The sequence below is a fragment of the Galendromus occidentalis genome, unplaced genomic scaffold (assembly GCF_000255335.2).
Source record: "Galendromus occidentalis unplaced genomic scaffold, Mocc_1.1 scf7180000076583, whole genome shotgun sequence".
Taxonomy (NCBI): domain Eukaryota; kingdom Metazoa; phylum Arthropoda; class Arachnida; order Mesostigmata; family Phytoseiidae; genus Galendromus; species Galendromus occidentalis.
In genome coordinates this window covers 403,595-471,971 of record NW_003804572.1, presented here as the reverse complement: position 1 = coordinate 471,971, position 68,377 = coordinate 403,595, and the positions used below count along the sequence as shown (strand labels likewise).

At 50.9% G+C, this 68,377-nt stretch overlaps 8 protein-coding genes across 8 annotated transcripts; 4 read left to right on the top strand and 4 right to left on the bottom strand.

The window, feature by feature from the left end:
- Nucleotides 1-8,276: 8,276 nt before the first annotated feature.
- LOC100903158 (CUGBP Elav-like family member 3) lies at nt 8,277-14,731 on the top strand. Its single transcript, XM_029110486.1, has 9 exons — nt 8,277-8,292; nt 9,630-9,697; nt 9,774-9,830; nt 9,934-10,095; nt 11,483-11,623; nt 12,581-12,680; nt 12,788-13,081; nt 13,222-13,540; nt 14,578-14,731. Exons 1-9 carry the CDS (start codon nt 8,277-8,279, stop codon nt 14,729-14,731), a joined length of 1,311 nt encoding a protein of 436 aa, XP_028966319.1.
- Nucleotides 14,732-18,657: 3,926 nt separating this feature from the next.
- On the bottom strand, nt 18,658-21,526 carry LOC100903019 (WD repeat-containing protein 20). Its single transcript, XM_029113374.1, has 9 exons — nt 21,335-21,526; nt 21,102-21,212; nt 20,964-21,016; nt 20,524-20,644; nt 20,141-20,401; nt 19,718-19,974; nt 19,332-19,590; nt 18,933-19,134; nt 18,658-18,809 (listed from the first exon to the last, which is right to left on the bottom strand). The coding sequence occupies exons 1-9, from the start codon at nt 21,524-21,526 to the stop codon at nt 18,658-18,660; spliced, it is 1,608 nt and encodes a 535-aa protein (XP_028969207.1).
- Nucleotides 21,527-23,772: 2,246 nt separating this feature from the next.
- On the bottom strand, nt 23,773-27,035 carry LOC100904984 (protein phosphatase 1H). The gene is made up of 5 exons (XM_003739690.2): nt 26,539-27,035; nt 26,195-26,433; nt 25,356-25,551; nt 25,075-25,207; nt 23,773-24,974 (listed from the first exon to the last, which is right to left on the bottom strand). Exons 1-5 carry the CDS (start codon nt 26,716-26,718, stop codon nt 24,151-24,153), a joined length of 1,572 nt encoding a protein of 523 aa, XP_003739738.1. The 5' UTR covers nt 26,719-27,035; the 3' UTR covers nt 23,773-24,150.
- Nucleotides 27,036-30,451: 3,416 nt separating this feature from the next.
- Pex13 (peroxisomal biogenesis factor 13) lies at nt 30,452-33,040 on the top strand. Its single transcript, XM_003739691.2, has 7 exons — nt 30,452-30,550; nt 31,377-31,820; nt 31,910-32,020; nt 32,105-32,288; nt 32,399-32,547; nt 32,647-32,786; nt 32,907-33,040. The coding sequence occupies exons 2-7, from the start codon at nt 31,379-31,381 to the stop codon at nt 32,994-32,996; spliced, it is 1,116 nt and encodes a 371-aa protein (XP_003739739.2). The 5' UTR covers nt 30,452-30,550; nt 31,377-31,378; the 3' UTR covers nt 32,997-33,040.
- Nucleotides 33,041-35,235: 2,195 nt separating this feature from the next.
- Nucleotides 35,236-37,036, bottom strand: LOC100904842 (DDB1- and CUL4-associated factor 13). The gene is made up of 4 exons (XM_003739689.1): nt 36,881-37,036; nt 36,487-36,648; nt 35,691-36,397; nt 35,236-35,571 (listed from the first exon to the last, which is right to left on the bottom strand). Exons 1-4 carry the CDS (start codon nt 37,034-37,036, stop codon nt 35,283-35,285), a joined length of 1,314 nt encoding a protein of 437 aa, XP_003739737.1. The 3' UTR covers nt 35,236-35,282.
- Nucleotides 37,037-38,362: 1,326 nt separating this feature from the next.
- Nucleotides 38,363-42,099, top strand: LOC100904452 (pyruvate kinase PKM). The gene is made up of 7 exons (XM_003739686.2): nt 38,363-38,563; nt 39,255-39,374; nt 39,523-40,053; nt 40,338-40,468; nt 40,605-40,865; nt 40,963-41,150; nt 41,375-42,099. Exons 1-7 carry the CDS (start codon nt 38,452-38,454, stop codon nt 41,604-41,606), a joined length of 1,575 nt encoding a protein of 524 aa, XP_003739734.1. The 5' UTR covers nt 38,363-38,451; the 3' UTR covers nt 41,607-42,099.
- Nucleotides 42,100-53,159: 11,060 nt separating this feature from the next.
- On the top strand, nt 53,160-57,640 carry Lnk (SH2B adapter-like protein Lnk). The gene is given in 12 exon segments (XM_029110483.1): nt 53,160-53,514; nt 53,698-53,871; nt 54,295-54,405; nt 54,876-55,142; nt 55,274-55,368; nt 55,520-55,602; nt 55,721-55,836; nt 56,004-56,096; nt 56,179-56,487; nt 56,587-56,695; nt 56,885-57,152; nt 57,188-57,640. Coding segments are annotated over 12 exon segments (1,947 nt in total). The 5' UTR covers nt 53,160-53,388; the 3' UTR covers nt 57,384-57,640.
- A 1,204-nt stretch (nt 57,641-58,844) lies between these two features.
- On the bottom strand, nt 58,845-63,380 carry LOC100904307 (elongation of very long chain fatty acids protein 7). Its single transcript, XM_003739685.1, has 4 exons — nt 63,226-63,380; nt 62,768-63,140; nt 59,768-60,402; nt 58,845-59,555 (listed from the first exon to the last, which is right to left on the bottom strand). Exons 3-4 carry the CDS (start codon nt 60,368-60,370, stop codon nt 59,355-59,357), a joined length of 804 nt encoding a protein of 267 aa, XP_003739733.1. The 5' UTR covers nt 60,371-60,402; nt 62,768-63,140; nt 63,226-63,380; the 3' UTR covers nt 58,845-59,354.
- Nucleotides 63,381-68,377: the final 4,997 nt, after the last annotated feature.

The following is a 68,377-nucleotide window of genomic DNA, read 5'->3' as shown; positions in this document are numbered from 1 at the left end:
AGAGGAAACTGCGCTGTTCTCGGGTCGTCGGCGAGTACTAGTCGTCTGATTAATGATGATATTGATGGTGTTGTTGATGGTTGAGATGGAGATGGGATGATTGTTGGTTAGTTTGAAGGCTGTGTAATATTCCCTCTTCCTCAGATTGAACTGCGCAGGCTCTTCCCGCAGCAGGGATAAACGGTCGGACGAGGGTTCTCCGTCGCCAGCGACCCTCTGTCCCGCAGAGAGATGCGGTTTTTCCACACCACCCCACTGTGAATGACGCCATAATTCTGATGCCTCGCCTCCCGGAAACTCAAATGGCTCCTCGATGGCCCTAGATATAGAGCACGACGATTCACAAATTTGAACCGAGCCTTACGGCGAGGGAAGTTGCTCCCGACGGCTACCGCGTTGATTGTGCTGATTGATGTACGCCACTCTCTCGTCAAGGGCGGGGTGAATACCGCGTACCATCAGGGGCTTCTTTCATTCTCTTCGAGGACGAAAAAATTCGACATTAAGCTTGATTTATGTATCCGATCATTGACCCCGATCAATTACCTAATTAGGCATTTTTTTCATATTCCGGGGGCATATACGAAAAGCGATCCAGACCACCGCGCACCGGTCGGCTTTCATAATTCACCTGCCATGGAAATGTAAATGATCATGCCAGAATGGAGGAACTTTGCAGCCATGGTCACAGTGAAAGATCGCAGCCGGTCTCCCGATCAAGGACAGATGCAGACCTGATTTCCTGGCAACTCGAACGTCGAATTCTCTCAGAAAATCGCTCTTCAACGCGCCTCTGAGTTACGAGCCCAAACTTTCGAGAGTCCGGGGATACTCACTCGGTGAAATTCCTGGGTAAATACTTGTCAGCGATCCTACGTGACCAGGCGTATTCGAAGAGAGCGAGCATCCGCTCCCTAGTCGATTGGGAGACTCTGAACGTTAAGGGATATCCGATGATGTCGCGGGTTCTCTCCTCGTGATACCCCTCCGTCTTATGGATGTTTCATTGCACAATAATTGAGCACAAGAAGGGAGATCAATGATTCTCGTCGGTAAAAACTGTCGGTTGCTAGTCGGTTTGCTGCACTAGCGAGTTGCAACGGGTCCGTAGTTTTCCCAATTGTGAATGAACCATGGGACCGGTTCAAGTATTGCAGAAGACACTCCGCGAATGGACCCACAACGGCAAGACACTGTTGTCCGATGTTGACCAGCTGGAAAAGAAGATAACCATCAACCTAGTCTGCGATTGACTCCGGGTTTTGAAGTCGGATTAGAGCTCGAACAACACAGAACGTCGTCTCCTTACGACGACCAAGTCAGTTCCAGATAAGAAAGTCGTTAGGATGGAGCTACGAGAAAAACTCTACAAATCTCAATAATTGATGATGTCGTTATGGCGGCATGGAGCTCCTCGAGGAAGTGGTCAACAATTTTGAAATGCACTGAACGATCTGAAGGTTGAAGTATCAACGAATCAACCTCACGGATCTTCTATTACGCAGGAGCTGTAATTTCTCTAATTGAATTTGCGAGTCTTTCACAGTTTGGCTCCGAGGAAAACCGTGGAAGAATCATGAACAGGATAAATACAGATATATATATTAGAGACATTTGAAGGTCAAGGTTGCTTGCTCGGTGCGAAAATATCTTTGATGTGTGAAGAAAACAAGCGCTCACAACACCACATACGTATATGCGACTCGAAATTTGGGATTTCCCCGAACCCAATGTTGGTGCGGCAGCTGAGCGGTCAGCTTCCGCTGCCGGGGGAATTCGATCTCGCGGGTGAGTGTTTGTAATCAAGGAGCAATGGTGGTGCCTCCTGCAAGGGAACGATCGAATGAGGCCCGGAGTTGAGACAGAAAAAGCGCCCCACATTCAGGAGATGATCTCCAGAAATATCTGCAATCAGAATTTGCGACCGATCTCTCGAAAGGCTGCACACCATAAACTCCACTTCGACCGTGACCCATAGCCGGAAGCTCGGGAACACCGGAACCGATCGTCGTCCAAGGACCACGACCGAGAGAGTCCGCGCCCATGGCATCGTCCCGCCTGAGCGCTCGGGAACCGCGGGGAAAATTTCACCGAAGAAACCCCATGCTCGATCGAACTTTCGCTCTCGTTGCTGCTCCAAATGTTTGCCGAGGACCGGCGAGCAGAGGCTACACGCCCTGTCGACCGTAAGGGAAGAAATCACGAATTGATGCTTAACTTCGCGTGAAGTGGTATGCTTGGCCTCGTGGAGATCGCTTATCGCGTTGACGGCTCGCGGTTGCCGATGAATCACGCTTCCCGAGTCTCCGGGAGTGTGAATTCACCCGAAATTCCCGCATGCGAGGAAGCACTTTCCGGAAGTTATCGTGAAGATTCGGATGAGGAAGGAAAGCTGCATCGTCATGCCACTCCCGCGACCGTACCGGAATTCATGCTCTGCATCCGGCTGAGGCTCGATGAGAATATGCCCGAGGGTATTGAAGTCCGGCCCGTGATGAAGGGCTTCGAGAAAACTGCTCTCTCTCGCACGGCGATTCTCAGTGAGGGAACAGGGTCTGCTCCCAAGTCACCGACGGAAGGAGGGGATACAATCGCTTTCGTCGGAGTTCTTCCTCAAAATGCCCTTCGATTGCTCTCCTTTGAATCCGAGCCCGTCCGATCAAGCATTGTGCGCAAACATTTGTCTGGAGCAGACATGTATCCGCCCACTGAACTCTTGGGCATCGTGAGCATCGATCTGCCGACCTGCCCCTTCATATTTTTACGATATTTCTGAATATGCCTCTCACAAAGGAGGGGATTCGTACACATGACCAATCCGGCACTACGGAATCGTGTCCTCTAAGCGTGACCGGGTCGTGGGAGGGTTTGGAAAAGTGGTCGGAGGAGAAGCGAGAGGCTCAGTGCGTAGAGGTTATGGGAGGGGAAGACGTTGACATTTTGGAAGAGGGGACTCGTGCGGCGAGACGCGGTGAATTGTTCATCTATCTTATGGCCTTCTTCTGCAGTCTAAGAATACGCGAAGTGAGGTTCTGAGAGGTAGCCCGTAGATTGCCAACATGAACCTGATATTCGATTCTACGAGGGCGAGTTAGATTGATCTCTTGAGTGGCAGCAGGCAGATGTTTCTAATTCTGGCTAGGATCGCGATGCCGCTACGAACTCTTGCGCAAAGTCTCTCCACATGGGTCTTGAACTTGAGGTCTGAGTCGATGTGAAGACCAAGGAAGTTGTATGATGATACTCCGTCGATCAACACGCAAGAGCCGTGAAGGGGGCGCCCGCATGTCGTGTCGTGCATCTGAATCCTCGGCTCCCGGGATTCTCTCCTGGAGGCTGTGAATTCAGTCTTTCTGGCGTTTAAGAAGAGCCCGTAGGCTCTCATACGGCATGAATGGCTGAACACGGCGTTTAAGGGCATCTTATCCAGCTCGAGCGGGTTCTCATGGCTACACAACAAGGTCGTGTCGTCGGCGAATGCCACAGTCAGTGCGCCATCAGTGTCCGAGAGGAGATCATTGACAAAGAGGGAGAAGAGAACCGGAGCGAGGGCAGATCCCTGAGGGACCCTGGTGTTTACGACGTGTTTAGCACTCGACTCAGACCCAGCCTTCGATTATGTGGGTAGGATCCGAGGAGGGTCAGGGAATCTCCTCTAACGCCCAGGCGTTCAAGTTTCTGGAGGAGACGTTCGCGGCTAATGGAATCCAAAGCCTTACTGACGTCATAAAAAGTGGCAACGCAGTGGTAACCCCTATCCATGGCGTCGGCGACGTAATCGGTCAGCTCGTTCGCAACTCCTGCCCTGACTGAAGCCGAATTGATTGTCTGATAGCAACAACGACGAATGCAGTGATTTGAGCTGCCATAATTTTTTCTAACACCTTATTAATGGTAGGCAGCAGGGGGATCGGCGTGTAGTTGAGGATGTCGGATTGAGAGCCGGATTCATGGATGGAGTGAAGAAGAGCAAGCTTCAGGGGAGCGATTCCAAAATCGCAGCTCAATTCTCATCCTTCTGCTTGACGTTTGATGATCACCCGTTCGACACGGCATCACCAACTACGCGTCATCATCGATGGTCAGCTCGGCTGGGATGATCGTAGGCTCAGGGGGTGTTTCACTATCAGGAATGCCTCCCTCATGACTTACATCAGACAGCGAAAGAGTACTCCAAGCATCAGCGTGAGCCTCAGATGAGAGAATCCGTCAACCTTTATCGGAGGAAGCTTGGTTGTTCTGAATGTCGGTGAGGAAAGGAGCGGAGACGCCATCGAGGCGCTCCTCGATTGCACAGTCGGGTTGGGGTCTACAGCTCCTCCCGAATATCGAGATCAGCTTTTCGCCGAAGAGTGACTTACGTGAAATTTCCACCCGCGGGGAACTCGCTTCTGGGGCGACGGAGCGACTCGAACCGATCGCAGCAGACATCGAGTAGCCGGAACAACCCACTAAAAGAGTGCCAGATCAGATCCTCGGGGCCGACCGGAGTCCAAACCCTGACCTCGGCACCACAGCCCGTCAAGGCCTCTCGCGTCTAGCCGAGGTTAAGACAAAAGCGAGAATCGTGGTTTGGCTTCCAGCTCTCGTCTCGGTGCGCCACTGGCACGACAGTTCATTGTGTACGGGAGAATTAGACGAGTTGCCGGTAAGTATGAAGATGATCACGAGGGGCAATCCATCGTCGATATCCTCCGGAGCGATTATCGTCGAAGATGCTGCTCTCACCCATGATCAGTGCGTCATTCCCGGTCATCTCCAGCCACTTCGGCGACAGAACTCGATGAATAATTCTGCGGGCATACTTTGATTCATTCAAGCATCAGAGCCGTCGGACTTTTCGACATCCCAATCGTCACGTCATGAAGAGGAAAGCCGTGAAAAATGGGGGTACAAGGGGCTCCCGGGCCGCGCGGTGCTCCGAAATACCAATGCGCTCCAAGGACGAGGGGAGGATGAGACCCGACCGCTCCGCCGCGAAAGGATGAGCGGGGAGACTGATTGTTGTGCGGAGCACGTGCAACAAGACACAATCATGCACTCTCGTCCAATGATATATCCGTTGAATGAGCAATTTCATAAACCAATCGAATAAATTTATCTATCTTTGTATCCATCTAATTCAAGTGTCCTCGATCTAGCCCCAATCAGGGAGACATCTCGAGATTGGGTGAACGTATTTTCGACAGAGAATTGAGCTCTGTCATCCCCCGCGAGCGACATTTGAGGCAACGCGCAAGCGCTACCTCAATAAGCATCCGGACTTGGACAGATCAGAGGAAAAGCCGCATGGATAAACATCATCAGCAGACTCCGAGATAGCGGTCGCTGTCTCGATCATCAAAGAGTCTCATAGCGTCAATTCGTTCGACAGCATCACACTCCGCCCCAATCTCGGGCATCCCTGGGAAAAGGACACAGAACTCATAGTCAATGTATTGAGGCAAGCAAACCCGATTGAAAACTTCAGTGTCCAGTGCGATTTCGCTTTTTATCAGGTATAAGGGCGCGGCTGGCCGGATGTGAGCTCTTCGGTATTGCGCCCGCTCGCGGTCTGCATGAGAGAAAAGTATATAATGATTTCCCAAGGACAGACATGCCGTCAGTCGGGATTATTCCGATACTTAACATATTTTTCCGGCAAGACCCCAATAAAAATGATGCGGAATGTCCCGAGAACCGTAATGTAGAACCAGGGTAGGCTCACCTTTACCCCACATCGATGTCCAGTCGCCACCCCACCCTTCCTCGGCGCCATTCTAAAATGAAGTTGCTGTAGTAATGTACTACTGTGGGAGCGGCTATTTCGAGCTTCACCGAACTGGGTTGGTATCCTTCACGACTGGTGAGGTGGAAATTAATATCCGCTTCTTCAGCAGGGTGAACCGCCTACCTGAAGGACGTGACGAGTGTCAGACGTCATCGTGTTTCGAATGCTTGAAGCATCACGCCAGAAGAGCGGCGCCTTGCGGCCTCCTCCGGAGCCGTCGTGCTAGATCCCTTGATCATCTTCCTCTATGGAGGGACATGGAAGTGTTCGCGACAACCCGAGCCAGAGGGAATATTCGCGGTTCTCTCGGACTCTTGTCGAGAAGTCATCGCAAGGCTTTCCGTACCTTCTAAGAAAAAAACTCGGAGCCGATTGTCAGACTTCGCGGACGTGATGAGCCGAGCCATAATTATCGCATTTAAATGGGGCTCGCACCGAATCGAGAATTTTCGAGCCTTTTTCTGCCTAATCGCCTGCTTATAACGATATGCCCAGTCGGATTTATCCGATTCACCGACCGGCCGCCGCTTATGCTCCAAAAATGTAAGATGAAGGAAAAGGTCATGGTTGACCGAGCAGAATCCAAGCGAACCCCGAGAGACCGCTTGTTGGCCTGCTCTGGGGAATAGGAGTCGACTGTGTAAGTCGAATGTTTCATGAACTCCAAGTGATATTAATGGCGGTTTTGTGCCTCCGGTTCGAAATCAAGAGGGACGCTCGGGACGTTGGGATGCTCAGTGTCTACCTCCTTCCGGCCATTGAAGCTCTCTCGACCCTGTTTCGAGCGAGGGTCGTCCTTCCTCTTCTCGTCCTCGTCGTTGTCGTCCCGCTGCTGCTGCTGCTATTGAGGCCTGAGTGAGTGCTGTTTGCTTCCTCGCTTGCCTCCGAGCCTGCGTTCCTGCTGCAAGGCTGTTAGGCAGCTGGCCAGCCTGTTGGATGTCTGAATAGGTTTGTGAGTGCGAATAGGGCCGGCCGTCCTGGTGAGTGGCTTCCCTCAACCTCCGTCTGGTTACCCTCCTCCCCCCCTCTCTCGCACCCCAATCACCTGTTAAAGCCACCCTCTATCCTGAAGCCTGATTCAGTTCAATATCTTTGCGATTCTGGAAAAAATTTCGGCTGCATACATTCCGGCCCGGTGAGTAGTTATCGTCGTTTAGTTGGACCGAGGTTCGTGCTCCCTACAGAGACCTCTTTGCCTGCATATTCCCGAACGACGGGGGAAGCAACAAGTTTCTTCCACCCTGAGCCTCGGACAGGAGCAGCCGCGGCTCGGCCGCCTGTTGACTGCTGCCGCCCTGTTGTCGCAAAGCGCTGCCTCCCTAAACAAGCGAGCTGGACTCAGGACTGATCGAGATCTGTGGTTTTGAGGCGCCCGATCCCGATCGGTTGAGTTCATTAGCTATCGCATATCCGGAAATTCCCGAACTCTCGATGGGGAAACTATTCCCTCCAGTCGGATGCGACGGACGCAGAAACGAGAAAAGGTGCGCGATGCGCATCCAGCTGAGCTGTGCTCTATCGCTCTCGGTCACTTGCTGCCTCAGATCGCTGATCACCAGAGCCCGTGAGTTCATGTACTCTATAATCCTTGAATAAGCACGCGTTTATGCCCTGAAAAAGGCGGAAATATGCCCGGAATTCGATGAAATATGCACTGAAATGAATGAAGCAGCGGAGCTCAGAAGGGGCAAGAAGCTTCACATAGGGTATATCCACAAACATCAGAAGGTGAATCATTCGAACATTATCCGAACTACCAATACGGCACGAGACACGATGCATTTATCGATATTCGACCGCAGAGCTCCGGCGGCGCCGGCGCGGCGGTCGCTCATTGTGTGCTTCAGAATAGAGAATTCTCATCCAGCATCGACAGCCCCTTCGGCGGGTGTTCGTGGCAAACCACATCCGAGAGTCTCGTCTCGACCGATGAGACCATCCACGGCCTTGCCTACACGGAATACGATCGGGATACCTCTCAGAATGCCATTCCCAGCGCGGGGAACCGTGTATAATTCTCGGCGGAGCGACTTCATGTCACTGGGTTTTTTTCTGAGACCATCCAGAATCGCCTCGAGGATACCCTATACTGTCGGTCAGATGGATCCCTCTCCGTTCCGTATCAGCGATGGCCTCCGGGAATCAGCCGGGATTTACTCCGATGAAAACTCAATTTTCCGCTACTTCTGTAATTTTCTCGCATTTCGAGAACCTCCCCGGAACCTGGTGCGTTACTGACGCTCAAAGCTATCACAACTGACGAGGATCCATCAAAATGCTCAACACAGTGTTCATCCATCATATGCGGACTTCAAGGTGGCAGGTGACCGGGGAGAGATAAGTCGGATTTCACTCGAACTTTCGGTATGCTTGCGTCGGCCAAAGCGTCGCTGTTGCTGCAGGATACTCAAGACAATCGGCAGAGAAAACACCAATATACGCGGACTTGTGCCGCAAGCCCGAATCATGCGTTCCCCCAGATTATCAGCCAACTCACAAGTGCTTCATGGGAAACAGACAGGGTGCGGTCGATAGTGGTCACGAAATCGAAGAAAGAGTTTGCTTTGCCCCACCCATCTTCCTCTAACAGAACTCGTTCCCCAATCCGCCGGGCTTCGCGAATGCGGTTGGCCGTATCACGATTACGAACCTTCGCCGGGAACTCTTTTGTACGCGATCATCCCGATACTACAGATGAGCTGGCGGATAATGTGGTCAGAGAACGATCTTCGAGAATTATCATCTCGCCAAGGAGAGCCGCAACTATGATCTATGAATTCTTCCAGAGCTCATGATTCATAGGTTATAAGCTTTACGATGCCCTTCTCCGCCGCTGCCGAAGCGTATGGGCGGTATATTCTGATTGGGTATCCTCTTGACTGATCTCAGGATCGCGCCTTGTGGCTCCCAGTCCGTTTGAAATGTTTATAGGCTGCAGACAAAGTCCCAGCAGGGCAGGATATTTCGGTACGCGGGGACGCTCGGGTCCGACTCCCCGCTTGAAGAGTCAAGCTCGAGACCTGGTCGGGGACGCAGCCAGGAAGAACATCGGCGCTCGATTTCTCCAGCAGCGGGACGAGGGCTCGAGTATTCTGATTCCGGGTCTCGGAGCTCGAACCGCATTTCGATGAATGGGTGCGCGGAGTTCGCCGAGGTCGCAAAAAATCGTCATCAGTCGGGAAGGGGAGCAATCTCCTCCGGTCTCCCTCGGCCGAGAAGCTGGACAAATCGACCGCTTCTTAATATTTTTGGCTTCTTCCAGGTGAAACGTCGAACAAAAACGAAAGTAAAAACGAAACTTTTCACTCGTATCGTACATTCTTCCTCTTGTCTGTCGAGAGGATAAATCGTCCACCTGTCTGTCCGTTTGCGATTTCAACAAGCTGACCGACTGCCCGGTCGCTCGTTCGCCTGCCTGCTTGCCCGCTTCTGTACTTGTTCGCGAACTGGATGCTGAGGTTTTCGAGTAGAATGGCTTTTAGCGCGTCACACCGAAACGTTTGAAGCATAGTGCAATCGTATCCTGAGTACGCCATCGTCGTGCAAAGTGCTTTTATTCGTGCGATATAATCATCGTAATTCGAAAACTCCAACAAGACGCGATGTTCCTCACCGAGGTAAGGAAGGCGTGGCATATTACCGCAAACTCCAGCAAATTGATTCGGAGTTCAGATTGGGACATTCTCGATCCATGATGGAAATGAAGATGCTGATAACGATATTTTGCCCCAGATGTCATTCCAACAGATGAGTCACCCTCTTCAATTGGCACAAACCAAAAACATGTCCAATGGAGCTCCACGTAATTCCTGCGACGCATCCGAGAAAATAGGTGGTCGAGCTTCGAAAACATCGGAAGAGCGAAAACTTTTTGTTGGAATGTTAGGCAAGCAACAAAACGAAGAAGATATACGCGATCTTTTCCAAGTGAGTACGGTGACTCCGAACCTCGACGCATCGCGATGTGTGATCGTGATCTGGCTTCTAATGAGTTCTATTGCAGGGTTTTGGTTCTATCGAAGAATGCACTATACTTCGAGGGCCTGATGGACATAGCAAGGTGAGTCCCGATTCCTGAATAGAAAAACTAGATGTCCGCCGATATAAGTCGGAGCGATTTTGAGCTCGATATACGGAGGTTCACAAGATTCCTCGATTTTCAGGGATGCGCGTTTGTCAAGTTCTCGACGCACAATGAAGCCATGAACGCAATAGCTGCTCTTCATGGATCTCAAACCATGCCGGGGGCATCGTCAACTATAGTCGTGAAATTCGCTGATACTGAACGCGAGAGACAGATGCGACGTATGGCTCAAGTTGGACAGGTGAGCCTTTCGGTGATATTCACCAAGTTGGAGACATACTGAGAGACATCGTAGGAATATGAAGAGGCAGACGGATGCTAATGATGCCCAAGGGGTCAATGAATGGATAGGTCTTTGCTCGACACATATCGACACCTAGGGGAGAAGAAGTTAGAATCCCAGCGTCGCTGACGCAAGAGATTTCGCGTCTTCGCGCACAATGGGTCATCGGACGGGCTTGGATACGGAGGACAGCAATGGATTCCGTCCCTCGCCGACCTAACTCGCGTCGGCAGATACCGTGAGGAATGGCCGAAGGAAAAGCTAAATATCCACGCGTGACATTCTAACAGGAGACCGTCCTTCATCGCTAGCCGGGAAGCAGAGCCCGTTCCCTGACTGACTAAGATTCGCCGTGCAAGAAAGAGTGTTCTCGCACCTTTTCTGAAGCCCTTCATCACAAGCCGCTCTCATTACTCCAGGCACCTAAGCACCCCCGCGCATGTTACCTTCGAGCCTCAAGCGGATGCAGAGCATGTTGTCCGGTGCGATCGCCGGTGTGGCTCTACGATGCGGTTTTCCGTCCCCATCCCAATCTGCGCTATCACTTCTGGAAGCACTTCCTCGCGTGGGGACTTTCGGGTGAATCCTCCATTCATGACGATTCGGGGAAGGGTATTCTCCAGCAACCTCGAGATTTTTTCTAGAGATCGATCTCTGAATGTAGGGGCGTACTTTTCTGTACCAACTTGGGACCTTATTCGATCGTTCCCGTGAAGGACTCGCTAGTGTATCTCGGTTGCACACCTTCCCCCGCGAGATCCAGTTCTCCCGGAAGCGAGGCCTGCCCGTTCAGCTGTTGCTGCGGCAGCATTGAGCTCTGGGAAATCGCATGTGTCAATTGGTCGATACTTCAACCTTCGAACCGCTCACAATCGGTGCATTCCAAGATTGTTGACAATTGCTCCGAGAAGCTGCATGCCGCTATAACGACATCATCCATTATTAGAGTCCCTCCCCGGAATTGTCCCATTCCTCCATTGTATGTTGAACTGTCTCCTTCCTCGCCGTAGAAGTGCTGCGGTCGCCATAGGGAAACGGCGGGGTGTGTAGTCCGAGCTGTTATAGAGAGCCCAGCGCCGTCCGAAATGGGCGCAAGAATGTGTGTTCAAATCATCGTGACCAATGACTCGGGGACCAATGTCACAGAAAAGCATCGCCGGGTTGGAATACAGAATGTAGTGCTCCTCTACCTTTTTCTTTTCTCCCGAGCCTCCCTCCTGCGATCGAATGGTCCTGTATTCGGGTGCCGTGTTCTGTTTCCGGGCGCGTGGCCTCAAGTGGCTCGCTCGGAGCTCAACTGACGGAGTCCATCCCAATCCAGGTTGATGGTTATTTTTATTTCCAGCTGGCTAACATCGGGCAACTGTGTCCTTCTCTTGTGGGTCCATTCGCGAAGAGTCTTCTGCAACAGTTCAACCAGTCCTACGGTTCATTCACCATCGGGACAACCACGACCCCGTCGCAACTCGCCAATGCAGCAAACTCCGTGAGTATTTTTTGACGAGAATAATTGATCTTCTCCCATGTGCTAAATTATGCGACGGTACATCCATCAAGGAAGGGGGGACGCTGAGGCGAGAAAGTGCGAAATCAACGGATATACTCTGACGTTCAGAGCCTCCTTATCGACTGAATGTGAGAAGCGGGTGCCCGCTCATTGGAAATTCATTAGAATCTAATCATCCAGGATCGCTGACGAGTCTCTCTAGAGTCTAGAAGTCCGGCATAGTATACCCGAGGCTATGGATTCTAGAGCTATCGACTGAGAGTCGCATTGGAGGGCCATTCTTTGAGGGAATATTCGTTTGTGCCGCACGATTGCGGCGATGCTAGAGCTCTTGTCGACCCGTCAGACTCGCATTGTTTTTAGGCGAAGCCCATAAGGTAATGCGAAACACCAGCGTAGAGCATCGCGCTTCCTTCTTTCGAGACTTCCGAGGGAGTCAGGTCTGCTGATCCTTCTGATCGCAAGATCGGCTGTGATCGTCCACTGTGTCCGAGGCTGCAAAGTTCCTCCATCCTGACAGGATCATTTGCATTTTCATTGGAGGTGGATCATAGAAGCCACACGGTGGTCCGGATCTAAAATTGTCGCATAAAGCTCCGAATGATGAAAAATAGCCCACGAGGGTATTTGATCGGGGTCAATGATCGGATACATCAATCGAAGCTTGGTGTCGAATTTTATCGTTTCCGATAAAGACAGAAGAGGTCCCCTAAGATGGTCACCCCGACCCTGTCGGGAGACAGGCAGACAATCCACTCCCAATCCGCCCTCCCTCCGTCGGGAGCAGTTTTTCGAAAACGGGACGGTCACCGGCTCCGGACTTCCACCGTACGACCATTACTACCCGCTACAGGAAGAGCCTGCGGAACCCAATGTGAAGGGGAAAGAATATCATACAGCCTCCGAAAATTCATTCTTCTGCGATTGTCTTTGCAGCAGGCGGCATTGATGTCGTCTTATTTACCTCCAATCTCAACTCAAGTCGCAGTAGCGATCCCATCGGCTCTTCCAAGTCCTGCCCTGACTCCTACATCGGGTATGGCGATTGACCTTTACAGTAAGATAATAATTCCTCTCTTTTACTGCTATGAATTATTTCTCCCGCTCGATTAACAACCCGCACTCGCAACGCCGATATTACAGCGTGTGGATCGCCTGCTGCCGGGACCCTGCCATCACCGTCGGGCAACCCACTATCTCCTACGCTGGGTTGCCAACCGACGAATCAACAATCATCCCATCATCATCATCACCATCCCCACCATCAACAACACCATCCCCATCATCATCAATTAGACGACTTGTACTCGCCGTCGACCCAACAACAGCACGGTTTCCTTTCGAATTCGTCATCAGCCGCCGTTTCTCCATCGGACACGCTCTCACAAATTTCGCCCGCGTACAGCGCCCACGTGCCTACAGGTTATCCCGGACTGTGTAAGCGAATTAACGCAAACTACCAGAAATCCTCCCCGTTGATTCGCACGAAGCTCCAAGGAACAATTTCGTGATGTCTGAAATTAGGGAGCACCGAACGCAGGCATCCCGGCCTAAGGGGCGCGTATTCCTCATTGCAGTGGTACCCTCGATCGGCTATCCCTATCCCACGGCTCCGTCTCTTTCACAATTGGTTGGAGTTTCGCAGAACAGCTTCATGAATCCTACCACGAACTCCATGGCTGGTGTCAACGGTGGCGGAGTCCATAACGGCGGCGGGAACGGCAATGTGGCCACAGGCGGCGTTTGTGGTCTCAGCCAAATTCAGACTCAGCGAGAGGGACCTGAAGGTTGTAATCTATTTATTTACCACTTGCCGCAGGAATTCGGTGACGCTGAGCTGACCCACATGTTCCTACCGTTTGGGAATGTTATATCGGCCAAGGTGTTCATCGATCGGTGAGTTTGAATCTTCTGACTGACTTGGGCTTTTTTCGATCATTGTCTTCTCTCGTTCTGAATTTCGGGCTGTCGACATCTCGCCCAGTGATGATGCGCGAGGGGAGCGGCCTCATTCCGGAATGGCTCCCATGAGCGCGGAGACTTTCGCCTTCGCAGAGTCCCGTCCGCTAAGTGGACTCGACAAGAGAGAGCCCTACATAATTCATCGTGTCGGTAGCATTGGCTGGCGCGTGACAAGTGAAGAGGATGAGTAAAGAGAGCGGTGTATCGTGCGGGTCGCGGATGTCACCGTCTAGCTTCCCTGATGAGTTCTACTCCCGCTAAACGCGGCCTGAATTGAATTTCCGGAGGGGTATTATCCTCTCAACCTCTCGGAAAGCGTCGGATGAGGAGGGTTCTCTTGATAGCGCCATCTCTCACTCGATACCTACCGTGTCAAACCATGATCGCTCACGATTTCGGCATCGATTCCCGGAATCCGAGAAAGCGGTCGGCAGATTCGGTAGCGAGGACGAACCTCAGACGGACAGGCTCGGAATTGGCCCCATTCTAGTCAGGTGCGCATGACGGCGATCCTTATCCACGAAACCACCGCGAAGCGGCGTTGGAGGGGAGACTCTCGATTTGAGATTCATTATCACGGATAATCGGTAACCATCAACGCCGTCAAGGCTCTCTGACGAAACCTTGTTCCGAGTGTGATCCGAATGAACCAACGGAGCAGATATCTGAGCGCATGTTTGTTCAGACCACGGCCAGAGACCTGTGGCTTCGCTTCCCCAGATCTTCGAAAGAGACAATGAGCGTTACCCCTGATGTCCGGGGAAGGCGCGAAATCCCAAGTTCATTCGAGCGGGTTCACCGTGGCGGAGACTGAGAGCTCCCGAAGGTAGAGCTCCACTGCTCATAGAGAAAGGAGAAAGTCATGGCCTCTCTCTGAACCCGCCGGAATGGCGTTGACGGGAACGCGGAATCAACCCCTCACGGTGAACCGAAAGCTGCTTTCTCATTATTAAAATCGTTCTCTTCCGCAGGGCCACGAATCAGAGCAAATGTTTTGGCTTCGTGTCTTTCGACAACCAAAATTCGGCACAGAGTGCAATCCAAGCGATGAATGGCTTCCAAATCGGCATGAAACGACTCAAAGTACAACTCAAGAGACCAAAGGACGCCAGTAGACCTTACTGAACTGAAAATGTGTTCAAACAGACAGATGGGGAAAGAGAAACTGCATTCAAGGACCCGGCGCGATGAACGCTCTCAAGACGACAGCGCTCGATTTTCTACGATTATTGAGCCTGAAATGTAAGCCTGAAAGATGATCGAACTTCTACCGGGATCGAATCGATTCATGTGCTCTCTCCGAGACAAACGCTGACAGGTGGATGAGATAACAGAGCTGAAACCGACCCCTGATTCCAGGTTGGGGTGGCGATCTTGCTGCCCGCTCTAGGACTTCCGCGCGTCTTGGAAAAATCAGAGGACAGCGCAAGTTCGACTATGATCGACAAAGGAATCTAGGCGACCCCGAGTTCAGCTGCTTCACAGATTCTCTTGATTCAGCACGCCGACACTTTCTTCATCATTTATCGAATAATCAATCGTAGGGAGCTGTGCAATCCGTGCTGAGAAGCACAGAAGCGAGACTTGGAGTTAATTTAGACAGACTATTTGATGATACTCCGGAGCGATCCTTCATACCGCGCAGCGTGGATCTTGGACCGGTGTTCGCTCCCGGCCGACAATGAAGACAATTGCTGATGTTCGACTCCCAGTCCCCCGTCGTCTCCGATCTGGAGCTTGCGATGATTGAGAAGTACCTTGGGACTTCAGCAGATTGTAATTCACTCTCGACCCTGATATACAAAATCGAAAGGAGTCCGGAACTAAATGTGACGGACGACGTTGCGGGGTCTCCACCATGCGGGACGCTCTCCGACGAACATGTATTGAGATCGATGACTGGAACTTCCAACAGCACGAATATTTAATCGCAGGTGTAGAATGCTAGCCGATCGTTACGATAGCGACACCGGAACAAAAGTTCCGGAGGCACTGTGAATAGAGTTAGGTTAAGGAACGAAAACGAACGGACGTCCGACATTTACATAAAACGGGAGGACTTGAGCCTTGGAATTATGTTCCTGGCCCGACTTCATCAGGAACTCCCTGCATTTCGAATGACGAGTTCGAGCGCCCCGAGCTCGAAAGTGCAATTTGGGCGAGGCAAGCCTCCCTATCAGCGGACATCGGACATTCTAGTTTCACAATGAGTGCGTCATGGGCCAAATGCCTCAGGAGTCAGAGCATTTAGAATCCTTCTCCGAAAAGTCGACGACCAGCGCGGGTAGTGGGATGCGGATGTGGAGATGACCGACGCAGCATTCCTCGTGACAGATGCAGGCGTCATGAACCAAAATGTGCCGTGAATCCTATAATGTCTCTCGGGCCGAAATTCGCAGTCCGGGGGGGGGAGGTAACTTGAGCTGACAGAGCAAATAGTTGAGCATATGCTATACTTCATTTCGACACCTGGAGAGGCTTCGTAAATCAACTTATATGAGGCGTGCGAGTCGACTTTTGTCTAGTTGCGAGAGGTGAAGAACTTTCGTTCGATTGCACGATATACTGTTTTAGAGTTGACGAAGTCGCCTCGAAAGCGGGGGATAAATAAGTCAGGAGGGGAAGGCTTACCCTATATATAGTTAGTTCGAGAAGAATTCTATAGAATACTTGAAGGTTGTGCACTCGATGGCAACAGGGCAACTATGTATTGATTCGACCCGAGACGGATCCCCTGGGAGTATCCGATCTTCGCTAGTTGAACGTGATGAGATATAGAAACATAAGCGGAGCTAATGATTGTGAGTCAACAACAGGGAGGCATTCAGAGTTTTGTCGAGAAATATTGCGCAGTGTTATCAGTTGCCAGCATCGACCTAAGCTGATTGAGTCTTTTTCGTGGAACGAATGCTGTGGTCGAACATGAGCGACGCGCAGCGAGCCGCTTGCCAATGATCCCATTCCGAGAACGGGGACCGTTTTCCACTCCAAGATGCTTCCATCCTATGCTCCAAACGATCTAGTGTGTCTCGTGAACAAAATGGGAAGATCCGAGACCGAAACGGTATCAACGATCAGAATCGAAAAACTCGTGATTCGCTCGGGGCACCCATGGGGGATCTCTCGATGTTTTCACTGAAATTCACGACTTTTTATCGAAAAGAAGGAGGGTAGAGGGCTTTTGTGAAGAGCTTTCGGTGGTGTCTCGGCGGTTCAGTTTCGCTGAGCCGCTACGTTCAACAACCGGCCCATGTATCTACATAATTGTGACGCGCTGTCACACTTGAGTTGCGAAAGAGACTATTGTATATAGTATGAGAAAACAGGGTTAAGTACTGAGAAATCGCGACAAAATCAAACAGGAAGAAAGAATCAAAATGCCCTCGAGTTTCTGGTGGCCAAACTTCATGCGCGGAGCGTCGGCTGATTCCTCATAGGGAGGGCATACCTTCGAGTTATGCCGCTGCACCTACGGGGTTTCGATGTCGCGAGTCGAATTTCACTCTCTGAACAATATTTCGGAATCTCCACGCTTAAATATAATTGATCTGATGCCTTTGTAAATCTGACTTGGAGACCTGAAATCTAGCGACGGTTGGTCTGAATCGATCGAAGTCCCGTAGGAGTAAGGCGTCGATTCGCATTTCTGGGAAAAGCGCCAGCTCCCGGGAGAAGGCTGGCCCGCCTCCTCCACAAGCAAGAAAATGAGAAGTCCCACCGGCAACCTCAATGATTGTGCGGGAAACCTGCAAAGGGATCTTCCTAATCGTCCATCCAAGCGAAGAGAAAGAATGGAGATAATTTTACAAAACTAATTCTGAAGATCGAACACTCGATGAATGAAGGTTGCGAACTCTCTCTGAGGCCGACAGGCTCCCCTATCGGAGTCAACACGCGGCCGCGACCATTCATGGATTGTGTTCCCTCTGAGACTATGTGTGTACAGCAAGATGCCCGTGGTGAAGTCACGCAAGGCAAGGATAACCTAGCTCGGAAGGAGCCATAGATGAAGTCATACGTGACCGAAATTCGGTTAGAGAACGATACGATAGCTTGACAAAATATTACCGCTTTTAAAGCGAGAAAGATTCAAAAAGTGTCGAGAACAAACCGAATGGATCTTATGAATGAGAGAGATATCTCTCCGTAAAATAGCCCAAATATCGAATTCCAACCAAGAGTCTCCATCACCACAGAAGTTGCGCCAAGCTTCTAATATTATTTCGGCTGACTATGATGAGACTCGAACGGACACGAGTGAAGCCCGCTCGAGAGCGTCAGAGCATGATTAAATCGGGACTCCAAGAATCCTGCCGAGATTGTTCCGGAGGGCGGTGCCAGTCAACGATGGCTTGAAGTCACTTGAGATTCATCATATTGAAGCTTATTTGTCGACTTTGAGCGACTGGCATTGGTTGCAGGTGATGACTCAGAAAAAAATATTGTAGTAAGCTATAGTTTGCAGCCAACTCCGTCTCTGAGCATACTAAACATTGTATATGCGCAGGCAAATGGATGACATGATTGCCCAGACCAAAATAAAGCATACAACAAATATTGAAGGAGAATCGTGAGCTTCTTACGTGGGATTAGCGGCTAATGACACGAAGTTGAGAATTGAGCTGAATCAGCGACCTGAGGCTGGATCTCCCATCGAATTCATCCTTCAAGAAATCTACAAAGACGCTATCGACATCACTCGATTAAGTCTCGTAGACGTCGACATCTCCGGGAGAAACGAGAGATCTCTCGCACCAAGCACCTCTCAAGTCGCCGCAGCCACTCAGATCCTTCCCGAGGCCCCGTCGGATCCTTCAGAGATTCTATTTACCGTGACAAGGGGAAACAGGAGAGACAATTCTTCTGAAGCTGCAATATTTTATTTTCGTCCAGAAAATCACTGATACTTTACACGGGTAGTTCTTAACGACAAGTCAACATAACAATTGAGCTAACTATCTAAATGACTGACTGACTGCTTGACTATTTGCCTGACTGACTGGCTAGATGGATACATCACCGACCGACACAGTTGAGGACTATTCGAAGAGTCATGTTGTGATTACGTCCGTGGCGCCACTCGAGGTTAGGGTTGAACTGCTGTTGTTCATGGAATTGGCTGTTGAAGGCAAGTCGATGTCGATGAACGCGGCGGCGACACTCGTTCCGAAATCTGCTCGTTCTCCAGAATCCACGCGGACCCCTGCGTCGAGAAGAGTATTCCCGCTTGAGTATCTCCCGAGTCCTGTATACAGTGACTCCCATCGATATCCTTTTTCTGTGTATCCCCCGATTAGTGATCCGAGGAAACCCTAAAAACACTCACCAGGTCTAGCCCAAGTGAAGACGTATCCCTCCTGGCAAGCCGTGATTATGGAGTCTTCTCGGAAATGTAATGATGTCAGTCTCTCGGGCGCAATCCGTTTGCAGATCAAAGGCTCGAGCATCGGCACTTGGTTCAAACGAGGACACTGTGTGCAGCCTAATTGTATCGGCAGAGGAGTGCCGGATGCACCATTGCAGTGTTCCTGGAAGGCAAACGGAGAGCATGGGAACATTCGTCGACGCAATATAATCTCCCTACAAATTCCAGAGTGAGATCATACGCCGTTTATTGCCCGCAAGGGATGGGGAGGCTAATGTTTGGTACGATTTCTCGCTCCCCCTGCTGCGACTAAGTTTCGTCGAGAGCAGAAGAGGATCCCTGTGAATTCATAAAAGGTACCTTGTCTTTATGGTTTCCACTGCTGTTCTCCTTATGCTTCGCATGAGGTGCGGTCGGAGCAGAGTTATTATTTTGATGATTTTTGCTGTTTTGGTCTGGCTGCGCGGGGGGACTTGTCGATTCTCGGTTGCTGGCGACTCCCCCGTTACTATTCACTGTTTGCAGCGACGATAGCTTCTTTGGTTTCGGTTGCTTAAGCATATCACTCTCATTCACATCCCATAAACAGAGCTGCGTGTCCTGACCAACAGAACCGAACCTGAAAAACGCGCCTCCGATCAGCACTCTTGATGGGCTCCTGCGTCAATCCGCGTGGATTGACAGCGAAACGAGAAAATACAAGACACGCCGCTTTGCGACATTGGGGACTCCTTGTCGAAACTCACCGGTAACCCCCATCGCCGCAGAGATACGGGTCGAATTGCACACAGTTCACCCAGGAGTTGTGACCTTGCCCACGGGCAACGACTCGTTTCTCGCTGACTGACCACAGCGTGATCAGGTCGTCCTCACCTCCGCATAAGACATACTTTGCATCCGGCGACCACGCGACACACAGCAGCCCGCCGAAATATGAGCGGAACGAGCCGATAAGATCCATTCGAGCGTATTCGAAACATCTCATGACTCCATCCTGGCTCACCTGTCGATAGAGCACTCGGAATCAGAAAACGAATGAAGCCGCTCATTCCACGGTGCACAACCGTTCACAGACGGATCTCATCCGATCTCATCCTGAACGAATCTGATGGGTCACAACGATCTCGCCCCGATGCGGGACGGAATCTGGGCTCCTCAAGAGCACTCACCGTCGCCAGGTATTTTCCTTCTCCGGGAGAAAATGCAAAATTGTTCAAGGATCCTTCTCCGATCACCCATCGGAACAGCGGATTGCGGGTTTGCTTTGATCTACAGGTGTAGATAGTATAGCCGGGTCCGGTCTTGAAAACTTGGTAGTGGGGTGCTTGAGGGCCCGAAGTGCAGTCACTTTTATACAGATACAATTGGCCTGAGCTGTGCGATACTAGGAAAAGTTGTGTTGAGAAAGGAACCCAAGCCACGTTCGTCACCTGAATTGGGAAGAACGAAAGACATTATCGAACAGTGACTCGGCTGCTTCTCGGCAAGTCATCCGGAATGATCTCGGGGGAGCGGGAACATTCGATCTCCGTATCGAGATTCGTGCTCCAACCTTGGTTCTGTCGATAATTCGCTCCTCATTGAAAACTTTGATCCTCGACAAATCCCGCGACGTCGGATCCACGATTTGTATTTGGCCCGCGCTGTAACCCACAAGGAGTTGAAGATCATGACTATTTTCATCCGCTGTTGAAGCGCAATCGGTCATCACACGCGCCGAGCCTAGGAGAGGATGGGAAAATAATTTCGTTCATTAGAAAGTTCATTCTGCGCACCATGAGCGATTTGTTCGATGTCCCGATGGAATCGAATGCTAATATACCTTCCCAAGCGACTGCCGAGGTATCTTCGGTGTCCTCGCTCGAGGGACTCGGGACGTTTGGTACTAGTTCCTCCTGTGAACCTTTGCCATTTTCTAGATCGAAGGATTCTTGTGCCGTAGTGGGCGTTGACGTCCGCAGTGTAGAAACCGATGGCGATGAAGAGACAGACGTTGACGCCACGAGATTGAAATCGTGACAGGTGGGAAAACTACCCTTGTACAACTGGGGAGGAAGACACGGTTGGGGTGGTCGTCGCGAATTTCCCCCCCCCTCTCTTGATCCACCCTTCAATCCAGCTTGGACTCACCTTCTTATCTATCGGTTTGGAGGGATTGATTGCTTTCAGAACTCCTTTGTATGCGAAGATGAATAGATCCCGACCAACATTGTAACAGATTTTATCGTGTATGAAGGAAATCTGCAAATTTGAACAGAGGATCGATGGGTGATTCCTCGGTTGTCATTCTTGACCTATATATCAAATCGTAGCGAAGCTTTTGTGGATCCTGGCGCAGTCAGAGTCTGACTCATAGGACTCACTTTCACCGGTGTATTTGTTTGGGTAGTGTATCCATTCCTGTTGTTCCTTATCAGGTCGCACTGCGGCAGGAGACGATATTCGCCTTCCCTTGTGCAAAATTGTGTCTTCAACTCGAATGCGCCGACTTGCGGCATTCCGGCGTTAAAGTCGTTCATGGGGGGTGCCGCACATGCACCGGGATGTCCTTGCATGTTGTGTGCCGATGCGTGACCTGGGAGAACGGAGGAACGAAAGAAAATTGCGTTAGTCGGCTTGAGCTCCATTTACTGCAATTAAATCTCCTGTCGCTCTCGGTGGGCCAAAACCTCCCACTCCCTAATTTTATGGTTATGACACTCCTTCATTGCATCGACAATCTAATCGAGTCGAGCTCCTAATGACTTTCTCCGCCCCTACTTCGTTCTACGTCGAGAAGAGCTCCGTATAGGAATGATTGCCCAAGGAATTCCTGCCGCAGATTGCTGGAATCATGGATCGTGACCGGTACGCTGTTCGTGAAGGTTCTTGAGGCAGAATGGAAACGAATGACCCATCGATCCGAATAGACCCATCGTTTGAATTTCCGCAGAGGCATAATATGGAGAGCAGACACTGCTGACTTCGCATACCGGACGAGATTAGGTTGCAGGAGAAAAGTATGACCCAGGAAAATCAATAACTTCCAGCATAGATTCCGTTCATATCTAGGAAGTCTCGAGCTTCGGAAAATAGTTCCCTTTAAGGGAACTACCGGAAGCATCAGCAATGGTGGGCGCGCACTCCAGGAGGTATCATGAAACGAGCGAATTCCATGACACACGAAACTCCCTGAGCTTTTAGGAAACTATGTAAGAAGCGTAGTGATTTCTCGAGAATTACCTCGGCAGAGACGACGGTGGGCTCCGCTGGGACGATCTCGACGACAGCGGCCGGCTCCAAAACTCTGGTGACAAGACCGGCGCCGACAGTTCACTCAATTCAACGCTCACCAGGCTCTTTCCTTCTCAGACACTTCATGATTCGGCTCTATTGATCTCAGGATGACACATTGCTGGTTGCCGAGAAGAACTGAGAGCCATGATTTGTACATCAATCGAGACTTCTTGTCATCGTATTCGAATCGAAACCCAAGTCTACTCAGAGCAAGCCAAATCACAGATGTACGACGCACGGTCTACTTGTCGCTTATGTTGGAGGAAACGCCGTTCCTACTGCGAAGTCGGGCAGGATAGTTCCCGATGAGCAACTCGTCGAGAAGCCAATCTCGATTATGGACTCGCGTTCCTCATGCGGCTCCGTAAGAGAGCCGATCACGACGGAAAATTCAGTGTAGTCACGACTTTCCGTTGGAAACTGAAGTGTTGTGTTGATTCCTTTCCCACTAGTCTCTGTTAGTCACAAAGATTCGCTCTTGCTTCCTAACAGGTTTCACTTAACACCTTTCCACACTCGTACGTATGGTCGAGAGTGATGTTCAGTTGCACGTATGAAACCCTATGAGATATCTCGTACAAAAAGAACGGATGGTAAAATTCAACGAAAATGGAATCTGTCGACTGTCGACGAGAGAGTCAAGAGAATGGCGCTGATGATCTTTGCTGATGCTCCGAGAGGGGCCGGGCGGAGCGTTCCCTTCACTATCGGACGCTGGTGTCCCGGCTCCTCCGGAGACCCAGAGCCGAAACCCTCGGAAGGCTGCAGCCAACCCATCCTTTCCGTCATTCCGGGTGGGTCCACGAAGGACGAATGGAGACCTTGATTGATCTCGCAGCATCACCTTTCTGCCCCGAGCACCGAGATCGTAAAGTTGAATCATGCTACGAGCATCCACAGCGACACGATCGTGGACGGATAATTCGGTTAAGCGGCAATCCGGGGTACCTTGCTTGAATATTCACATTCGGAGCCCTGATCTTGCCGGTCTCTATCTGGTGGGACAGGGAGCGCTCGTGGCCGCCGAAGGCTTAGCTCGGCTTGGTGCGTATCTGCCGCTCGCGCACCAGGCAAAAAAAGAAGCAGTCCCCGACTGTCCGCGCAATAAGGGTGCATTCGAATCACGGATGACAGGAATTGTGCAAATGATTGGAGCATCGAACGCGCCCAAAGCGCAGCCAGACAACGACGCGACGTGTAGCTGCCGTAGCGGACTTTCGAGACCACCTTACGAACGTTACAGACAGAACTGTTCCCCGACAATTGTTATAGATTTCAGAACGACTATCAGGCACTGATAGCTCCACGCCATTCTCCGAAGCCGTGTCCACGATTATTCTCATCGGCCCTGCCGAAACATGGAGCCGCGTTCGCCGCGGGAGAAGTGGCCTGTCGCGAGGAGAGGAATATGGGGAGTCCAATAAAGTACCTCGGTCCGGACGAGATCGGCGAGCGAAAGCCTGCTCAGTTTGAGAGGGTACAAGATCACTCCCCAAGCGGCAGAAAAGAATGATAGCGTCACGACATGTTATCTCTGAATGTATGAAGTTTATTTTTATTCGATTCCTCCTCTCATCCCCAGAAATATCAAATCACCTAAAAGAGAAGGTTAGACCTATAAATAATCAGAGAAAGCATGGAAGTATCCCTTTCTTGAACATACAGAATTCTCCATTTACGACCGACGAGTTCGAGAGCTCTAAAGTACGATCCTCCATCCATGGGATTGCTGCGATCACAATGAAATTCATACCAAGTTTAAGATTTGGTCCGAGGCTGACACCGGTTGTTCCGTTTGAACGGATCCCGCCGCGTTTTGACACGTACTGGAAGTCAGCTAGGGAAACCCCAAGTCGCGCTCCATATGCACCAAAACTAATTAAGCCTGCTTGGCGAAACTCTATCAAGGAAGGGAATCTTCCAGAGAAGGGGGAGCAGGCAATGGTTGATCCTCTGTCGATTCCTCGAGTTTCCTCAAGTTCTCTTGTCGTCTGAGATACTCTTTCTTATATTCCAGTATCGGGATCACAAATACAGATATATCGTCGACGGTCGCAGCCCTGTTGTCGGCCGTCTTCCAATTGTTGCCGCTGAGTTTCCCTCGGGATTGCATCACGAGATCCTGGGCTGCGGACACGTATCGATACTTGTACTCTTCGAGCGAGGCGCTGGGTGAGAAATGACCTAACGATTTCGACACAATTTCCATCGTTTGAAGATTATTAGTCACGTCCCAGAGTCCGTCCGTCGCCATGACAAGGACGTCGTTCTGGTCTATATCCTCTGCGGAACTGATTTCGAAAACCAGAACCTCCGGCTCGGCGCTAAGGAATGGTTTGATAGGAACCGGACTCAATTGAGATTTCAGATCGTGATCACCGAAGCCTCTAGTGACGCCGATCGTCGCTAGCACACGACTTCTCTTCCCCTCCCCGCAGACGAGGGGCAAACGAAGATCGTCTGGAGTTATCGTTTTGAGAGCCCACCCGGTCATATGTACATCTTTATACAACATTTTCCTTCCGAGATCTGTCCTCGTGGGACGTTTCAAGAACTCTAAATAAGTGAAATCTGTCCCCAGCAGTTCGGGTCTCTGTTGCGCTAGTGATTTTACACGGTGTCGTTCCGATTCCGGGGTGAAATCTTTCGACATCGGCACCACCTCTCGACGAGTACACCGACAGATTATCGCGCGGCTATCTCCCGCATTCGCTAGGAAAAGTTTCCCTGTGGAGAGAGGAGAATTCAGAGTTGTCTTTGAGAGCATGGGATCGAGGATCGACTAAACGAGATTTCGCGACTCAAGAAGAAATTCACCGCTCATTACCGAATATGAAAACGGCGACGAGTACAGTGCAGCCACCAGGCATTCTGAACGTCTTCTTATCACGGGCAATCTGACTGTCCATGTCGAGAAACGCGGTTTCGAGAGCCCCCTTTATCAAGTTGTCAGCGGTCACCTATAAAGGAGTTTTCTGTCCCCGATCGCGTCTAAACAGTTATTGACGATGAGAGCCGGTGCATCACATGAAAATGAGTTGGAGAGGGTCACGGAGGATTCAGGTACTCCGCTTGATTCCCCGAACACCATGACTCCTCATGACTTACCTTCGAGTCGCAATTGCTGAAAATGGCGGCACAGTATGCCCCATATTGAGGTCCGAGGGGGATTCTCCCATCCTTATCCCTATCTTGAAGCAAACAGGCGATTTGCTGGAATCGTTGTTGGATGACACGGTGAAGACTTTTCGAAGCAGCTACCGCGACTGCTGAACCTGCGTGTCCGTCGAACAGAGCGAAGTACCTGCGAATGGGGAGAGACCTCAATACTTGAAATGGAATAGTTTTTCAGGCTCTGCAATAATAGTCTGTGATCGAACATCATTAAGGGGAGTCTTAACTTCCAAACGGCAATCGCAGACAATAATTGTCAATTATCCCTGGGTCGCATGAATGCTCCCTCTGCGAGATTCCACCTGCTTCTTCGAGTATCTTAGGAGTTGATGCGGAATGTTGCTCGCGTCAGACGGATGGAGTGTGAGATTTTCTGAGCGAGATTTTCTCTCATTGAAGGACCGCCTCATGTGTTTAGGCTGATTATTTTCCCCGCAGCCGAGAATTAGGGGTCAATGCGTACGGGGAACTATTGGAATATGCGCTGGAGATTTTCGTATCGGATTGTTCTCTGGAGTCTAGAGCAATGGATGCTCCAGAAGGGCATTCACAGATTGCGAAGGCCAAACTCACAAAGGCTCGGTAATCCTTAGGCGTAGCTCCTGACCAATCAGAAACGAAAGCCCGAGGATTCATAGATTGAAATGATGATTGTTCGACTCATCGGATAATCAATCCCGACGTTTAGGACTACACGACTTATTTGTGTTCGAATGAGATTCTGAGTCTATTCCCCGCTGATCGCACTGGGTTTCGTAATTCATTCTACCAACCTGTAGGGTATACAGTCCTTGCACAGCTCCAAATGCTGCTCGAGCTCGTTCGGTGTGGCGTTTTCTAAAATTTGAGCACAGCCTTTCAGAGTAGAAATCGCAGCCGTTACGAAGGTTCCTTGATCCTCGTTTCGCTGACTCTTCCCAGCGTTGATTGTCTCGGCGTAACCCGAATTCCAGGGAAGATGATTTATGTTTCTCGGGACCAGGATCGGCCTCAAGGTGTGATCCGCACTAGCCTGGAAAATAGTCGGCGTCGAGTCCCCGATGACGATGGGTCGGCTATAAACACGACGTTCGCGTGTTCCGGAGTCAATGATTCCCAAAACCCTCTGTGAACCCACCTGTATCTCCTCATCGCTTCCGAGCTGCAGGAATTCTGGTCGGGTATATTGAAACTTTTGAACTTTCGAGTCTTTGCCCGCAGTCCCGTTGTAGGGCTGCTCTGACGGATCTTCCTCAACGGGGAACGCGTCAAGATTCTGCACAACATTGTAGAAAGCGCTCCTGACCCTCGAGAACATATCGCTATGGTCTTCAGCAGCTGCTTATCACTTGGTCGGTGGATTTTCCGTCGATGTTATTGTCGTCACTAGTACTGCCACAACCTCAACCACATGACGGAGAGGCAGTCAACTGTACGCCTACTGGGAGGGATCAGTGGACTCTCTACTCAACCCATGCAGCCGAAAGACAGGGATCGGAGCCGGGAGATTGGACGCGATCTGAATGGGACCGGCGAGCGGACTCAACTCCCTGAGATCTAGAAATTGGGATTCGTCCCAAAACGCACTATGTGTCACAAGTCACAAGCTGTTAGCAGCAGACACACACACGACACACGACCATCGCCACCAGCAGTTCCACAACAACAACAATCTCACCTGCTTCCCTCTCCCACAACTTCCATATGGCTTCCTCCATGCTCTACTCGCGCTGACAGCCGAGACGCTTGTCGGCGACGATTTTCGGCCGTAGCATCACCGAACTTCGATGGATATATTTCTCATGTGAATTTTCGTAGGGCAGGGCATAGTGAAAATGCCTCATCACCGGAGACTTTGATCGCGCTCACGGTGAAGAAATCCCTCGATCTTCATGAGTCTTCATAATTTATAATGAAGACTCATGTAGATAGATTCGACGGATCCGACTCTCGAGCCATCCGAAGTCCGAGGAGAAGAGGGAGAAGCTCGAGGTGCGTTCCCCTGCGCTCTAACAAGGAATACGACGGGATGAGCGGTGCGAACCTGACTTTCAGATGGCACCCGGTCGCATTGCCGCCATGAAGAAACGCTACGAGCTCCACTTTCACTGGTTCATGCCGATGCCGTGCTGGCGGAGCTCCCGAATACGACCGAGGATACCAGTGTCTGGGCTGATTGTTCCTCATTAGCAACATTCCAAGCTTCTGAAAGCTCTTCAATGGGTATGGGGAGGCTTGGGTTTCAAGCTCAAGACTCTTGACGAAGGCGCGCCCGATGGCCTCGGGAGGCTTCGTGCGAGGTTCCTCCAGGATCCCTGGGGGAATAATCTCCGCTTCAGAGATTCTAGATCCTTCAGCCCTGCTTACCCATCGTGGCTCGTCGATCCTCCGATGAAATACGCGGCTTTTTGCGAAGCCTACTTCTAGCTGGATAGAGCCTGCTCAATCGAGCCAAACGAGGGGTTCTCGACCGGTTACTCTATACAGTCGTCCTACTCTTGAGTACGATAGGAAAGGATGGCGTACCTATGGGGTCTGATTGTGATTCATCTACATGACCCCATGAAACCTCCGACCCAGGCCTTTCCGGACCCAATCATTCATGAACCCATCAACCTTCAGCTCAGCGCATCCGGGACCTCATTCCAACCCACGCATAAAGGAATAAGAATCATTGACACCCTAGATCAGTGTTTCCCAAGAGCGGGCGGGAGCCCCACCGGTGGTTCACGGAGCTCCCGGAGTCTTCCGTTGTATCGATTCAAGGCTGATAGCGAGATGCATCGAAGGCTGAATTTGGACAGGGAGACCACCCTAGCCAATCATTTGCGGATAGACTGATGCTTTCAGGCCCCATTTCTCGTCAACGTACATTTCCTTTCTCTGAGATGCCCGCTCTCTCCAATATTCTTTGAGTGCTTGTGGGCCATGGACAGCTTCCGTACTCCGAATTCGGGCCAAGGAGGAAAACTCTTGGGAAACACCGCCCCAGATTGAACGATTTATTGTAGATTGACTGGGTCCCGCTCATTTATTGGGTACGCTCCTAGGCTCCCTTCTCAATCGATAGGTGGGTTTGTGGAAACCCTCAAGCTCGGAACAAAGTAAAGTTAATGAACCGGTTTTGGAATACCTTAGAGAGTTTCCAATGGATCCCTAGCTAATTCGGGGGGGACCAGTTTCGGAACACCCCTTTGCAGCCACTGGGAAGACACCGTGACCACTTATCGATATCAATCATAACACCACGTTAAATCCCTGGTTCCGAAATTGGTTCGTGTTCTATCACTTTTACCATACTCTCCGCGCTACTACCCGAATTTCCTGTGCGTGTTCTATTCTCACCTCTCGTGTGGTTCCGAATTCCACGCCTCTAATCTTGTACAGTGCCTGCCCAGCATGGCTTTCAACGATTCCTACCCGACGTGCTGGAACCGTGGGTTTCGGCCGTTTTTCTCCGATCCGGAACCGACCGGTTCGCTCGGTTCCTACCCGCGGCTCCGAGAGGGCAAGACAAATCGATCCCGGCGTCTGAACCACCATTGATAAGCTCCAAAATGAGTAAGGATCCAGGCCGAGATGTTTTTGATGGCTGGATATCTCTGTCATGCACGCTAAGGAGGGAAGGACCAGAACTGACCCTCGCGATTCAGACGAGATAGCGCGGGATTCGTAGGTCGACCCGGGTCTTGAAAAGCCCCGCATGACATCTCGCTACTTAGGCCCTCTGGACCGAATAATCAGGCCACCTACACATATTCGGGGGTCAGATTATTCGGCATTGCGAGGGGGCAGTTCTGGTCACTTCCCGACATGGACCGTACCGCGAACACCGCGAATACCCTTCTATGATTCTAGAAGCAATTTCTGGTGAAGACTCAACATAAAATAATATCAATCCGAATGCTATGAGCGCTCTGAAGCGGATAAAACAAGGAAACCGGGAGCGCATCGGTTTACCTCATGCAAAATGCTGTGAATTAGAGAACTCCGAGTCCATCGAGCAATTCGAGAGCAGAAGTTCCTTCGGTTCTAGCCTGTGAGTTCTCGTACGGCTCTAAGCCTCCGGGATCGATATCCATGAATCCGCACAGATTAGAGAGGAGCGTTTGCACCGATGTCTATCTCGTAGATAAAATTCGCTGAGAATCCGGAGATATCAACAGAAAGCAAACAGAAAGGAGTTCACGTTCTTATCCTGTCATGTCTGGGAAAAATCCGTGAGCAGGGCTGGCTGCTGGTTTGATTTGCTGTGGCTTCGATAATCCGCCGGGAGAATGGGAACCTTGCTTTATGTCGGACGTTCTTGACGATCATAGGAGCTTCCGGTTTTTACCCGCGGTTCCGACTCCACGGTTCTCGAAACTGACGGGTATTCGGGAGCCCTAATGCCCAGGACAGAAGCTCAACGTCTGGAATTACGGACAGTATCACAACTTTTCGAAGCCAGCGCGTAATACAGCGATGCTCGGTCGGACGCGATGCTAATTCGAGCCCGAGTTGTCCTGGATGGATCTTTGAAATTCCGGTGACGGAAGATGTGACCGGCCGTTCCCGGTCACACTCCAAGCAAAAATCATTGTCTTCATCTGAGGTTTCTCGTCCTGAAGACTGACAGGTGTCAACAAATATTTTGAGCTTTCTGTTTCCAGTTTTTTCCGCCCTTCCGCTGATGGAGGGATGTATGCACACAGTTATTCGATGGTCCCTCAAGGCCCTCCTTCTATCCCGAGTTGAACCCTGCGGCGAACTGGACCCCGCGGCGAGTCGGCCGAGGCGAGTTGAGTCGCGGCGAGCTGGTCGCGGCGGGTTGGGTGTACCGAATATGATCATCTAGACCAGACGGACTAAGGGCGCTTTTGAGCGAGTCTCCGCAATTAGAGAGAAGCTCGGATTCGCGGACAGCCGGGGGTTATCTCTCCTCGAGCCTCGGACCTCTCTGCCCGCTTCTGGTTTTACGATTCTCGGAGAGACAGTGGAAGGAGAGAGAGAGTCCGTTCAGTCAGCTGCGACCGGCACCGCTATCGTCGTCGGTCAGCGGATGTAGTCAGTCGGAGTGGTGCAGCGCCACCGAAACAAACACCAAGGCGTGTGTGTGTGTGCATAGAGTGGTCACAAGGCGGAAGATCTGGTGTGTGTACAATAAGCAGGTGAGTCCGAGTGGTTCAAACAGGTGGTTATGCGCTCGTTTCGCGTTGTATCGAAATTCATCAAGCTCAGAGCCTCCTCAAGCTTATGTCGAGAACTTTCATTGTTGGCTACGTCGCCGTAAATGTGGGTCAGAGAAGTCCTGCAGTTTCCATCAAGGCATCGACGGGTAATCGAGTGCTTGGCGATTCTGTAAACGTGCAAACGTGCAAACGTGCACTGCCGCAACGACGTCGCTCGTAAGAGAGGCGGCGTGGGTCCGATCCTTGCTGCCGGTGAAGTGTGCAGGTACTCGGCCTCCATCCGCCCGGGTACATTTGCTTTCTGGAACCGTTCTCGGAAGCGATGTGAAGTACAGTACCCGTGGGACCTTGAACCTTGGCTTTTTGGTCCAGCCCGCAGAAGTTCTCATTGCGGCGGGGGTTCCCGAGCACCGAGCATAAATTCGAATTCAGAATTCGTAACCACAGACGCCTCTGATATTTCGATTCTTGAGCGCCCCGATCATGAGCGGCGACTTCGAGACTTCGGGATCCCTTGAACGACTCGGGTGCCCATGGCGGCATGACGGAACGAGGAAAGTTCCGGTTCGTTCCTTGGCGGAAATAAAGTCGTAAACGAGACACTATCTTCGACCGTCGCCCATCGAGATTGGTAACAGGGTTGTCAAATTACAGAACTCGCTTGGATGCGAAATTCACGGCTCGTTCATTCCCACTGAATGTCAAAGGGTGATTTTTCACGAGGAATGAATGAATGAATGAATGAATGATCTTCCAAGCATATCCTCGGAAGATTCCTCCTAAAGACCTTTGATTCGAATTCCAGAAATGGCTCTCCCACCAAAACCATGGGAATCCACCACGAGTCCAGAACTTCCGGCTGCCGCCATTCCGGCTCAAAACAGCTCAGACGGACCTCCGCCGGTACCTCGATACAACGACGACATGAATGCATTTGGATCCTATGGCGGAGGCTTGAATTCCTACCACGGGAGTCCTTTCATGTCTAGATACGGCGGAATGGGTTACCCTGGCTCCTACGGCCAAATGTATGGAGGCTACGGCGGTTACGGGGGTTATGGCTCGTATGGGGGCATGATGGGAAATTATGGAGCCCCTAATGGAGAGTCCGAACTCGCCCGAATGGCCGACGAAAGCACTCGATCCGCATTCCAAAGCGTCGAGCACCTCGTGCACGCTTTCAGCAGCGTATCCATGATGCTAGAGAGCACGTATTTTGCCCTGTACAACTCATTTCGAGCAGTTATAGGTGAGCATTTCTGAGGTGTGAACGCCGTGTGCCTCTATACGGACTCGGGTCCGAATCACATGAACTAACCGATTCATTTCTGCGCGTAGGAGTCGCAGACCATCTCTCCAGTGTAACGCAGCAGCTGTCCCAGTTGATAAACTCGCTGTCGCTCATCAGGACGCTCCGTTGGATAATTCGCAGGAGCCTTCAAGTACTCGGTAAGTGGTCCGCGTATACAGAGCGTGACGTCGGGACGAAACTCTCCCGATCCCTGCGCGTCTGATTCCAATTCTCACCCCCAGGCATCGTGCAAGTCGATTCCGCCGAAACTGCGTGGAATTCTGCGTCTCATATCACGAATCAGGACGCGCTCGTGACGAATACGTCGACCTCATCGTGGCCCGTACTCGCGTTCTTCTCCGTCGTAATGGGAGCTCCCTACCTCCTTTACAAGATGTTCGGTCTGAGTGCCAAGGAGAGCAACAAGTGAGCTACGAGTCCCAGAACTCCATTCTTTATCTACCGCTTGAACGGCTCATTATTATGGATTATCGACGATCGGTATTCCAGCCTGACGTGAGTCTCTGTCGTTCTAGATGGGCGTCCGGTGAGGCGCCACATTACTCAGCAGTTGCGCTCTACGATTTCATCGGTCGCAGCGACAGGGAATTGAGTTTCCAGGCGGGAGCGAAAATAAGGCTCGCCCCCAAAAATCTCCAATCAAAAGTCCAGGGATGGTTGGTCGGTAGGTGTACAGCTGCTACTCTTGTTTGAAGGTCATAGGCGGAGGACCTCCGTCGGCATAATGAAGCACAATTTTGACCCATGTTCTAAACATCTTCAGCAAGCATCGATGGTAAACGCACTGGACTAGTTCCATACAATTACCTTAAAATCCTCGGTCCGTCAGAATCGATCGGGGCCCCAACGACTGCTCCCCAAAGTGTTTCAACCTGTCAACCTAGATCCAGCGCAGATCCTGAGGTATGATTCAGCTCTGATACGACTATGCGACAGAAGAAAGCCTCAATGCGAGGGACAGCCATACGAATCGCTGCCGAGACTTGGTGACTCCCTAAGTATATACATTTCTCTCTCCACCAGGTGTTTCCTGCCGCAAGAGAAGAAGGAGACTCACCGACGAATACTCCGAATGGTTTCGTAAATATTAGTATGTCGGAAGTTAGCAAATGAAAGATGTGACGTATCACCTTCGACTGTATACTCGTATTCTTCTATTTTCATCGTCTTTTTTTCTGCCATCGAGTCGTGTCTTGAGGAGGTCTTGCCTACGTCGAAATTACGTAATCCCAGCCTACGTTGCTGAATACCCTCTCGCTGCGACAGCTTACATGAATCTCAGGGACACTTGAAGGATATATGCTTCTGAACTCTGCCCGATTGGAAGCTCGAATTGTTAGCGAGTGCAAGTCATGGAGGGCGCATGAGAGGCATTATCCAAATACCGTCTCGTTCGAATAAGTTTCGCTCATACCCAAGCTGGACTTCCTTCAAGAGGGCTCGATGCATCGCAAAAGCGACGAGCTCCAAGGAAAATATTGCGCATGGCATTCTTATCACGCATATTCGTGAGACTAGAAGCTGTCTCCGCGCTTCGTTGTTCGGTTCTTCGTCTAGCTTGTCCCTCCTTGGACGTTCCCAATGTGATCTGCTCCATTATTTTTTATTGCTTAATCTCTTACGTGTTGAAAACAGAGAAATCCTTCATAGCCAATATACTCGAAACATGCATGCATATTCATGAGGCTCACTGGATCCTACGCGATTTGGGTTGTATCTTAGGGGACCGAGGGATCGAATGGAAGAAGAAAAGCGATCGACTCCTCTACGCGCTAGCCCTTTCCTTTGGCGCTCTGGATACTGTGGATCCCGTCGATGAGCTGTCGAAATTCATAGCAGTTTTTCCGCATCTTTGGTACCCCACCGAGTCCTCTGAGTGAGTGAGCTGTACTACATATTGTTTGGTAGTCTTGTTTTGAAGCAAACAGTCCCTTCCATCTCGTCAACGTGACGACCATCGTTGCCATCGCGATTCCCCCGAAACGAATTCGATCTACATTGTCGGGGAACTCCGTCACTGGTCGGGAGTATCTTAGTAAATTTTATGGATGAGGGGAAGAGGTTCTCCTCAGGACTGCCGTTAGAATAGGTCACACTTCCACTGCGGGCGGAGTTTACATCCCGAGCTGTTCCTGTTCAGGCGCACTCTGGTCTGCGATGATACATCATTGACGTCGACGGCTAACGAGGGAATCGCGGCTTAATTCCTCGCCGATACCTCCCTCGTAGGAGGGGTCTAGATTAGTCCGCGTGTGCACAACATGCCGTTCTGCTGGTAAACCGAGATTTCGTACTTGAGCTGCGCTTGTACTGTAGCGGCGGCAGTGGTGATTAAGATCTCGATTAGCTACTGCCACCTCCTGTCTCCTGTCGAAGAGCTTACGTCACCATCCCCGAAAGGACGTTGCATTGGCTCGGGAAGTCACAAAGCGGCACCTCACACGGAGTGGACTCCTGCTTTGATTGATGGATTTCTTGATGGAATCGAGCTTCGACTCTGGATCTGGAAGGAAAAGTAGGCTGACTGTTGGAGCCCTCTTCCCAGCAGGAAACGGTCTCAGCGTGCACATCGGGCTTGCGGATCTAAATGGACACTTCCGCACACTTTTATGCGGTGGCGGTTCGCGTGAGCAACATTCGGCCAGGCAAGGAGTCCAGCAGCGATCCCTGGAGTTAAGTCCGATTATGGGAACGTATGGGGTCTTGGCGTGAATGCTCCCGGCAGGCCTCTCGCGCCTTGCCGCTCCCGCCTTCGTGAACTCGAGTGGGTGATTTCATTTCTATCGGCCTATGCTCCCCTCTCAGCCGCCTCCAGAACCACTCCGGGGTTTGGCGGATTCGAGGCCTCTAAATGCAAGCTCGAGCACTATCCGCTTCATCCCGCGCGATCATCTTGCTCTCTGTCCAATAAAGCCCCTCGACGGCACGTGGATTCGCACAAATCACATACCAGTGAATAACAAAGCGAAACGAAAGTGGAGCCTCGAGAAGGAAGGGGGGTGGGACGAGGGGTCGATCGTATAACTCATCGAGCTGGATTATGCGAGAGCGGTCTACGGAGCAGAAAATAACTGCTCTCGCTGCCCTCCCCGGAAGCAATTAAAAAGATGGGCTAACCCGATGTCGCGACCCCGCAGTATCAAGGGTTCATCCTATTCCGCCGCGGTGGTTGGTTCGCGAGATGAAATCGATAATGGCTTCATGGAAGGCTTAGAATACTCAGACCGTGATCGCCTGATTTACTGAGTAAGATGGAATCAAATCATTCGGCCCTAGATCCGCATGTCTCGGGCGCAATCAAGACTCAGCCAATGAAAGAACGCTTGTCGTCGAGGGAACATCAGAGATTTTCTTGGAGGACGTCGGAGGTTACAGGATAGTTAAGATTTACAGCGTGATCTACTCCTCTTCTTCCACTATGATCTGTTGTTTCGTATTTGGTATTTTCAAATCTTTTTTCTTCGTGTGCATGCGCCGTCTGATTTCTTTGGTTTTTCGCGACGACAGCATAATCTGCTTCTCCTTGACTTGCTGGTACAATTGCTTGGGAATGTGTCTGTGTTTCACGATCCTCTTCACGGTCGGGTGACTGCCGTATCGACTGAGAAGAGTCTCATTGTAGTTCTGGATACTCCTTTCCCGTGATGAGGTGATTCCCAATTGCTCCGACGCCTTCGCCTTCCATAACCTGAAAATTCGGACTGGAGTCATTAAATCGCCGTTCGACAGAGCACACCCGTTCGACAGAGCTCCACAAGAAATGAGATTCAAAAAAATTCCTTCGCGCAAATGCCAAGCAGAACATACCTCAGATTCATTTCATCAGAGGCACTGATGACGTATTTCGCATCCATGGAGTACACCACGGACGTGACTTTTTGCATCCGCTTCGTGTGATAAACTTCTCGGGACCTCATCGAGTCCACAGGGAAAATTCTCACCGACTTGTCATAAGAGCCCGAAACGAATTCGGTCCCGGTCGGCGAGTAGTCGAGACTGAGAACCGCGCCGACATGGTCTGTATGAGCCTGAAGTGCTGTCTTGAGGTGCCGAATATCGAAAGTGTACAAGTTGAAATTTTCATTCGCCACTGTGAAGTGCATGGCCTGCATCGGGTTGAAGCATAAAGCGTTCGAGCGCATTTCCAGCGTGACTTTACGCAAAGGAGTAGCTTCGCGGATATCGTACAGCACAATCGATCTGTCGCTGGACAGCGAAGCCAAGAGATCACACTCGATTGGACTGAAGGTGACATTGTATATTGTGTCCACGCCCCAGTTCAGGCTCCTCAGAGGTTCGTTCCGACCTTCTTCCCACAATGAAACCGTTTCGCCAGCTGTAGCGAACATCTGACTCTTGTAGTGGTGAGCTAGGTTCATAATGGTGGTTTTAGACAGGATGGTGTGTCGGATTTCTTGGTCTCTCCATTGCTTGATGCTCTGGTCCTGTCCAGCTGTTAGGAGAACATCCGATGTTTGACCGTAGCAGAGCCCACGTACGGGGCCATCGTGCGCCTGTAAAAGCAATCGGAGCGTCAGACTCTCTTTCAGCTCAGAGAGGGAAAGAGTTCATAACTTCTGGACAAGGAACGAGCAATGCTCACCTGAACGTTTCCAACGCATCGCCTGTTGGTCAAGTCCCACCATCGCACTTCACCGTCGACTGAAGCACTGACAACGCCTGATATTTTTTCTGGATGTTTTGCTACGATCTCCACCGCATCGCGATGACCTCCCAGCGAGCACAAAAACGGCTTTGCGAAAATCTGGAGCAAAAGACGTATAGGGTTTGATCATGTAGTCCGGGTTCCGGAGTCTTTGATCACGCCGAGAAAAGACGATAGGACGAGCATGATCATTCTCTCGACTTCTCGGTATCCTTCAGCTCCTCACAGGTTTTCAATTTTGGACGGAATTTGAACGAGGATACTCCAGAGAGAGAATAATCTGCGATGCACCGAGAAGGGAGGCAGACCAATGGAGGACGGTTCGACTCACTCTGTCAATCTTGGCGGCATTCACCGCAGCTGTATACTCCCTCGCAGTCGCTAAGGGATGCAATTCAGGTTCCACATTCCTCTGATGCCGGTGCAGGTCCCGGCTAGTTTCACGGGTGTAGTCATCAGGGTTTCGCACTAACATCTTGATCTTCATCTTGCATCGGATGTCGTGGCTCCCGGGGAGATGAAAGGGAATACTAGGCCGATGTCGCGCTGTTGCTTCCACACAACAACACGTGTTTTTCACTCTCGGGATCCGTTCTGTTTTGACGGAGGCGTTCTCTCTCCCAAAGACGTCTGGTCTCGCGCGGATCGAGGCGCGAGTTCGAAATACAACCTGAGCGAGGAGAAGGCTTCTACTGAATCCGTTTCCCGCCGAATCTTGTTTCTCGCTCCGAATCTTTCCTGGATATCGACACTGGAGTGCTCCCCGAGGAAAGGATGATCCGAACGATTGTCGACCTTCAAACTCCACCGCGATGCCTTGCTTTCGGATTCCCCTCTAAAATTTTCTGCCTCGGAATGGCGGCGATCCGACTCGTCGGAAGAGTTCTCCCCGTCTCGAGGGATCACCTTGAACAGCTGTTTTAGCTTCTCTTCTCAAAACAGAGAATTTCATTTCATACACGGTCTTCTTCGAACCTCCACCCTCGTTCGTCAGCGCGGCACCGAACAGAGGCTCAGAGCCCATGGGTCGGTCGCCAGTCCGTGCTCGTGAGAGGTGGAAGCGCACTGGCCTGTCACGCTCCAGCCGTACGGACGTCAAGGCTGAGAATCGAGCTATTTATGATTCAGTAATCCTCTCGCCTTCGAGCCTGCTCTCAATCGCAGGTTCTGCACTGGGAGCTGGAAGGCTCTCGCTGAGGGTACATCGAGCTCTTCAGTTCGAGCAGGAATAGTCAAAATCATCGGCATCAGTCTGCTGTAAAAATTCGTGAGTCTTGACGTTTCAACCAAACCTACGCCGGATCGAATCGCTCATCTCCCGCCGAACTCTTACGAGTCGAATATGTCGGTTCCCATCCGCCTTCACTGCGCGGCTTCGGAACGCGTTATCGCGCGATTTATCGAAAAAAAATGATGAGCAGCACAACGCGAGCTTCATGTCGACGGAACGTCCACATCAGCCGAGGAGCACAGATGGAAGCGTAATTCCCTTCTCACGCATGTTTTTCCATCCCCGCGCGGAGATCGATAAGCAATGAGAAAACTTCGCGCTAAAGACTGCCTCGTTAAGCCTGTGGTACTTTCCTATACTTCCTCGCCGAAGTTGTCAATACCTTCCGGAGACGAAGTTCCGCCGCTTTGAGTCGAAGTGAGTAGGTGATGATGACACTGATGACTCATATATTATGTCAGCGGATTGGGTTTCGAGGTCGCGAGCATCCTCGTGCACTTGGCGCCGCGTGATGATGATCTCTAATCTGCGGTGTGAGAGGCTTTGCGCCGATCACCCTTTCGCTTCCTCTCCCAAGGATACTTATTGTGGTACTCGTTCCATTGGTAACCTTGCAGCGTCCCAGTCTGCTTTATCCTCGTCTCTTCGCACGTCGGAGCATCTTTCTAACGATGGCAGTTCGCGCAATGGGATCCGAGCTCCATGCTCTGGACTCGTCCAACCTGCAGGAGCACCTCTCGCGCCTGAACATCCACTCGATCCCCAATTACACGAGATTGACAGGTCAGCTTGTACTTCTCTACCGTTAATTACGCGATCCAGCTTACTGACATTTCCCGCACTGACGATGTGCCTCAGTGACTCATTGTCAGTGCGGGTCAGAATTGTCAGGGCGTTACATGATCTGCGGTAAGCGGTTCGGCATCAAACGCAATTCAAGGACACGATACCCGCCGGCATGGTGGCCTCATCATGATCACACCAAGCCTCGCGTCACATGATCCTATCCCTCGATTACTCATTGTATCAACAACCTAATTTGCTCCTTCTGCTAACGGTGGACTCAAGGACGTATCCGCTCCGTAATTCTTCAGAGTCGCGTTCCTACGTCACGTTTACTTCGATGTCGCGCAATGAGCTCCGGGTGAACAGTTTCGAAGCCTCGCCTGAAAAATTCCGACTGTTGCGAGTTTCCCGCGTTTATGATTTTATCTTCGATCGGTCGCAGGTTGTCAGTGAGCTAAGACTGACTTGGCTCGCGGCTCTGCTTCGCTCACGTCTTCACCATGAAAGATGACCCTCGAGATGAACTGCCTGCGGAAATGCAAGGCTGCAATGCAATTGCGCAGGGATACTTTTCTCTGGCCGATAATCCCCTTCTCGTGGTGTTTCATTCGCATGCTGCTGACGGTGCTGGAAAAGCCTGGGGACGATTTTCTAACGCTCTAACTCCAAGTGCTTATTCTTCATTAAGGCATCATTTGCACGATTGGACCCGCCTCGCGAGAAGTCCCCACCCTCGTGCAGATGATGAAGGCTGGAATGAACATCGCTCGACTCAACTTCTCCCACGGAACCTACGACTATCACGCTGGTAAGGCAACTTTCCGGATCGATTCCGAATTCCTCGAGAGGTTTTTTCTGACGTACATTCAAAACTTCTATTCACCAACCCAGATACATTCGATAGAGTATGATTGGCCGTGCTCAAAAACCTCTCGGCTGAAGTGTTCCGCTTCCAGGCACCATCAAGAACGTTCGCGAAGCCAATCGAATCGTCAACGAGCAAATAGCTCCAGACAATGTGTTTGTGGCCATTGCTCTTGACACCAAGGGACCCGAGATCCGAACTGGTCTCCTTACCGGTGGGGCATCCGCCGAGGTCGAGTTGCTGAAAGGTGCTACCATCGATGTCACCACGGATGAATCCTTCAAAGAGTCCTGCTCTGAGAAGAAGCTTTTCGTCGACTACAAGAACATAACCAAGGTGGTGGCTACTGGTCAGAAGATTTTTATCGATGACGGACTGATCTCACTCGTGGCTCAGCAAGTCACAGCGGACACGATCACTTGCGTCATCGAGAACGGTGGGCTCCTCGGCTCGAAGAAAGGCGTCAATCTGCCCAACGCGGATGTCGACTTGCCGGCGGTCTCGGAGAAGGACAAGCAAGACTTGCAATTCGGAATTGAGCAGGGGGTCGACATGGTCTTCGCATCGTTCATCCGTAACGCCTCAGGCGTGAAGGAGATCCGCGAGAAACTAGGTTCGGCAGGTCAGTTCGGGGCATCGAGACTCGGATTTTTCGAACGTCTAGATTCATCAGTAGTATTAACAACTGCCATCGAATAGTTCCATGGTACTCGAAATTAAAAACCTATGTCCAACGAGCCAAGGGAGGTTATCTAACCAAGAATTTATATTTAGAAAAAGGTCAATCAAGTTCGGATTTACCTCCTCTTTTATCATTGACTTCCCTCAGACATCGTACCGTCTATGAGCTTGATTTCTATGACAAGGGTTGAGAAACCACGTGAATAACCTTCTTGGCATTCTTAGGCAAAGATATCCTGATCGTTTCGAAGATCGAGAACGATGAGGGCTGTCGCAAAATCGACGAGATCATCGCAGCATCGGATGGCATCATGGTCGCCAGAGGCGATTTGGGAATCGAGATCCCAGCTGAAAAGGTAAATGACATCGACTCGATGGGATTCACGAGCTGGACACCTTGCTCGAACCATGGATTGACCTCCGATGGAGATGGAGCCTAATGACTAATGACTAATGACTATGCAAGCGTCGAGTAACATTCTCTTGCCTCAGGTCTTTCTAGCTCAGAAGATGATGATCGCCAAGTGCAACATGGTCGGCAAGCCAGTCATCTGTGCGACCCAGATGTTGGAGTCGATGGTGAAGAAACCTCGTCCCACGCGAGCTGAGGGTAGCGACGTCGCAAATGCGGTCCTCGACGGAGCTGACTGCGTGATGTTGTCTGGAGAGACAGCCAAGGGCGACTATCCGCTCGAGACGGTGAAAATCATGTCGAAGATTTGCTGTGAAGCTGAAGCTGCTTTCTTCCAAAAGGTACCCATGTCGGCGCTCTCTCTAGATCGCATGGAACCTGCAGGAGTCTGCTCCTACAGAATATAGGCCTTAACGACTTTCAACACTCTCCGCGCAGGATGTTTTCCGGCACTTGTCCGAAATGACTCCTGTCCCTACGGACTCCTCCCACACCGTTGCGATTGCTGCTGTTGCCGCATCGGTCAAGTGTCTGGCCGGAGCCATTATCGTTGTCACTACCACTGGAAGGACAGCCCATTTAGTTGCCCGTTACAAGCCCCGTTGTCCAATCGTCGCCGTGTCCAGGTAGGTGGCTCATGTCGGGCATGCCATTCGAACGGAGAGGTCTCATTCATAGGTTTCGACGATGGAGGATCCCCCAATGCGCGTCAGAACAGATTCACATGCCCGCCGTGGCACAAACGCGAGCGGATCTGTGACCCGATACGGATTCCCAGAATTCAGGAATAATTCAGTCGTCAGGCGGCTTCAGCCAACAGGAGCTGATCGAGTCTTTTCTCACTTCCCAGGTCGGAGCAGACCGTGCGCCAAGCGCATCTGCATCGAGGCATCTTGCCTCTGCACTACGCCGGGGAACGCGGCAGCGATTGGCCTCAGGATGTTGACAAGCGGATCGAGTTCGCCCTCACTGTCGGCAAGACCCGTGGTTTCCTGAAGACAGACGATTCGGTCATTGTTATCACCGGTTGGCGGAAGGGCGCCGGAGCGTCCAACACGCTCCGAGTCGTCTCGGTGCCTTGAGCGCAAACTCTCCCTTCGGCTTCACAAGCTCGCGGGAGTCATGGAAGCTAGTAGAATCGATGAGATGAATGCCTACTTCTCAGTAAACTTGAATTATTTTAGAATCCCGCAACGGATTCTGTAGCGGTGAAATCTAGCGTAATCTAAAGCGATTTCGAGGACTTTGTGATTTTCCTTCAAGAGGAGAGCGCGGCATTCTATCTCCAGGAAATACGGAATGACAGTTGCGACGAATGTTTTCGTTTCTCCCTCCCATATCAGCGAGCGAGTGCGGTTTGAATTTGAATGAGTCCCACCGCCTTCACAATCAATTCCAGCTCTCCCGTCCCTAATTTATTCATTTACATTCTCTAACACCCGTCGAGAGATGTAATCATACTCGTCGTTAGGCTCATGGCCGTAATGACAGCGTGGACGAGAATGGTTGTAGTGGAGACTGCCGTGAGCAGGCGATAGCATAATAAAACTTGTTTGCGTCGAGTTGGGCATGCGTGAAAAATTGTTTTTGATGATAGTTACTGTTTCTTATTAGCTGATATATCCCAGCCCAAGTCGGGTCAGCCTGCGTTGGGAGGATCGCAGTGCGCGAAGATCACATTAACGGGACCTTCGGCTCGCTATGGAAAACTCAGCTGTTCGCCAGCCGCACAAATCATGCAATTAAGTCTACGACGAAGTTCTTGCCGATGTTGTTCTGGAGAGACGTTTCCCCACGATCCTGGGGAGCTCCGTTCAGCCTCGCCCACTTTTCGAAGCATTCGGAGTGCTTGTCAGCGACTACAACAGTCGGCGTCGATCGCTGTAGGTTCCGTGACAGATGGGTCCGGTAGAATTGGGAGATATATTCTACTGGGAGTGATATGCAGCCACAATTTGGTATCCGACGATGTTCATATCTCTCAAACTCATATCCGCTCTGAGCGTAATGCACCTGCATCTTGAGATGAGGCTAGCTTGCGAATCGTCGGCGATTCGCCGAATAGCGAATACAATGCATATAAGGTTCTCGATTGATCCCGAAATATCGAGCTCTGTTGAAGAAGCTAGTCGACGATCAGGAAATATTCGTTAGGGATCCCAAGGCGAGGACCATGATTTCTTCGTGATCCCATGCGATTTCCGATCCTTTCGACATGATCCGGCTGTAATCCTGGGTGATGAATTATGATTCTAGGTTCAATCTTGCGTGATCCGACTGCCATTGGGTGTTATCCGGCATGATCGCGTCGGACCCGACGCGAATCAATAACGGAGTTGAGAAAAGGAAAGGGGTCGCCCGATTCCGGGTAAGCGGCAAAGATCATTGTCCACATTGTCTTCTCCATGGACAGATTCCATTTTTCGGGCAATTTCAGCCGGTGTTCTGCTCGTAAGCGCTCTCCTTAATCTTGGCATACGTACAATCATTCGACAGCTAGAGCATACTGACAAGCGTACAGAGTGCGCCGATTTACGCGTACGAGCGTACAAGTCGAATATCTGATAGAGCGTGTTCGTGTTTTGTGACGCAGCAGACACGTCCTCTTCCATCGCAAGTTGCCGAGTATATTATCATGTCGTGTTTCGTGTCAGGCTCGTGTCTCCATTGAGAAACCGGAGCGATACTTCTGCATTCGACGATCGCTCCGACCGTCAGCTGTTGGAGAAGGTGTGAGTGTACAGTAGAGACCATGGGTCGGAAACAGACCCAGCCTCGCTCAGGCGGCAATACGAAGGTGGGTGCGAATAGCGCGAGAGGAGACATCTGGTCTTGAGTTCAGTATCGCCTCCATTCCAACCGGTGTTCATATCCTTAGAAAGCGAGTGCCGAGCGATCTGCCTCACTTCTGTCGACAAGTGGTGCTGTGCCTGCGCTCAACGCCTTCTTCCCGTCTCTGCCTCTGGCAACGCAGAACGGTTAGTTTGCGCCAAAATTAATCTGACAGAACGAGATGCTGACAGGATCTCGAACGTTCCCTATTCATCGTGATGCTCTATGGACGAGACCCTTGATCGTTCCAGACAACGAGAGCGAAATCACTGTCGATGGTGACTTCCGATTGCTCTTGAAGAAATTCTTCAAGAAGGATGCTGTCACGAAGTTGAAGGCTCTCGAGGAGTTCGTGGCCCTCATCGGCACGAAATCAGAGGAAAGTCTTTTGGGAGTGCTCCCATTCTGGCCGAGACACTTCAGCAGACTGGGAATGGTAAGTCCGACCTCGCGAACTCGTCAGAACCTTCCTGGTCAACCCCGCCGGATCCCCCACCATGCTTGCTTACCTTCCGGTGTTGTAGGACATCGATCGACGTGTTCGGGAAAGCACGTTTTCCGCGCATCGACACCTCTGTCTGAAAGTTGGCAAAAACATCGCCCCTTATCTGAAGACGATCCTCGCGCCCTGGCTCGTCGGTCGCTTCGATCCGCACGGGCCGGCTGCGTCAGCAGCTGAGAGAAGCTTCAATGAAGTCTTCCCTGAACGGAAACACCGCGATGTCATAGTGTTCTACCTCACGGACACGATCGAGGTTTGTCTCGAATGGCTACGTGTCGGTGTGAATTAGAGCTCTTGAATGATATGAACTTACGAGGAGTGCTTGAATCTGAAGACGCATTCTCTCGTACGCAGCAATTCCGTCGCAACCTGTTCGAGATCACGGTGGCGACCGTCGCAGACTCTCAGGATCTCACGGCGGAGGAGAAAGTCATCAAATTGATAGCTCTTCAGAGCGGTACACTCCAAGCGCTGCGATACGTGTTGGAAGTTTCGGTGAGCGCCGACCAAAGCCACGAGAAGAAGGTGAGTCCATGAGGCCTCGATGTGTGGTGACAATTCCGGCTCTGCCCTTGCTGAGGAGCGATATCGGAGGATATCGTGTACGCTCGTGATTGTACCTCCTCAGATTATCCATAGGCATGGGGCTCCCCTCATCGGGGTCCCTACTCATTCGTACTCTCAAACTTCAGATTGAGCCGTGTCTGGATCTGATAAACGACCCTGACATCTGCCGCCTGGCGAAGAACGAGCATGCCGTAGTTCAGCGATACTTCTACGAGCTCATCAGCGTCAGTATAGAGAAAGCTGTCCTCAGAGACTTTAGGTCGGTCACCGGCTTGACCCTCGGTCGCTTAGCCGGAAGCGAGGTGAGTCGTGCTTGCCAACGTATGAACGTACAAACGTACGATATGGACGGGAATGGAGTCCTTACCTGTGCTGAGCTGATTCGCTCTCCATATTTCGACTTTCTCTCCCGTAGGATCCTTTGACGTGCTCGGCGATTTGGCAGACCACCGTGCAATTAGTGGTCGCGCATCCAGAATGTTGGTCCTACGTCGCTTTCGAGAAACAAGTGCTCCCACAGCTGAAGCTAGTCATCAAACGAAGGGGTTCCGGGAGTCCCCAGAGTATTTTTCAAGCCGTGCTATTGCTATTCGCAAAAATGCCTGACAATCCCAAGTGAGTTTTGCGCGATCCTCCGTGGGGAATCTGCGCTAGGTATCCGTGAATGAAGATGCAAAAATTCATGATAGAATGTCACATCAATTTACCATACTATAATGAATGAATATTAATATTATAATTATTACTACTTCATTGAATAGATATTTCCTATCATTGATGATTTTATCAATTCTCTTATCCATCCTTGTGGGAACTTCGTATTCCAGATACCGATTGGCGGTCTTGAATTCCCTGAAAGACTGTCTGACCGAGAATGTTACGACGCAAACATCGGTGGGAGAATTGGGAGCAGCCGCGAGGGCTTTTTTCGAATGCTTGCGCTACGCCATTGTCCACTTCACAGTCGATTCTGCGGGAGTTCTCCAGCTCATCGGGGACCATGTGAGTGATGAACCAGTTTTCATGACCCGGCCATAGTTCCACGCGAAGCTGGAGCCTGTCCGAGACTAGCAGCCTCCATTGAAAATTTCAGCTTCTATCACTTCTCCGGAAAATGATAGCGATAGAGGACACTGCTGTCATTAGAGTCCAGCCGATAGTTTTCAAGGAAACACGCTCTCTGCTGAGTTACCTGCGGAAGAACTCTGATGGAAGTGGAAAATTCGCTGTCCTCGGTTAGTGGGTGCGAGATAAAAGTCTGGCTCCGATGTTGCAACTTCCGTCATTCCTCATCGCTCTGATTCTTTTACTGAGAGTTCAAAAGTGCAATCTCTGGTCTTTCCATTCGACAGAATCAATCTATCGCGATGTTTATGCGATAATCATGGATTCTCTGGATTCGAGTCACAAAAATGCAGTGATCGCTCTACACTGGCATCTCAACTCTGCTGCGGAATCTCTCGGGGTGGGTCACTCACGTTCCGATCTCAATCAAGAGCAAAAGATTCGTTGAAATGTATGCCCTGTGAAGACTCACCCGAAAGGATTCTTCAGGTCAGGAGAACTCTTACCTTCGCTGAGGGTGGCGACCAGCAAAGAGGCAAGAGAAGATCTACCCTGACTCCGAACGAAGACCTCGTCGACTGGAATCGGGCTTTCCTCTGTCGAGTTCTCACTCTATGCTCCTCGAAGTCGGATGAAAGCCTCTTCAAACTTCTCGGGAACTCGTTCCCCGCGTACTTCGACCAGGAGTCGAAGGAGTTCTTCGCCGAGGTGAGCGAGGACCGAGGCGAGATTCGGTCGCTACCAACGATCTCAATCTCAACTCCGATCTAATCTCTTCGGAATCGTTCGAGGAAAGTTCCTCGAAGATGAATCAATCATGCTAACTGAGTGAATCTCTTCCTTCAGAATGGATTCGATGACGAATGGCTCCGCGAAAACGTCGAGAAATGGCTCGAGGAGGAAGCAGCGGTCAGAACCGCTGTGGAAATGCTGCTGACGATAGCAAATTCCAAACCGGAGAACGGTGTGGCGGAGATCGTGAGAATGTGTGAGGTGAGAGAATCTTTCTCCCCGAGAAGCCGTCCGCGAGACTCGAATACTTGACCCATCGGATCCCCCTTTCTTTTCAGGAGAAGCCGCAACTTTTGTTGACAATCCTCGACCAAGCCTCTGAGTGCTCCTGCGAGAGGTTCCAGCCGATCCTATCGACTATCTTCCATACCGAGTCTTTCGTGGATACGATAAGCAATGAGCTGAAAGGGCCACGCAAGTGGGAGATCGTCGGAAGTTGTCTATCCTCGCCTCATTTCTTCTCTGGTGAGTTCGAATCCTATATGTTGACCTGAGTTGCCGTGAATATCCCAATGACAGACCCTCTCTCGAAGAAAAAATCCTTTCGATACACACCCGCCCCCTAACGCAAGGTCCCGATTCGTAATCATCAAATGAGATCTTGTGAACATTGTGAGGAATAAGCTGATACATACGTCATCGACACTGCTGCTATTGTGTGATGATTTTCGAGCTCTACATCGAAAGCACGCCCTTCCCCACGATTCTGTTATCGCTCTCCCGACACGAAATCTTTCTTGAAAGATCATAGGCCCCCCTTCGATAGCAGCCCCCCGCCGGAGTAGACATATGAAAAATAGAAGCACGGGTCACTACTGGTGGATTTATGGTATGCGCTGTCTGATATCATCCGCGGCTGGAGTGGGTCGTAAGCGACTTAACGCGGGATCGTGCGATTGCAGATTCCCTCATCGACGAACTCGTGATCGCTTTGATTGAAGACATTGAGACGATTCTCACCGAGCAAGAATGCGACTTGAATAAAATCGAGCTGAGTAACAGTCTCACTAAAATCTCAGCATCGGACGAGATGACATGGAAGCGACCGGTAATCATACTTTTCGATCATAAGAATTCCCAGAGCAATCAGGATATTGAAAATGTTAATGAACGATCGCACATATTTCCCGCAGAACTTCTCGACTCTGGTGTTTCAAATATATCGATTATCTGTCCAAACCCTCGCTGAGCTCGAAGAAGCCTCGCAAGCGTCACAGGGCATTGCCAAAAGAATGCAGGAGACTTGGGTGACAGCTCTTGCAACTGACTGCGAAGAAAGTCGGAATTGCCGTCATCGAGTCATTGCCGATCTCAAGCAGAAAATATTGGACCCGTCTCCGATCGAAATGTGAGTGGATTCAGAATACCGTCGGAACTGCGACGGTTCGCTCTTCGATTCGGGCTCAGGCAACGGAGTCGATAAATCCTTACGGTATTCCAGCGCCTCCGTAGTGGAAAGCGTCTTGAGCTTGCTGACGAACAAGTCTCTTGAGGAGGACTTCCAAGTGCTGAGAGAACTTATGCCAACCTCGGAGGAATTCGATCGGATGTGTCGTGAGTGCAGGTTGGTGGCAAGGCGTCAGGTTTTCATAACGGAGAATCGTGAGAAGATTTTCCCGATTCTTCATCCCAGTGAATTCGCAGAATATCGGATTGGCTTGCGAGCGAGAGATTGCGGCAGAAGGATTTCGAGCTCCTGATCATTCACGGAGACAGCGAATATATGTCAGAGCCAGGTGAGTTCCTTGCAGCTGCTCTCGAGCGGCCTCCATCGCAGACCGGTTCAGGCTGTTAACGTGGTTGCGACGAATTGTTCTCTTCGCAGAACACCGGAAATTGGTCTCCGCCTTCATTACCTTGTTCGAAATCTGCGAGACGAAGAATGCTTTCGAGCTATTCGACGTGAATCATCTCCTGCTCATCGACCTCATTGATGTGCGTATGCTTCTCCTCGCTCAAGAGGAACTCACGTTACGCGAACGGAGCTGAGACTGATTTTCTTTTCTTCCAGCCTCAGCCGAGGTTCAAGCCCGTGATGAATTCTCTCCTGGCCAACGACAGAGTTTTAGAAAAGGCTGTCAAGAGTCTGTGCGCACAAGACGGTCTGCATTGGACCGCGGTCCTGTATAGCTTGATGACCCTGACCGGCATCCGCTTGCCGAAGAATTCCTGGCTAAAAGATGAATGCAGAGCATCGCTGAAATGGGTATGGTGTTCAGCCTTGAAGCATCGGAACAAGAATCGAAAAGTTGGAGCGCTATGGTGATTTCGGTCTCTGATCGCGAAAAAATATCGCAGGTCTGCATTAAACACGCTGACAGCGAGGAAGATGTAATGGACTTCTTGACCGTGTCGCTCGAACGCTCAGACCCCTCCGCGAATCCGGACCCGACAAATCTATGTCTGAGCATGGCGTGAGTCATCAAAACATAAGTCACACAACTTGATCCGAATTTGTCCCGAACAAGATTGATCATGAGAAGATCTTTCGAAGCCCGGGCTCGTCTGCATTGTAGTTCCCTTCCTTAGGTGCCTCCGCAAGGCTTACAGCGAAAGATCGAGTGATGCTGTTGGACGGCTTGCATCATACATCAGAAATTCATTCGAGGTCCACGCGGATCTTTTCGACACTTCTCGGTAAGCTCGGGGGGAAGTTCGGCCAATACAGGTCGAGGACTCCTCATGCTGTGGGGCGATCCCCCGGAAATCCGAACACCGTGGAGTTGACAGAAAAATTCCCGTCGATTTTCAGGCCGGACAGCTGGCACTTGTCCGTTTTGTCATTCCTGTCGTTCTTCGGGACATACCGGATGAACTTCGGCGGCTTGTGCGGGGAAGATTTTGACTGTATCTTGACCGTTGTCTGGAATATGATCGAAAATTTTCCCTGGCGCGACGCCGAGAGCAAATCCAACTTGGCTCTTTCCACGGGAATCAGCCTCTGCGAAATCGCAATCCAAGTATCGGATTTGCTTGCGACGGGGAACGAAAGTCTCCTAACCGAAAAAACTTCTGAACGGGGAAACTGCTTCATCAAGGCCGTCATCGAGGCATTGGTTCCCACGTTCCAGACAGGTACGAAGTCAATTTTCGAGAAGATCGCTGAGAAATGAAGCTTTCAGGCTCAAGCGAGTTTCCTCATCCACGATTCCCTGTTGCAGAATCGGAGAACCCATGGCAGATGCCCGAACTTCTCCTGCAGAACGTCGCAAACGTTTACGTTTCTTTGGACTCGGCTCTCTTGGGAGATTTCTGGACATCGCAGAAGGAAAGCCCTTCCATAAGAGATATCATGGCCGTCCTCTGTGAGAAGATGCAAGTCAAGCGGCTCTCTCTCCAGCTCGCGGCCTATGCTCTGACTTTGAAGTATGTGGACTCCTTTGGATGACTCCTTGTAATTGTGATCGGCTTAGACATTCTTGAAGGGCTCATCGAGTCGATAGGGCTCAACCATGGTCTCTACTGAATCGACGCGGCTCGGGGGTCTTATGGTTATCATGTGTGCTTACAGCACCATCATTGAGACTCTCAACATGCCCGAAGAAGATGAGGACGACGAGAGCGACCTGCACGAGCCAGTAAAGATCGATCCGATCCTATACGGATTCCTGCAGGTCAGGAGAGGGCCACCTCTTGAGGAATATTCTCACCGCATTCGTCAGCTATGCGAGGCTCCCCACATTCTATGTCGATCTTCAATTTACTTATGTATATACGAAAATTCGTCACTCGGATGAAAACTTCCTTGATTCACAGGACATGTCAAGCTCGCTGGCGATACTGAAGAAGTCCCATGGGGGATTCCGGTCGTGGGAGCTTCACGACGAAGAGGATTTATGCGTTCTGAGTGCTTACATCTTGGCCATGTCGACAACACTGCTCTTCTGCAGTCACGTCAATACGGAGGTGAGCAAGAGCTCCCAAGCGCAAGGGACTGCACGGCTCCTGGGTCTCCGAGGCCACGAGAAGGAACGTTCCACATGAGTGCACAATTTCACCTTCCGCATCTTTTGCAGGAACGATCCGCCTATTTCGAGTATGTGGACGAGCAAGGTCACTGGGAACGGTACTTGAACCTCTTGCTGGAATTTGTCCCGGATCAACCGCCCCCCAATGCTTTCCTCGAGAGTGCCCTCCCACGTAGGTCAAACAATCCCGAATAGGCTGAAGCGGTGGCGTAGTGAGCGGAGCTTCCGCGATCCTACTCCCGCTCCTTGCGCGAGAATCCGTTCTGAAGCTTGTCTATCTTCGCGTGAAAACACTTGGCACTGTCTTCGATCTTACGAATTTAATTTCGAGTATCGGATCCTATCGGCGCATGTTTACAGATTGAAGAATCTCGATTCCTCCCCAGGGAAGTTCGACTTCACGCATCTTGTCTGCTGGGCTCTGTTCGATGTATCGGCTCGAGCTCCTGGCGTAATGAAGTCTTGGTACACGAAGCTCAACGACCACAAGAAGGAGAGTCGTATGAAGAACTTGATGACTAAATACGTCTCCCCAACCCTGATAGGGAGGTGGGTCCAAGTTGATCCATAGCAACTGAATCCTATTCGATGATCTCGCGGGTTTCCCGAAGGTGATCAGCGATCACCAACGGGTGAGTCTGTCGACTCAGCAGGGCTCTTTTCCAGGGAGCTATCGAAAGCACAGAAAACGAGCGAAGAGCCCGATAACATGACACTGAGCGTTTTGAATACCACGAGAGAAATCGTGGCTCGGTACACCCTCGAAGACATCGGGAGAACCTGCCAGGTTTCGGTACAAATGGAATCCTGCCATCCTTTGAAGTCGATGCGCATATCTTGTGAGTTTTTTGCCTCCAACTCGGATCAGCTGCTCATGCCAGGGGAAAATTGGGCTCACCTGTTTGAAAACATGTTTCATCGCAGATGACCCGGACAAAGTCACCGGATCGAAGGCCATGTGGCAGAACTTGATACGACAGCTCAATACTTTCTTGCACTCCTCGGATGGTAGCATCGTTGACGCCCTGAGAGCTTGGAAAGGTGAGCTTCTCGAACCTCAAAGCGACGGTTCTGCTCGCAGGGATCTCGAGCCTGAAAGGAAGTGTCCGCTGGGAACCAAGCAGATGATCGGAGATTGTTTTCTCTTCACAGAAAATCTCGATCGGAAACTCGAAGGCGGGAAGGAGTGCTGCATATGTTATTCGGTTCTGCATGCAGCCACCCTGAAACTGCCGAATTACCCGTGTAATACCTGCAAATATCGCTTCCACAAGGCTTGCATGGTCAGGACTTTTACCCTATCGATGAATCTCTCATCCTCTATGGGACACTCTAACAATATTTTAACGGGCGACCCATATTCATTTCAGTACAAATGGTTCAGACAGGGCAATGCAACGTGTCCCCTATGCAGGTCGGCGCTCGAGTAAAAGAATCTTGGACTGTGATAAGATATATCGTCTCAATAAACACCTTTCAACACCGAGCTTGGCTAGTTTCTCCCTAGACCCTGGATCGGGCCGTCCCGGAGAGTAAGTCCGGAGTTCCCTCCCTGCTGCGTCTCCCAGACGGGTCCCCATCCGGGAGAGACCCCGAATGATGGTGCCTGAGAGGCGCGTATTAAGAAATTCGTTTCTGGGTAGGTAAGGAACCCCAAGCTGAGCCTTTCGAGGTAACGATCTCCGATCGCGATGAATAGGTCTGATCAACTGACCGACCTTCGACTCGAGCTACCTAGATCGAATTTCAACCTCTCTCGACCTGAGTTCCAACTAATCGTTTCTCCCGTATAATCATGGCTCCTCAACCTTCAAAACTGGCTCTGACGCTCGGAAGTTTCTCCCCGACTTCCTCTGTCCGAAACATGTTGCGCTGGGGTGTCTCCGGCCCTCTCTGAAGGCATCCAGCGAGGGATGCCGAAGGATCCGTCGCGGCCGTGAGCTCCGGTCGATCCGGAAACTCGCCGAGCCGCCGATATCCCATGAGCTTATGAGTTTTCTTTGTCAGCTGTTTGAGGGGATGTATCGATTTTCTTCCCGGAGGAGCGGTGTCAGAATGACACGCGGTCATGCATTCTCTATATACCGTTTCTCCAATCATCTGGTGGCTGCTGGCCTCGCTGTTCTCTCTTCCTTGATACTTCTCCACTTTCGAATCCTACCACCAGCGCTTATCCCGGTGCAAAATTGACCCGCTCCGCAGAGAACCCACCCGCGCGCTGGAGAGTTCGGGACCGTCGCAGCTGATTGAAAATGGCTCACGATCCTGCACGGTCTCGGATGCAGCCCGATTCCTAGTCGAACCCCGAGAATCATCCTGCCAAGAATCCGCGCACCATTGAGGGAACCTTATCCGTATCCGTTGTCGTCAGGTATACGTCGAGAATTTCAGTCAAACCGATTCGGTCGTATGGACTCGGTCAATCTCCTCTGCCGGTTTTTGGACCGGCGCCGTGCTCGTCGGAGGCGCACTTCTCACCCGCCTACTTTTCGGAAGTCCCGAGATTCCTCTCCATTTCGATGAGGATCTCGTGATTCAAGAGTGGAAGGAAGGAGACACTGATGCTCCGGGATATCGTAGAGCGAAGGCCGCCTGGCCCCCTTCGACTTCCCAGCAGAGATCATCGACATCATCGAACGCACTCCCCACTCCCCTCCCGAGAGAGATTCCATTTTTGTGGAACTCCAACCCACAGTCGCATCAGAAGCATTTCTCCGAAATCTTGTTCGCGGACAGTTTGACGCTTTTTCGGACCGACCTAGTACCACAAGAGGGTGTGCCGTGCATCTGCCCCCGCGTGCGGAGCGACAGAACATACTGTTTATATTGTTGTTGTGGTGTTGCTGCCACAGCTATTGTCCAAAGAGCGTGTGTGGGGTGAGTGCTATTTGAAAATCGAAGACATGTTGTTGGGGAGTGGAACTCAGCTCCCTGCCCACGATCCCCGATCGAGACCCATGGATGTTCGCTGAGGAGGCCCTCTCGGATGGGAAATCTCTTTCGGGATTCGCCGCGCCACACCAATTATGACGGCATCATTTCTCAACGAGACAGTGTTTCCTACGAACATATTATCCATCAGTCGCTCGTGCGACAGTAAAGCGTGAGCGTGTGGCTCGCAGTACTAGTCAACTTCAGATGGAAATCAGTCATTGGATAGATGATCTCGCTCAACAGCTTGGGGAGCAAGCTTTGACCCGCTTATCAGATCGATGTACACAAAGCACAGAGGAACACCTGCAGAGGCTCGCTGATCGCTTCAAGGTACGCTTTTCCAGAGAGTAACTCGCTCCACTTACTTAGTGAGGGCCGATTCCGGTCGTTACCCCGTTCCGTGACTAGATTATCTCGAGTTCGAATGTTCGTTTTATTTTCACGGTCTTCCGGATATTCGGATCCGGGAGTTTTTGGAGGGAAGACATTGAGAGGCTCGGGACTGCCTTACAGGAATTCGTACTCCGGAGTCTTGAGCACGAACAGGCCGGAGCAACTCAAGCTTCTCCCGGAACACAACGGGATGTCGGCCCGCAGCGAATTGACGCACCCCAGCGTGAGGATAATGCGCAGCAAAATTCAACGGCACAGGAAACCGCTCAACAAGCCCCTGGGACACAAGTCAAGGTAATTCGTGAGATACGAGATGTGTTCTACATGGGCAGTTTTACGCTCGCTGCAATCGAACTGCGTGGAACTCGAGGAGTCGGAGACACTCCAATGGAATGTAGTCCTGCGGCTGAGGGAATTCCGGAGAGAATTGAATCATGAATTGTTGTCATGATGACGAGAGGAGTCCCACTCCATGACCGACGCGCGTTCGAGAGCTCCGTCAAGAGATCGAGGCTGATCGGGAATTCAGCGAAGCCGATTAGATGATTTCGCTCTCTTCCCTCATATCGGTAGAGCGCTGCTTCGAGTTTGCCTGATGTGCGGTGCACGTCGACATTGCTCCAGTACCCACATGGGGGTTACGCGTCTAGGCTCCCGGAGTATTCACCCAATCTCGTCCAGGCGTATCGACTGACTGAGTGGATTATCATTCTCCAGGAGGAAAAAATCAACGAGAACTACTCGAGGCTGGTGCCGACTGAGGATGCCGACTGCTCGACGATGAGACCAGACAATGAGTCGCGAATCGCTTCCGGATCAGGAGCTCAGGCAAGAAACGTCCATTTCTTTCCATGATTCTTTTCCTGGAGCTTGCTGATCCAGTTCGCTTTGGAGGCGTACTGAAGAGATGACTTGTCCGACATGGATGGCCAATCGGGTGGGGATTCGCTGTGAGAGAAAATTTTCAACCGTCCTTTCTAAGGGGAGGAATAAGAATCCGTGGTGGGAACAGGTTGATTCTCATTGCGGGACCGTGGAGGGCCTTGAGGCTTTCCTCTTCGTGAATGACGCGGCTGTTCGCGGCAGGTCTCCCAGTACCGAGAGGCTCCATTGAACTCGAGACAGATCTGCGAAGTTGTCGTCCCCTGCATACGTCCTTCCCGCTCCCCTGCTCCGGCGCCAAGTGGGGCGGGCCTCGGTCTGCGCCTGATCCTTGACACGATGGGGCCATCTGATTCCGAGCGGAGAGTCATCATCATGACCCGAGCTCTGTTCACTATCTGTCTTTATCTATTCAGGGTCTAGCTGATTTGGTCTCTCCGTCGACGTCGTCCAGTTTGAGCGACAAGGTCCTGCCCTCGACCGTCGAAGGCGTGCCGAGAGTGCGGAGTCGATCAGCGACGTTTTTTCGTCATTTTTCGTTCCGAGGCTTGAGACGGAATCTTTTCAGCAATGGTACTCGAAAAGAGGAAGAACGCACAGAGACGACGGAAACTTCGGGTGTTGCCGGTGTTTTCGATAAGCCGCTCAAGGGTGTCCGATCCAAAAGCGATCGCTCAAAACAAGTGAGTTGCGCCAGATCAGCGATACAGGTGCTCACCAAGCTCCTCTTGAGCTAATCGCTAATCGATCCCGATTGTAAGACTGAACAACCATTTGTTCGTAATCGCTTAACGAGATTGATGTTCTCCCTTAGCATCGCATACTGGTCGAGTGTTTGAAAGAAGACTTGGTCGACTTACTGTCGCCCGATGATGATTCGACAAATGTTCGCGGCCATAAATGGATGAGGTGAGCCAAGAGAATCGTCGAAACGCTGCGCTGCACGGATTTCTCGATTCGTCACGTCTCAACAACGCCTGGTAGCGGGCCCCAAAATCAGAACGCTTGACCGATATGACGGGACTCTGGAGTCCTCCTGAGCGATAAATACTTTTTCCAGATGTCGAATCGTCTTAGTACGAGCCGCGGCGGGATATATGGTAGAGTTCTACGTTCCTCCTAAAGCATTCAAAGCCAAAAAAGGCGAGTGAATTTTCCTGTTTTTCCCTCTGCATCGCCACCACTTCAGTCGACTGTAGTATAATTATTATTTTCGAATGTTTGTCCCATCTGAATGAGTATCCGTCTCTCGTCTCCGCAGGTGTTTTCTGTTTCCTGCTCACCGAAGTCCGCGAAACCACGGCTCTCGAGATGCCTGATCACGAGTATACCTTCGTCCTCAGGGCACAGTCGCCGTCTAGCTCCGACGACACTTTCGTAAGTTTTCCCGTCTTGCCGCCCTTGGAGCCGAGCCCGAGTTCTCGCACTCTGATGGGGCTCTCCCGGGGAACGGAGCTCCCGACCGGGCTCTTCGCTCTCGAGGAGCTAGCTGGAAGAGCCATGGAAGCCGATTCTATCTTGATTTGATTTTCTTTCTCCCGAAGTCGAACGAGTACATCGTGCAGGCAACGGACCAGTCTTCCATGAGATCGTGGATCACAACGCTGAGGCATTATACGCAGAACAAATCTATTGACGTGAGTTAGATTTCTCATATTGAGATAATTTTCAAGAAGCCTCATGAGCATTGACACATAAGAACGCTTTCGTATTCCTCAGCATTTGGCCAGAGAAACCTCGATCTCAACGATACCCGGTTCCTCACCACCGAACCTTCGTCCGAGATCGGGGACTTCGACATCGGATACGTTGAACAGATTGCGGGAGCAAGCGTCTAAGAGCCGCCAACCACCTCTGGAAGATTCGCCGTTGCCTCCTCCAGCGAGTACGAGAGGCCTCGTTTCGCTGTCCGATCAGACGAATCAGCAAAATCTTCCTCCCTTCCCAGAGCCTCCGGTTGTCGACAGCGGGGAAATTCTCCAACAGCTGGTGGATTATCCTTGGTTCCACGGAACCCTGTCCAGACAGGTACGTTTCCGCCTTGTATTTACTGGTCAGCATTCATTACGTCTCCGGACGATGAAGTATCGAGCATTGAAACTAAAACCGAAGGGACTCGGATTTCAGGATGCTACTCAGCTGGTTTTGCGTGACGGGACGTCAGCACACGGTTTCTTTTTGGTACGACAGTCGGAGACTCGCAAGGGCGAATATGTACTCACATTCAACTTTCAGGGTGAGCGATATCTTGTGATTGCCTTATTTCCGAAAATTCATTCTACGTAGGGTTGCAAGATGGTTTGAATCCGCTCGGAAATTGGTCCCCCGCCCTGTGTGTGATCTCCTGGATTCTCGGTTCGGTCCGACGGAGCCCAATATTCTTTCCGGCTTCCATTAAACGCTATGCCTCTACTCTGTCTTGCAGGTCGCGCGAAGCATCTCCGCATGACGATAAATTCCGAGGGAATATGCCATGTTCAGCACCTGTGGTTCCAAAATGTTTTCGACATGCTAGAGCACTTCCGTCTCCATGCAATTCCTTTGGAGACGGGGGGAAGCTCGGATATCACTTTGACCGAGTACGTTCTAACGCAGCCATTCATCGTGCACATGCCTCCAACGGAAGGCACCGCAGACAGCGACGACCAGCCCAGAGCAACGGGTTATGAGGTCAGTATTTCCGGTCTTCTTGAGCAAGAAATCCAGATCGTGTCTGCAATTTTACCAGCCAAATCGCTTTCTCTTGACTGAATTTCCGTCATTCCTAGGTGGGCGTGGACAGTCTTCAGAGCTCCTGGGGTGGCTCGGTTCGGCATCGGGTCGTCTCGCTGGAGAATATCGTCAGTTCCTCTCAACAGACACCGCACTCGAATAACCATCCTCCTAAAGGCCGTGCCGTTGAGAACACGTACTCCTTCGTCTGAAGGATCCCCGACGCCATTCGAGTTCGGATCGAGTTTTTAGTCCACGTTCCCTCCAGCGGGCGAGAATCCTCCGTCCGTTTCACATCGCAATGTTATTCCGATAATATATATTTTCGAGGGACTCTCCAGGAAACGAGCAGCTCCACTCTGCTGATTGTGTCGATGAAGAAATGATGTGACATTGTGTGGAAGAACAGCTGGTGCAAACAAAGCATATATTCTGTCTCGAACGATAATTTGTTCGACTCGAAATCAACTTGTTTTCACTGCGATGGGAAGTCAATCCGAGAGCATGATTGCGTTGAAATTTCCAGAGATATGCGAAGGAGGAGGCGAACCGCACATCAGTGCCGATATTTTGAATTGCAAATGAATCGTCGGACCGGTCGGTCACGCTCGTCGAAGACACATTACGCAAGAGAATTCTGTTCCTTTTTCACTGAGAACGGAAGTCGACTTCTTCCGAGATTGATCGACTTTCGGTCCCTTACGCAAGACTTCACCACGCGTGGAATTTCGATAGAGCTTCATCTTAGTTTTGAGGGATAAGATCTTCCGCGGTCTTGAGCTTAATGCATGAATTCCGACTATCTCGTTCCGGTCGTGTAATCTAAGTTTCCGCAATAACGTCAGGAGGAATCGGGAAGGACGATGGCGATTCCTCCGAACCCGAAATTTCGTATATCCCGTTCGGCCGCTGTAGGCGCAGTCCCGTGCCAGAGACCCTCCGAAGAAGAAGTCATCGTATTCGGGAGAGAAATGGAAGCATGCAGCAGGGGTGTTGTCGGAGCGACTGATCCGTCGGTATCCGGAAAACCTGACCGGCGGGAAGACATGATGTCACTGGGGACGGCACAAGGTGATAGCTTTACGGTCAAGGTCGAAACACTTTATCGTCGCGGACATCGTCCACGAATCTCAACATCATTGCGATACGTTCCAGAATTTTCTGACTATCTCCGGCTTCCAGGACGAGCGCGAGCCAGAACGAGAACAAAACTAACGGACGCGAAGAGCCGCAGCTAGAAGAGAGGACTTCGCCTAGCGGTGATAGCGCGACGCCAAGCTAAGATTCGCTCGATAAAGAAAAAATCACTGCGATTGATTTGATCTTGAGCGTATTTAGTCGGTCTCTCTCGGAGTGAACGTATCTTATCCGATGCGGATTCGTCGCTATCATTCATCAAGCGGAAGCTGCTTCCAGAAAATTGTCGAAGTCAGTCTTCGGTCGCATGCAGCAGCGGTCTCACCAGAGGGAGTGCAATCTATTAGAAACAGCTGTGACTGAAGCGTGCATAACACTTATGTATTAAGGATCGCTCATCGGAACAGCTCGAGAAAAATCGGCGACCTATTATGCTATGGATTCTTCAACTGCGTCGCACGAGCTTTTACCTGACATTCAGCTCGAATGGCTCCGATGATTCGATGGGGAGAAATGGTCAATCCATAGAAAACCAATTTGATAATTGATTCCTCTGTACAGACGTCAGATACATTGGCGTTTTTATTCGAACATTCTTTCGATGCTTCCCGCGAGAATTCCTGAATAGAGCATAGTATGACATACCTCGCTGCTTGCGATATCTGTGGAATGCTGCTATGTTTCCATGGTCGATTCATGAGTAGAAAAACATTATTCAGGGCGTTCCATCCAAGTCGGTGATAGCAAGTTCGTATTTCGTTTTGGATTTTCAGCTATATCGTCCTCATCGTTTCTTATGCATTTTTCATCCTCGCCACATTTATCCACTCAATGGGTTCGTTTCGTTTTCGCTGCCTTATCCGAGGAGACACGAAGGCGTCGTATTCCTATGTTCCTCTTTTGGTTATCTTCTTAATCAGACTGCTCGTGGAAACGAACAGTATATCGGAGCCGATCCGCCGATGTGTAAACGCATAGAAACTATATACAATGAAGCGGGGGGTTTCGAGTAATTGTTTCTCTGACAAGTCGGTAGGTAAGGTCGATCAATTTTCCTTAACAGAGGCACCAGCGGCGTTTCGTTTAACAACATTTTTGTAACTTCGGATATAAAAGTTTAGAAAAAGTATAAGGATCGCCCCGATAGACGCCTGCCAAGTGTAGATAATTGACGATGGGTAACCGCAATTCCGGAACATTGGGACCGAGAGGTGAGCGATCATCAACACAAACTGGAAAATCTGCACCTGTAAGTTCAGAAGAAATATATCCTTATCCGATCGAACGCCATTGATTAGTTAAGTCAGTCAGCAGCGGCCCAACGAGCCGGGATCGTCTCCTCCGTCGTGCCGACCGCGTCCGGTATGGGGAGAGCCGTCACATCTGACCGGATGTGCAGGCCCTATAGTAGCTACGAGCTAGCAAGTCGAAAAATGATCAGACTATTCTAGATCATTACCTTGGTCAAATGTTTTTTCCACCAAAGATGCTTCTGCACTGCTGGTCCGAGCGTTGACAAAAAGTAGTATGAGTACATGATAGCGTGTACACAGGAATTTAAACACAGCGTAAAGATGACTAAATTTGTCAAGCCGTATATTGCTGATGCCCACGAAACACATACAACAATTACGTGATGAAAAATGTGGAGGAACGTAATTTGACGTTGTTTTTTGCGTAAGATGAAGAACACGGTATCCAGGAAGTCGATCACCCGAAGCCACCAGTAATAAAATGTTATGTCAAGCAGCTCGAGCGTGAGGCTGTCCTCGCGTCGGTCTGGAGGTGTGCATAAAAACGGTTGACCCATCCGAAAGTAAAAATGATGAGCAATTTTCACTGCGAACGTCATCGATGCCACGATTTGGAAAAGGTTATATGCGCGGGTCACGCCAGTCAGAGAGAACGGTTTTCTGTCTCTCATGAATCTCGGCCCCCAATTACACACGACATAAAGGTACAGTCCAACGATGCTCACGAGTGACAGAGGCTGCGCCGAAATCCATGTTTTCAATCTTGGATCACGCTCAAAAACGTATGTTTGCACCGACTCCATGTCCATCTTGATTTTCGGTTTATGCTTTTTCTTCGCTTCTGAAAAGCAAAGAAATGCACCGTTATCACAGGTGGCTCCCTTGCAGCCCTAACCGTCACGGCGGGTGCGAGACAGTCCGACTGACTGACTGACTGACTGACGGACGGACGCACGGTCAGACGAGTGGACGGACGGACGGACGGACGGACGGACGAACTGAGTGACTACTGATTGACTGCTTAGCTGTCTGACTGACAGACAGGCGAGCAGACTGGATCACCGCCCGATCGACTGGTTGTCTGAGCGACTCCTGACCCCTTCTTCTGACGCAGACTTCTTTTCGCCTCCTCGAACAACTCCTTCGCACTTAGACCCTGAAACTTCGCTTTGAGAGAGCGTTGTCTCTCACCCGTTTGTCTGACTGACTGACCACTCGCTCGTCAGACCTTCGGATCGTCGTCTACGGTTTCGCATTGAGTCACTGAATCGAGGAGAATGCATCCATAAAGTCGCCGGCTTCAAGTTTGCGCAATGAGCATTTTTTCTCCAACAAATTGAATCAGACAACGGCGCCGAAGTCGATCGAGTTCCCGGGCCAATGGAGACGGTGATAGAATCGGAAAAAATCTCTCCCATAATAATTCTTCTGACACTCGGATAAGCGGTCAAGTTCACACATGAATCGCGATCAGTGTTGCCGTCTGACGCCAGACGGTCATGCTCCTTGACGCTTGTGAAGAGAGGAATCATAAATCTTCCAGACTGTATCCACCGCAGCCAGGAAGTCCTCTTCACGTGTACGGAAGAGGCATACTATAGCCATTGCGGCTTGTGCTTTGCCGCTGTCTTCGGGGCCGCGGTCGCCGTCGTCGGTCGCCGCCGCTGCTATTACAGCCACCGTTTGTTTGTCTATAAGACGTCCATTCGTTGTTCTATCCGTTCAAGTGTGCGACGACAACGTCGGCGGTGGCAAGCAACCAGTAGACTGACGTCGGTGCCGACAGCGGCCCCAGTCACCGTAGCTTGCCCACGGATAACCTGTCACTTGCCTGCTTTCTCGTTCTGTCCGTTTTCCCGCGCGACTAAATGATCGAGGCTCGCCGAGCCATGCCATGCAATGCTCCTCTGGAAGCTCCTCCGCGATAAGTAACGCTTGCATGCGCGACAATATCGATATGAAAGAAGTCGGTCGAGAGAATAAGGAATTCACACGCTCCAAGGCTCCGGAAAAACAGCAAGCTCTGGGGTAGGAGCGATTCGTCCCGGGAGGAATATTAGAAGATCCGAACGTATTTCCACAGGAGCGAAAAGATAGCTGAACAAACTCGAGGCTTTCTCGTCTCTGCGGTCGAGAGTCTGAATGTGACGGCTGGCGGGAATACTAAGAACTTCATGCTTACCGAACTCAACGCTGGATGAGGGGGGCTATCGCGCGACCAAACATGGATCTAATCAAATGAGTACATTTACGGCACTGAGATCAAGAGCTAGAAAAAGAGAGAAGAAAATCTTCAGATGCTACGTCCGAGAAAGCCACCGCTAGCTAAGCGCAGTCGCGAACGTGGAAGCGACGGATGGGAAACCTAATACGGGCAGATGTCCGAGCACATCGCAACAAAAATTTTGAGAATTTTAATTGTCGAAATCGATATTTGTCCGACTCAATCGACCGAATGGACCCTTAAACGGGAAGTCCCGCGTCGGCAGCGACCCGACCGAGACCAGGCTTCGAAGAAACTCGACGATCATTCTCGATAACCCCATATGGAGGAAACGAAAATCGGGAGCCACAAGTGTTCAGCAGTCAGATCTCCCCGGATCACCGCACGTGAAGAAAAAAAACGTTGATTCACCTCACGGTCACGTTGTATGCGTAACTCGAACCACAGCTCCAGCGACACGGTCCTCTGGTTTATCGATTCACACCTCAACACACGCACATAATCATCAACGATCCCCTGATCGAAAAATACACGGCATCAAAAACACAGTTCTGGGGGAATTCCAAGAGAAGAAAACTCAGAAAGCTCCTATCTCCAAGAGCCGCAAACGTTGGAGAAGCACGTTTGTAAAGTTTCACGAAGATCTGACGCGACGGTCAAAACGAGGAATCGAGTCCATTCCCCGACTCACTCGTTGAATTTCGTGACAGCTGAGAGAACAGCTATCGGAGCAGCAGCAGCAGCAGCGGCCCGAGCATCGCCTGCTCCACCCACCGAGAGACCAAAGCTGGGTCTCTATCTCCTCAGCAGCAATGAAATATCCGCCGAAGATTCACTCACCTCACTCAGCGGTCAGTCGTGTGCGACTGCTTGCCGAAAAAACCGAGCGAGTGTGCTGAGAAATGAAGAGGCAGCGGCACCTCGTTCGAAACTATATGTTGAGGGAGTGTTCGGTCGACCGACGATTGTGTATTTCACTCACCGACGATGTTCGAACACGTCAGGAGAACACTCTCAACACGAAGCTTGGCCGGCCACCAAGTCCGCTTCAATCTGATCTGTCTTCTAGCGGCTCGTCGAAGCTCCAACCGATCCGGATGCTGCGGGTCAGCAGCGGCTAACACTGCTGACCACGGCTATCGGTGCCGTTGTTGTCGTCGTCGTCTCCGTAGACTCCGGTCCTCCGTTTGTTGTTACTAAGGCTCCCTCGCGGTGCTCTCTTGTGATGGCAACATCAGCGACCGACGACTTCAGTCTGGGCACAATGCGGAACGGCCGTGTGTGATCCTAGTCTTCTAGTTCGAGCGAGCGGGCTAGGGAGCCAGCCAGCGAGCGAGCGAAGAGCACTGTATTTCCTGCGCGTGAAGTTCAGCAGCTCTTAGCGACGTTGCAGCTGCTTCCGCAGCAATTCTTTCGGCCGTGTGTTACCGGAGCGCTTACCTCGCTGCCGAGGAATCAGCGACGAACCCGCCGACCACCAAGAGCTTGACAGCGGCCACGATCACAGCCACCAACACTACAGCGCTTCCAATAGGCTAGCCGAAGGCGGCAACAACGATGGCAACAACACTGCTTCTCTGCCCAGTCACCACAGCAGCAGAGGAGCCATAGCAGACGACGCGCCAAACTTATCGCTCCCTCCCTTACCCCACAACACTGTCCGCACGCGCGGTCGCACCAGGTCGTTCATCGAACTGTTACATGTACACATCATGCGATCGGTCGCCGCCGACGACGCTATTATCGCATTGGCGGCATAGGCTTGCAGAAGACGATGATCATGCGCAATCAAAGATTCTGTCGGGGCTCGGCGCCTATTTTTACATATTCCCCGACTTCGTCTTCTGAATCGATAGCTGCGAATGTCGAACTGGTAAGACCCGATTGAATCGGCCTCGGCTGGGAAAATCGTTTTCCGCTGACCGATCAGGGCATGACGATTTGACAGGACATAATGGTTCAGGGAAAGCCATGGCGTGAACGATTTTTGAATCTTCAAGCGGGATATGCGTGAAAAATATCCCTGAGGGGCCTTCGGCTGCGTTCTGGGGCCCGCGCTTCCAAGGGCGAGCTCAAATTTTTCTAAGCATTCAGAATGTTCGCCCCGGACTGACGCCGGATGGATTCCTCCCCGTACTCTAGGGAGAGCCATTAAGCTCCTCACGGAAGAGCTTACGCTCAACTACCGTAAGCCGACATTACCGTGCTGGAAACACGATCCTTCCCGGAAAGTCGGCGTTGCCAATCGGAATTGGAACATCAAGACGTTTCGGAGCATAGAAGAATCGCTGAGTTATCCATGATCGGAATATGCATTGTTCCTCGCCGTCGCGTCGTCGTCTGGGAACATTTCATCGATACATGTAATTCAGTGTTGAAACACTACCGTCCCTGACGAGGAGTCGGGTCTCCGAAAACCGACTATGTGATATGAAAATGTGGAGCAAGAAATATTTGTTTCCATCTTATCACTCGGTATACGTATTCGACAGCGGTGCTGTATTTTTGTCACGCCTTATCTGCGAGACACAATGAATTGCTTTAATGGGTCCGTGGTTCAGCAATGGGGGCTTTCGACGAAACCTTAGACTGGTGGACGTTTATTTTCAGTCTATCGGATGTCATGCGGTACAGATTCGATTCCTGACATAGCCGGATAAGGGTTTTCCCTATTTTCTTTGCTTCAGCCATTTGAGACACCTATCATATTCCTGCGGATCCGGCGGATCGCTCCTGTACGTTTGACCGCAGAATTTTCTGTTTTTTTTTTCCGCTCGAGTTCCGAGACGAAAAAACAGTATTGCGATGGAACTCGGCGCTCCGAAGAGTCTTTGTCATACGCATGGGCTGCGCAGAATCAAGTTCGTGTGGAGGTTTTCTCTTCGGGGTCCCATGCAGACGGATTAGCAGAGGGGCTTCCGGGGTAGACACCAAGCTCTACAGTGGAAGGTTGCAGCAATCTCATCACTCGTGGACCCTAGAGCGAAGAATGTTTTCTTGGCGTTCCCGAAGGCATGCGCTTCGACCGCTTGCCGGACAACCCACGAAAAACTGAAGCTCTGCCCAGCCACTTCCATTTCTAGATTCTCGCATTTTTGGTGAACCCGCGAGTCGCCATCTTGACGTGTCAAAAGCTCTTCCGGTGAGATAATCCACGCGCGTACCAATTATGTATGACGGCGAGACATCAAATTTTTCTGATCTTCGTAATTGCGCAGATATTCCAGTGCGGAAGTTGAGAAACTCGCGACTTCACCGTATTCGATTTGACTCGGTGTCTACCCAGAATTCGCGAAGAAGCTCGCGCGATCGTCCGCTGGGTTGTCGAAGCCTTCATGTGACGCCACTCGCTGTGCTTCCCGGCGTGGACGGGCTCCTCTAGCAGTCCTCTTACGTGACCAATCGTGGACCACGGCGCTCGCAGCAGCGACGTTCCTCACAATAATTGCTTAGGGATCGATCCGAAACCGCGGAATACCTCTCTAAATATCGCTGGAGCATATATCGCTGACGATTATCCTGCGACGATTCTGAGACGAACCCTGTTTTCTAGGGCTGGAGAGACCGGATGCTCATCTGCCGCTATTCAGCCTTTCAAGATTCACGCTCGACGAGGACGCATTGCGCAACAGCAATCTGTCCCTTTTTTCACTGAGGACGAAGGTCAAGTTCTTCCGAGATAGATCGGCTTCCAATGTCTTACGCGAAACTTCACCTCGGTCAGAAGATCGATGAAGCTTCCACTCTATTCAGAAAGATAAGATCGTCCGCGATATTGAGCTTTCTGCATGGTTTCGGACGATCTCGTTCCAGTCGTGTAATCTGGCACCCGGAACAACATCGGGAGGAAACGAGAAGCACGATGGCGATTCCTCCGAAGCCGAAATTTGGTATGTCCCGTTTGGCCGCTGTAGACGCAGTTCCGCTCTGGATTCGTTTCCACGAAGGAGTCCGCGAATTCGGGAGGGGGAAGAAAAGTATACGGCAGGGTGTTTGCCGAAGTGACAGATCCGTCAGTGTTCGGAACACCTGACAGTCGGGAAGACATGATGTCACTGGGGACGGCACAAGGTTATAGCTTTACGGTCAAGGTCGAAACACTTTATCGTCGCGGACATCGTCCACGAATCTCAACATCGGTACAACTCGTTCCAGAATTTCCCGAAAATCTCCGACTCTTGGGACCAGCGTTCTAGGCAGAACAAAATCAACGGCGAGCCGCAGACAAAGGAGACACTTCGCCCTCTGGCGATGGCGGAGTGCGAAGATATACAAGATTTGATCGGTACATAAGAAATCCTCATGACGGATTTCAATTGGAGCGTATTCGGTCCGTGTTCTTCTGAAGAGAACGATCGGATCGTATAGGATGCGGATTCGCTGCGATCACTCATCTGGCGGAAGCTGCTTCCAGAAAATCGCTGAAGTCCATCTCCGGTCGCATGCAGCAGCGGTTGCACCGCCTACAGTGGAATCTGCCAGCTGTGCTCAGATTGTGCCTAATATTTAGGGACGAATCATCGGAACGACTCGATGAGAATTGGGGACGCATCCTGGTAAGGAATCTTCCATTGTGTTGCACAAGGAAAATCCTTTCCAGCTTCCGAATGGCTCCGATGATACAATGGGAACTAATGGTTCCTCCACAGAAAACGTAATTCGATGATCGATTCCTCTGGAAAGACATCGCATCGGCTTCATCGGCCATTTTATCAAAACATTCTTCCGATGCTTTTCACGAAAATTCCTGAATAGATCGTAGTATGACATACCTCGCTGCTTGCGATATCAATGCAATGCTGCTATGTTTCGGCGGATCCTCGTCATCTATGCGTAGAGAAACATGTTTCAGGGCGTTCCATTCGGTGTTGATGAGTTCGTACTTCGTTTTAGATTTTCCGCGATACCGTGCCACATCGTCCATGATGCATCTTTCATTTACTCAACATTTATCCACGCGTAGGAATGGTTTCTCTTCCGCTACCTTATCGGAGGAAACACAAATACACACGTTTCATCTTCCTCTTCCGGTAATTTCCCGAATTCGGAAGGAAAGAATATATGGGATCCGGCGAAGTGTACACCATGTTCGATCGATGTACCCCTACGGAGGTTCCAGCGGTGTTCCGTCCAACAACATCACTCGTAATTCCGGATAACTTCACAAAAAACTTTGAGAATCGCCCCAATAGACGCCTGCCAAATTCGGATAATTGATTATGGGTAACCGCTATTCCGGAACATTGGGACCAAGAGGTAAGCGATCATCAAAACTGACTGCGAAATCTGCACCTGTAAGTTGAGAAGAGGAATATCTTTTTCCGATCGAAGTCAGCCAACTCGTACCACAACGACGCGAAGAAAAACGTGGGGGAACGTAAGTTGACGCTCTTTTTCGCTTCCGAAATGCGAAGGAATGCACCGTCATCCACGGTGTCTCTCGCGCAGCCCTTGACGTCCCGGTGGGAGCTAGATGGTCCTGATGAAACTGGATCCCGTTCTCCAAAGAATAGATCAGAAAAGAACAATAAGCGTTTCCGGGCCAGCGTCGCATGTCTCCTGTATGCATTGAACTCATGTGGAATGCTTTCATACTCGTCTGATTCGATACTCAGGCTAATCTTCAGGGGAGCACCCGACATGAGTTCTTGTGTACCTAATGGGTGAACGACCCCCATATTCCTATATGTATGCATGTTACGGGTCGGAGTCTGTAGAACAAGCTCGGGTATTTAATGAGTGAAGGACCGCCGTGTCAATCTCAGTCAACCATGAAAACTCGCCAGCGGATACTGAAACATCATCGCTCTCCAATAAGACGCATATCGTATCCTGCTTATGACAAGCAGGCAGATCTATTGCCGATCCGGTCCTTTTTGGGCGGGATAATTCAGGCGACGGACGTTCTAAGCGTTTTCATCCGCTCCACAACGGTAGCGCCATCCTGCCACAAGTGCAAGTAGTTTTCCTTCACAAACGGCCGCCCTCGCGATTGTCACAACCGCTGTGCTTCTTCTCGATCACATCATCGGTCATAACGATAGCCTTGAATCAGCCGTGCAACGCGTGAAACTCTTTGCTTGATGACAGCGAGACAACCAGTGATCTATACACGCATATCCGTCGCCACATGCGCGGGTAGGAAGGAGATCGAACACGCACGTTCAAGCCGAACCCGACTCACACGCATCTCCAGGATGTCGTCCCGAAATGGTGGTCTCTCTTCGATCGATCACCCGAACTTGCTCTAGAGGCCGCGTAGCCGTATTGGTCTGTCCAGAAGAATCTGTCGCAAACTCCAAATGGGCGAAATATCTCGGGAACCGCGCGGAGGACAACGACCTCCTGTCGCGAAAGGAACGACGAGACACTCCAGGACCACGGTCTCGTCAAGCAATTTCAGGGTACGGAGCTCGAGCCAGGGTTGAGAGATGCTCAGAGTCGCCTATTTTCCCCTTTCCCAACTTCCGCCTCTTACCGGAAAGGTCGCGAATTTTTCCAGCTTCCAGAGTGGGAACTCAACTTCGATGTCCCAATCGATTCCCTTCGCTTTAGGAGAGCCTTGTGTCTCACCTAACCCGTCCATCTGACT

Coding starts and splice junctions, on each gene's coding strand:
- LOC100903158 (XM_029110486.1), top strand. Junction 9,831..9,933: donor GGCCTGATGGACATAGCAAG/GTGAGTCCCGAT, acceptor CTCGATTTTCAG/GGATGCGCGTTTGTCAAGTT. Junction 11,624..12,580: donor TCGCCAATGCAGCAAACTCC/GTGAGTATTTTT, acceptor TTGTCTTTGCAG/CAGGCGGCATTGATGTCGTC.
- LOC100903019 (XM_029113374.1), bottom strand. CDS start 21,526: ATGCAAGGACATCCCGGTGCATGTGCGGCACCCCCCATGAACGACTTT. Junction 21,017..21,101: donor CCAAACCGATAGATAAGAAG/GTGAGTCCAAGC, acceptor CTTCCTCCCCAG/TTGTACAAGGGTAGTTTTCC. Junction 18,810..18,932: donor CTTCACTTGGGCTAGACCTG/GTGAGTGTTTTT, acceptor TTCTCGACGCAG/GGGTCCGCGTGGATTCTGGA.
- LOC100904984 (XM_003739690.2), bottom strand. CDS start 26,718: ATGTTCTCGAGGGTCAGGAGCGCTTTCTACAATGTTGTGCAGAATCTT. Junction 26,434..26,538: donor GAAGCGATGAGGAGATACAG/GTGGGTTCACAG, acceptor ACTATTTTCCAG/GCTAGTGCGGATCACACCTT. Junction 24,975..25,074: donor CGTCGCCGTTTTCATATTCG/GTAATGAGCGGT, acceptor CTCTCTCCACAG/GGAAACTTTTCCTAGCGAAT.
- Pex13 (XM_003739691.2), top strand. CDS start 31,379: ATGGCTCTCCCACCAAAACCATGGGAATCCACCACGAGTCCAGAACTT. Junction 31,821..31,909: donor CTCATTTCGAGCAGTTATAG/GTGAGCATTTCT, acceptor TTCTGCGCGTAG/GAGTCGCAGACCATCTCTCC. Junction 32,787..32,906: donor GATCCAGCGCAGATCCTGAG/GTATGATTCAGC, acceptor TCTCTCCACCAG/GTGTTTCCTGCCGCAAGAGA.
- LOC100904842 (XM_003739689.1), bottom strand. CDS start 37,036: ATGAAGATCAAGATGTTAGTGCGAAACCCTGATGACTACACCCGTGAA. Junction 36,649..36,880: donor ATGCCGCCAAGATTGACAGA/GTGAGTCGAACC, acceptor CTTTTGCTCCAG/ATTTTCGCAAAGCCGTTTTT. Junction 36,398..36,486: donor GATGCGTTGGAAACGTTCAG/GTGAGCATTGCT, acceptor TTGCTTTTACAG/GCGCACGATGGCCCCGTACG.
- LOC100904452 (XM_003739686.2), top strand. CDS start 38,452: ATGGCAGTTCGCGCAATGGGATCCGAGCTCCATGCTCTGGACTCGTCC. Junction 38,564..39,254: donor CAATTACACGAGATTGACAG/GTCAGCTTGTAC, acceptor TTCTTCATTAAG/GCATCATTTGCACGATTGGA. Junction 40,054..40,337: donor CGAGAAACTAGGTTCGGCAG/GTCAGTTCGGGG, acceptor TGGCATTCTTAG/GCAAAGATATCCTGATCGTT.
- LOC100904307 (XM_003739685.1), bottom strand. CDS start 60,370: ATGGACATGGAGTCGGTGCAAACATACGTTTTTGAGCGTGATCCAAGA. Junction 59,556..59,767: donor GGAAAAAACATTTGACCAAG/GTAATGATCTAG, acceptor CTGAACTTACAG/GTGCAGATTTTCCAGTTTGT.